This window comes from Acipenser ruthenus, chromosome 21 (assembly GCF_902713425.1).
Source record: "Acipenser ruthenus chromosome 21, fAciRut3.2 maternal haplotype, whole genome shotgun sequence".
Classification (NCBI taxonomy): Eukaryota; Metazoa; Chordata; class Actinopteri; order Acipenseriformes; family Acipenseridae; genus Acipenser; species Acipenser ruthenus.
The window spans coordinates 29,368,606-29,440,694 of NC_081209.1; the positions used below are offsets into that span (position 1 = coordinate 29,368,606).

General features: G+C 41.2%; 1 protein-coding gene across 7 annotated transcripts; it reads right to left on the reverse strand.

Annotated features, from left to right (window-relative positions):
* Window positions 1-8,696: 8,696 nt before the first annotated feature.
* Window positions 8,697-34,314, reverse strand: LOC117428159 (transducin-like enhancer protein 3). 7 transcript variants are annotated; one of them, XM_034046875.3, is made up of 20 exons: window positions 33,257-34,314; window positions 32,475-32,575; window positions 31,771-31,834; window positions 30,545-30,589; window positions 24,052-24,114; window positions 23,539-23,613; window positions 18,451-18,652; window positions 17,822-17,838; window positions 14,932-15,054; window positions 14,633-14,683; window positions 14,377-14,532; window positions 14,072-14,204; window positions 13,666-13,844; window positions 13,440-13,513; window positions 12,979-13,228; window positions 11,977-12,224; window positions 11,630-11,777; window positions 11,166-11,316; window positions 10,791-10,867; window positions 8,697-10,499 (listed from the first exon to the last, which is right to left on the reverse strand). In XM_034046875.3, the coding sequence occupies exons 1-20, from the start codon at window positions 33,278-33,280 to the stop codon at window positions 10,392-10,394; spliced, it is 2,289 nt and encodes a 762-aa protein (XP_033902766.1). In that variant the 5' UTR covers window positions 33,281-34,314; the 3' UTR covers window positions 8,697-10,391. The 7 variants fall into 7 exon arrangements, with proteins under 7 accessions (XP_033902766.1, XP_058851482.1, XP_033902765.1 ...); XM_058995499.1 differs by having other exon boundaries at window positions 17,822-17,881; window positions 18,449-18,652; XM_034046874.3 differs by having other exon boundaries at window positions 18,451-18,655.
* Window positions 34,315-72,089: the final 37,775 nt, after the last annotated feature.

Here is a 72,089-nt window from a genome sequence, read left to right on the forward strand (position 1 = left end):
GGAGGGCATCAGGTCTGCTTATTAACAGCAGCAAAGCTGAGGTTCTTGAAGACTATGCATGTACAATATGTGCTCCACAGATAGTCATGACATAAGAAAGTATATTTTTCCCAAGCCTGAAAGGTAGGACGCACATTTACCACATGTTGCTTTTAAAGACGTTTTTATTAAGAAAGACACAGTTCATAAAATGGTATCAATGTCTGTCTGATATTCCATTGGTATCACAAGCTTTAAGAAAGAAACGTGTACACCACTAAGAAGCTGCTCATTGAATTTCATAGTAAGCGATGTAGCCTTGCCCAATTAGCCTCACTGATGTCGCATAGCCCTCACTGTGGGAGTTTACTAGAGCCCTGTGCAGTTAAGTTTAGGCTGCGTTTAATTGCAGTGAGAGAGGAGAGTACATAACAACTGAAAAGAGCCCTGCCTCGACTCTCCCCAGTCATAATTATTAACAAGGTAAGTTGCATGTTTGTGAAACAGCCATATGTTGCCTTGTGGGCCCCCAGCCACCACCTCGCCTTGGGCCTTTAAGGCTTACTTAGCGATTAAGTGGGAGTCAATGACGGCTATTACCAATTTCTCATTATTTCCTCATAGGATGTTCCGTGATTTGTGGCAGGCTCGTGGTTTCTTAACTGCTGATGCTGCAGGCAGCCTGTCGGTGGCATTGAATAATGTGCAAGTATTGATTAACTGCTGGCTAGGGAACGGCGTTCTACCCTGTACGCTGCAATTGAAGGAGATTGTTTTCTCACATTCAAAGAGCTGAGGAGCAGTTTCCCAAATTAGCAAGTGAATAAGGGATTCAATTAAAAGCAATTATGACTTCACTGCTAATTAGTGGAAACCAGGACTGTAAATTCCAAAGCACTCGAGAGCAATGGCTCGTCAAAAATAAAAAAAATAATAATAAACGCCACCCATGTACGGGGACCAGAGAACGCTTTTTATAGTGTGCCTATGCCACTACTGCAGGGACAGTATGATTGAATGAAATCTTAATTCCGGCAAACACCACAATCTTTTCCCCCGGAGTATTTCTGAAAAGCATGGCTAAACTCTGGAAAAATATGAATTGCATTTCAATTACAGCTGCATGTCAGGACACCCACCGTGGAGCTCATCTGAAATGGAAATAAAGACTATACCGACAACAGAAATAAGAGGTTCAGTTTCCTTCAAACCATAACTTCAGAGGTGGAGTCTTGGTGGGACAGCTGTGTGTTTTTTTTTTTTTACCCCCCAATATTTATTATAAATACCCCAAAATAAATATTGTTTTGTTTGAGTCACATTTGACTGTGGGGTGTGGGGTTCAGAAATGTTATTGTGGGTCTTTGAACCCCACAGCCCATTCATTTATATCAACAGATAGATGACTGTATGCATTTCATTCAGTGCTTGACACAGCTCAAGATGACAGCGTGGCTTTAACACTGCTTCTATGGGACAGTCTCTGCCCAGGGATATTTGAAATAGTTCCCTAACAGATAACCAAGGAAACAGTGCGCATGGAAGTGCCTGCCTGCCTTTGGTCAACCTGGCACAATGTATCCTTGATGCCAGCTATAAACAATGCATTTTATTGGTATTACAATAACTATTGAGGAAATGCTGGGTTGCGAAACACCTGGTTTGACTGGAAGTAGGAAAGTTTTTAACTTCATGCAATCTGTTTAGATTTAGCTGGCATGTGCCACACTCGTGCACAAAGAAACCATGCTCTCTGCCAAGAACTGGAAATTGATTTCAATATTTCAGTGTGCAACAGTCTGTTTTCACTGCAGAGTCTCATTACTGGGGTGCTTTGCATAGACCATTTGAATGTGTTATGCATGTCAAAAAAGTGTAAATACACGCGAGAGAAAAGGTTAACCATTTGCATTCGGTTGAGTCACGTTATCATCCATATTCATGCAATATGCAAAACCCATTCGAAATGCACAATTGTTAGCAAGACAAAACAATGGTGTCTACAGTGATTACATATATATATATATATCTATATATGAAATATTTTGAAATCCTGATCTTTTTAAAGAGGAGACCTGGTGGCTGCATCAAGGGCACCAGGGCATCAGAACCCAGCAGTGATTATATTATATCATATTGTACAGAACAGAGAAAGAGGTTTACGATGTGCCAGGGCAGTTACACTCTATCTCCACTCATCTTTAATTTACGATTCCTACTGCCAGCCCATTAACTTTCTGGCTTATCCCTTTCCACTGATCATTTTGCATGTTGTTTATTCAGTCATTACAGCATTAGGGTTAATCCAGCGCTATTTGTTCCTGCTTACAAACTGGCAATATTGTTTATTCGCTTTCCCGTTACTGCTCTCAACACCTGCTGTGCTTGTTTACCTTGTACACCCACCTCTACTTAACTTCATTTCCATAACACCTGGACCAGCAGGAAGCGGCTCGCTGAGCCTGCCCACCCCTCCTCTCCCAGTCTCCCAGGTGATACACTGCAGCGAGGAACTCAGGGCAACTGTGAGGGACTCAGTACAGATTATAGATACAGATTAACTCTAGTGACGTCTTGATGAGCCACGCACATGGACCGTTATGACATTGTCTAAAATATTGTCTATTTAAGTATATATGTATGCGTGTCTGTATTATGTATGCATGTACTATATGCATGTATGTATTTCAAACATTGTAATTTCAGTGTTCAAAGAAATGTGTGCCATGACACTGGAGTAAATGGCTTTGTGAATGTAACTCGGTGTGTCTATGTACTACCCTTAAAAAAAAAAAAAAGCAATTTCTTTTTTAAAATTCAAATCTTAGACCACATGAAGCCAGAGCCTCAGTGTCAGTCGCTGTGAAGCAGTGTATTTTCACAGTGACAGCCACTTTGCCTGGTCATTTCAGGCACTGCTGAATGGCTCAGCCATGCCAAACAGTTTGGATGGGTAGGCCGGCCTATAATCCTGTGACATGTTATGGATTAATTAGTCACTTTGCAGCACCTGCATAATTAGGATTAAAACTCTCGTTGGCAGGGTGGTAGGATGTACATAGTGTGTAATCGGTTTGTCTGATTCAGATTTAGCTGTAATAAAAGTGCAAAGTGGTGATCTGTACTGGTAATGATGTCTCTATGCCATGAATAAAAGGAAGGCAGCAGAGCTGGTATACCATATTTGAGATGCAGGTTGTTTCTGTCATCTGCCTTAAGAATTGATGCATTTGAAGGTTCCATGAGGCGAGTCTATCTTATGTACAGTATCGTGGAGAACCAAAACTTTACTATCCACAGGGCGTAAACAAACACATTTAGTCACAAAGAAATAATGGTAACTCAGACTTGAGAAACTGCCCAGGGCATGCGTGCAAAAACAGGAGTGGGTCTGCCCAGGCCCATGTGACTAGGTTCTTCTGCACCTCACTTGGTCAGTACACCAGCTGTCAGTAAGCACTTGGGCCTTGTTTACTGGCCTGCACAATATCTGATTATCAGGCACGACTGAACTTACAAACAGCATTAACGAGTAGATAATTGCTCACAAAGACTGCTGTGCTTGTGAGGATGTCAAATTTAGATGATAAACAGTTTAAGGATGCCCGAAACCTTCAGATGTCAGATGTTGCATGATATTTTTAATTTCTTTCTGTTTGCCTGAGGGCCTGCGAGTTATTTTGGTTCACGCTCATGTCTTCCTCCTCTCCTCTCATTTGTGTATGCTGTTGAGATAAGCAAAACGTTCGGCTACCTTGATTTGCCTTGAATATTTATACAGTACCTTTATTTTACCACGAAGACCGAAAAACAAATGAACCTCTGTGAAACAAAGGCCCTGTTGTCTGTCCATGTTCCCCTTTCTCTTCTGCCAAGTTCACTTTTCTTTTATAAATAGTCTTTATCATCCTCTGAAGGATAACACTCCGACTGTTGCAAAACCATCATTTGCCTGTGGGGTTTTTCGTGTTTGCACAAAACAGAAAACAAGTTTGATGTAAACCGTCAGGCAGAACGCAATGGTCTCCATAGCATTTGTCAAGCTAAACCAAACATTAAACTACCATCCAGGCTGGAGTTCAGACTCCCAGACCTCCTAACGCAATCTCTCAAGTCTGAAGTCCCTGCTGGCAAAACCAAAACGAGCAGGTTACAGCAGGGGTGCTTGTGGTGTTGCTGGGTCTCAAATACCAAAATACCTCTTGTTGTTTATAAGTAACACAGTTTCACTAATGTGACTAGGGCGGGTGATACTGCAGCCTGTGAGCCAGCCTTCTTGAGTACTGTACACCAGAACCTGACCACAGTGCTGCAGTCTGCTTATATAAAGTCATTTGATAAGAAAAATCCCTAAACCGTCAAGAAGTAAACCCCACAAGAAAAAAAAAAGAGCTGATGTTTTTAATAACCGGTTCAGCAGCCTGCAGGAAACCACAGGAGACTGATGGCAGTGTTGTGTGTATCAGTAACTGAAATGAGGAAACAATGGGGATGGCATATGAAAATGATTAAAAACTGCTAATAACTGATGACAACAGAACCTATTCACATGTACATGCAAGATACTGTAGATAAACAGATAGAGAGATAGATAGGTAGAGCCTTGCCACAGCATGTGCAGGCTGGGGAGGCTGTCTGTGAACTGCACTGCAAGAAGAGAATCACACAAAGAGACTGGAGTATAGGGAATGGGTACCCAAATTCACTAGCCTTCATTATAACTCAATTACAGTAATTCAAACTAGTGGGATGAAGTGGTAACAGAACAGATGAAAAGAACAGTGCCAAACCACATTGCACTCTGTATCATCAGCTAGAGATGAAAGCAGCTGAGTGGCTTCCCTTCACCTCCCCATGCCATCTGCTCCAGGCACCCAGGCTGCAGGGAATAGCACGAGGTGCCATGGCTCCCCAGCATGCTGTGCAGTTAAGGAAAGCATTCTGCTGTGTTTAAGGGAAAGTTCTGTCACGGCAGCGGTCTCAAACAAAACTAGACAAGCCTTTTCTGAAGCTCGGCCCGGAGGTATGATGTCACCCAGGATACGAGTCGCTATCGAGGCTGGGAGGAAAGAAAGTGGAAGGAAAGGGATGCAGGTGAAGAGTCAGAGCTTCCTTGTAGCTTCTGTCCTCTGTCATCACTAAGAGAACCATGATGTTAAGAAGTGCTCTCTGCTTGGTCCGTGAATGCTTGTACTGCAGAAGTGAAGAAAAAATAAAATAATCTGTTAGAAAAACAGAATGATCGGCACGTATGCAAGATAACCAGATAATAATAACCAGACCACTGTGACTCCTTAACTTGATCACTGGATGAGTTTAATACTGTACTACATTCAGCGCGGCCCCCTGCAGTACACTATGTTTTCAATATTACTCACAACTGGTTTTGCATTAATCCCCAGTGATTATCTGTTGATTCAAAACTGAACTTCCTGTTTCAGCAAAGTGGGTGTTAGATGATTGAGAAATGTTCAAATGCTTCTTAGCAATTCTTTCACAATCTTGAAGTTCCCTTTTCTCAGAACATTTCAGGCAAAAGCCCTTAATCAGCTGAAATATATATATATTTTTAAACCATTTAAACCTTTTGTGTACATCCAAAAAAAAACACGATTTTTTAAAATGTGTGTACACTGCAGTTATACCTCCTTCCAAACCTATATATACAAATCACAAACCGTCGTCAAAATCCACACATTCTATTTGTATTCAGTTTAAACCATTTATCAACAAATCCTCAGACACTATTATAAACTGAACTTTTAATTATTTTCCAATTTATCTGATAAACTTCCAACCAGTGCTGTCAAATGCTCATTCTAATTTGCTTGCTGGGTGCTTTGTTTTCTTTTTACTAGCGTCTGCCAGTGTTTTTTTTTTGTTTTGCACCTGTGAAAATGGTAATGTGATAACATGCAGTGTGGTTTTCTTGCTTAGTATTCATAACCGGCGAGTCTGCTTGCTGCCCAGCAGTCCCTGCGTCACTCATTGCTGTCTACGCAGAGGGATTGGCTGCATTGTGACATTCAGAGAGTGAGTGCGTGTGCGTGTGTGTGTGAGTGAGAGTAAGAAACACATCTTGTTATAAGGACCGTTTCATCACTCAGTGGTGCGGTAATGTGGTGTGTAATATCCTGCATTAGGGTTAATGAAATAATAATTCAGTAACGATGCTCACACACCGGGTCTTCTATAAAGGATAGCTAAGGCAGCTCCATAAACTTTCACATTTATTTCCTGAGCCAGCCCACATGGAATGATTAGGTCTACATCTGTCTGTTTAATTCAATATCCTTTATAAGCAAGCGTGAACCCTCTGCATAAACAATTGACTTCAATGATGAGAAATCTACCGCAATGTTATTACGAAACACAGAGGACGGAAGGTGCCCACTTGAAGACCCCAGAGATGTACCCTATTTAGCTCAATCCAGACAGTTGTCATGCTGATGCGCTGGGGAGACCGCACTGTGGTTGATCCCCAGAGCCAGCATCGCAGCCGTTGTGTGTGCTGATGCGCTAGGGAGGCAAAATAAGCTGATCCCTGGAGCCAGGATTACACTTCAGCCATCAACACCAGGCAGAAGGATATCTACATCATCAGATGGAACGCAAATGGATGGAGATGCAGATGGATCACATTAGTTTACTGTAAAGCTACATCTTGGTGCTTATCTTGGCGAGAACAGAGTTCAAATCAGCATGAAGTTTTAACATCTACTCTCATGTAATGGAAATCACAAAGTAACTCCACTGTAAATTACATGTGACTGGACAGACAACCCTCGTCCCAGTCCCAGTCCCCAGAACTTCAGCAAGGTTATCCATCTTTGCACGAAACAAAACATGTGACAATTACAGTGCTTGCATGTGCTCCAAGAATCTAAGACTTGACCTTTACACACTGCAGCACCCTGACCAAATGATCTTTATAAATGGACTGTGAATGGAACTACCCAACACATTCATTCCCCATGGTAAAAGCACAGCAAAGCAAGCTGCAGCATGGCGAACGCACATCTTTTCTTACTCTCTCACGGAGTTTGAAGGGAGGAGAACACACTGTGAAACATCACCATTGTTTTTTGTAACTTTCCACACCGGTGGGAATGGATGTGTATCTCAGAATACACTGATTGAAGGTGCAGAAACACAACACGTGAAAATTCAATTCCAATCTAAAAAGCAAAATCCCTCCCGGAACAGGAGATCAATACGTTTGAAGCAGGGTACACTGGAGGCCTGCTATTGCATCGCTCACCTCAGAAATGATATACATACATATATCTATATAGAGTCTCTCACATTCATGTAATTGGTAACAAAGCAATCATGTTTGACCTGATGTTGACACTAAAATGAGGGCTCCTGACTGCCCGGAGCAATGAAACCACTGACTCACAGCTAATTACATCATGTTTCCAAGGAGCAGTCTGCCTGCAAATCCTTCTCTACATCGCACACTTAGCCTTTACAACGAGGCACGCCTCAAGAGCACTTTAAACCAAAACACAGGGGGGGGGGGGGGGGGGGGGGGGGGGTTGTAGAGACGTGACTCAGTCCTGAATGGAGATTTCTTCCTCCTTGCCTCACTTTCATAACAGCATCAATAACACTGCTGTGGCAGCGACTCGGATATCGCCTGTGGTTTTCTCAAAGAGGTCGTTACCATTTATTATTGATGTTGCAGCGCTTCAATCTGCAAATCCTCTCTTTTTTTTATCTGCTACATTATAGCTTTTGATTTCTAGCTCAGTTTGTCCACATGATATACCTCTCTCAATACATTTTGATTTCTTCCCATCTCCGTCAGAAGGAAATAAAGGTGTTTCTCCCCCTCCTCCCTGCCTGCAATAGTTTTTTTCTCCACTTCAGTTTATACAGGTCCTTGAAACCTGTTTCTCCCACCCCCTCCCACCACACACTCTGCTGTGGTAAACGTATCAGTATTTGGCGCATATTGGCAGTTTATTTTAGTCTGGCAAATGTTTATCTACTAGCAGTCCCCAACAGGAAAACCAGTATCTCAAGCCTGGATAAGCAGTACGGTCTTAGAACAAATAAACAAACTAAACTAGTCGCACTGTTGCATTCTTATCTAGAGCATCATTCAATGGGTTGTTATTGACTTAAGTATACAGAACATAGTACTGTTAGAATGATAACATAAATCACTGATTTATGGTACAGTGCTAACTTGTTTGGAGGAGTCGATATGCATTTACTGCTATCATTGCACTGGCTTCCAAATGGAAAGGCTTTTGTTACACCCTGACCATGGTAATGTTTTGAAATTCATGACAGCACAGGCTGCTCCTCAGACACAGATCCTGAACCAAGCGAGGGTTGTTTTATTTTTCTGAGATTTCCCATCCTTTAATGGCCCCAAGTGTGCACTACTCCCTTCAATACATCAGCAGCCACCACCTGGAGGAAGCTACACATGTCCTCACCACAACAGAAAGACTTCCAAAGATATTCCATGAATAAAAATTCAGCTGTTACAATTACTACAAAATTAGACTACTATTAAAACACTCAAAATGGGCTTTACATTTTAGCGTAATACAAGAAAAAAAATGGAGAAAGGGGATGCAGGCACAATACACACACACACACACACACACACACAGGCTAATTGTCATTGTTCTTAAAATCTTACCCAGAAAAGAACACAACCCAGCTTTAATGCAAAGAGAATCAGACATGATGTTCAATTATTAATTCAAAACCAAGCTTTTTTTTGTTGTATTTTTACAAAAACAGTTTATTGAATTATTAACAACTGTACATAACCTTCAGTGATCACAAAGTTTGCTACATACTTTGGTGTAAGTTTGAGACAGTAAGACTCATTATAACCCTTCACACCCCCCCCCCCCCCCGAATTTATTTAAACAAAAAAGTCTAAAAATTTAATTTTAAAACTTAAAAAAAAAAAAGTGTCAACTTTTGTCTTATTTATATTTTAAAAATCACTAACCGTCATTCAAACCAACACCTTAAGCACAAAAAAAAAAAAAAAAAAAAAAATCATCCTGGTGGAGGAAATGAAGGATTTGTTGGGTTTTGTAGAGGGGCTCTACACATTTATGGAGTGCCCATAAGCCTTGGCACTCCCTTTTGACTGCACAGCTAGGTTTAGCTGTTCCACTCAAGCCGAGGCGAGTAGGGCATTGCTGGTTGTCAACGGAACTTCTAGTCAACACCTCTGCAGCTAAACTCCAGCACGGATATCAGAATCAGATGGGTCTCCCGAGCCTTACAAGAGGTTTGTCACAGCAAGCTGTCCGGAGTTCAGTGCAAGCGCTCCCAGCTTTAACCCTGACTGCTAAAAGAGAGATGCCCTTCTGCACAATCACTCCACAGACTCCTGCTTCAGGATTTTTAATTCATTAACAGCACAGTGTAAAACTTGAAATTGAGGCAATTCTGGCAGAAAACAAAAAACAGGTTTTAAAAAAAAAAATAATAATAATAAAAAAGGTAGACAGAAGCTTCAAACTGAACCCAGCAGAACAAAGCGTGACTGGAGTTTGTTAGTTTTGTTGTTTACAATATCTTCAATAAAAGGAAAACAGTGTGTTAGTAAACATATAACAAGCTTAGGTTATTAAACAACGGTTCATGGCAATACAAAAAAACAACTTTTTTTAACATATTAGCTCCCTGAGCCAAATTCAGTATCCATTCCTTCAAAGCTGCATCACAAAAGCAGGGAGGTTGGGAGGTGCTCAGCTGAGACTATTCAGTGTCAAAGGGGATCCATGTTGTGTGTGAAACAAGCACAACTTTACTGCTTTCTTTAGCTCCAGTACAAAACAAATAAGAGCAAGTTTCAGAACTTCAGCCTTAGCAGAACAAACGAAAACAGCCTTCACCATCCGTACCAAAGTACAGCAGACAAAAAAAAACACCACTAGTGTACCATGACACGTAAATATATAAACATGTTTCTGTTTTATTACTCCATTATTTACACTTTTCACAGGTCTTCGAAGGAGCACGGTCAAGTGTCAAACATGAAGCTCTGCTCCATGGTCACATTAAGGAACATTTCCTCCAGTAAAAAATATTCAACAATCCCAAGAAAGGCGATATTTATTTGTACAGTGACGTAGGAACTCGGGTCAGTAACTGGCAAACGAGCTGCTGTGCAGGGGGCTCTGTCCAGCCCCTCCAAACCAAACCCTTAGAGAGTATGAACAACCCTGTGTAGTCCACAGCCAGGAAAGAGACACCAGAACGATCCACAGATATCCACAAAAAAACAAGTCCTGGGGCCACGTCTCTGCATGTCACGGTCCGCCCCACTAAACATTCCATTTGGTGTTAAGGGGAGGAGACATCCCCCCCCCCCTCCCCCTCATGCCAGAGGAGGACAAGTCTTTGCAAGGTCCTTTGCCTTCAGTTTAGTAGATCACTTCATAAACTGTTGCCTTCTTGTCACCAGAGCCTGTTACGATGTACTTGTCATCAGCTGAAATGTCGCAACTTAAGACGGATGATGATTCCTTAGACTGAGAAAAGAGTGAAATAAATAAATAAAGTCTCCAAGATTAAAAAAGTTCCCATCTTAATGCATTACGTGGTTTTGTGTAGCCTAGCCAAACTGCACACATTCCATTTTTGAAACAGTTTTATTTTTTGGTTTAAAAAAAAAATGTATTTATTTACTTTTTTTTTTTTTTTAAACAGTAATATATTTGAAAAAAATTAAAATGTAAGGTCTAAATGTCTCTATTTAATGTCAGCTTTTCAGTCCACAACAAGGTTGATGTCATTTTGTGAACACAATGAACGTTTCTTACCTGGAATATGCTGGCCCCATAAGGAGTCCGCCATGCATTGAGAAGGTTGTCTTTGCCAGTGCTGACAAACCATTTACCTTTAAAAACACAAAAAATACAAAAAATGAGTACTCCCAGGAAGAAAAAAAAAAATCCAATTAAAATGATTGTTGTATATTTAAACGCACTTCAAAGCGAAAATTTGAGATCTTGCAGGTTTATCACACAGTCTGGATTGCTTTTGTATTCGTTTAATGCTGTACCATTTAAAATACAAAGAAGGTATGTTTTGTAAGAGTCGTACACCATCACAGACAAACAGAGAAATGACCCATAGTCCGAGTCCAGTTGCTTGCGCAGTATGAAAGGCAGAGTGCCGTATGGAGAGATGCTTACCACAGTAGGCGAATTTGAGGGACAGCACGCAGCTCTCATGCAGGTGCAGCTGGTACTTGTCTGGCTTGGTGTGGTGCAGGACCTCCACGTTGCTGCTCTCCATTCCCACAGCCAGCCACTCTCCAGTCGGGCAGTAACCCAGAGAGAAGATCTGATGAGTGGAGGACAGGCAAGCAGATCAGATACATCCATGGCTCTAACGAAGCACGTTTAACACGGCTTAATAAACCCATATTCCAATAAAGCAACACTGTTACTTAACAGAATGGTATTATACAGGAAAGGAGAGTTAAACTCTGAACATGTCTTATTACATTTAATGTACTGGAAACATGACACCATGCAAAAGTGCTTGCTGTTTTATATGTTTTATAAATGAAATCATTTGGGTTAGATGTTCTAAACTTTAAAACAAGTGTTGTTTGATATGGCTGCACAAGGCCCAGTGAGAAGGGCGAGTTTACCTGTGAGGTGAAGTCATGCTGCTGTAGCTGTCGACCCTCCCGCAGGTCCCAGGAGCGAACTGTATTGTCCAGGCCACCTGTCCAGAGCTTTGTGCCGTCGTGAGAAATATCAATACAGCTTGCGCCATCAGTGTGTCCCTGGAACTGCCTGCAGAGGGAGAAGCAGTGGTGTCTGAGTTACAGTAAAACACATACAAAACCGTAAAGCGGAGCGACAAATTCCAGCTTCTGTGTACTGCTGTATGCATTCAAGGGAGGAGGGTGGCACAGCCCTTGCATCATCTCCAAGAACACACTGAACAAGGCATGCTTTATAAACCAGCAGGTGTGTCGCAGTGAAGCCTCACCTGACCAGGGTCTGGTTGTGCAGGTCCCACACTGCAATGTTGCCGTCGCTGCAGCAGGAGAAGCACACCTTGGCGTCGGGGCTGATGGCCAGAGCGTAGCAGGCAGGGGCGGAGGAGGTCAGCTCAGCCTTGATGCGCGGGGTCGGAGAAGCCAGGTCCCAGATAGTCAGCGTGCTCGCCTCCCCACCCACGATCAACGTCCGCCCATCCGGCAGCAGCTTGCACGAGCGGATGTAGTTATCACGGTTCTGCAGGAAAGAGGGGGAGCCGACGAGACAGTGAGCGGCAGCCTCTTAATAGCAGAGAGTTTCTCCTCTTTAAAAGGAGATCAATAGTACAGGGCTTTTAAAAGATTAATGATCACGACCGTCAATATCAGGACTTAGAGGAGTTTCTAATGCAATTAAAATCCAACTGCTCTTCCTTAAGAGACTGCAGGAGGGTTACAAATACATTTCCAAAAACGACTCGTAGGACACTTGATCAGAAAGCATTAACATTGCAGTCTTAGGCATTTATCATGTGCCAATAGAGGAGTAAAGAAATTGTTCTGTTATTGAGAATCTACCCTTAAAATGGTTCTCATTTAGATGGAGAGTACAGTGTGCTGTGCAGTGCATATTTAAAACCAAATACAAGGGAAGTGAATAAGATCGGAAGAAATAGACCATTAGCAACCACACAAACGCTATATGGACTACAAACAGTGGAAGCAAGTGCGATGTAAGCATCACACAGTGTAAAGAACTAGTGTTTTGCTGCACTAGGTGCAATGCACCAAGGAGCATCCATGATATACTGGTGTTATAAACAAGGGCTTCGTGGCAAAAAGGATTTTCAACAGGGGCACACACCAGCACACATTTGACTTATTCTCAAATCTAGGTGCCAGTTGGATCTTAAAAGGGAGGGATTTCCACTCCCAAGGTACAACAGATGTCAGCCCCCAGATGTCACCTGATCCCGGGGGTGTGTCGATCGCTCGCTGGCTCACTCACTCACCAGGCAGTCAAGCTGTGAGATGGGACTCTTGCTACCCGGCTGGCTGATGTCCCAGATCTTCACACAGCCCTTGCCGCCGGTGTAGACGTGGCGCGTTGGGTTGCTGATGGTGACGGCGCACACCACCTCGCCGTGGCTCAGCGTGTTGATCTGCCGGGCGTGGCGCGGGATCCCGGGGCCAATGAGAGCATCCGGGGGGAAGGGCACCGGCTGCATCTGCCCGTCCGCGCTCACATGGAAGGAGTACGCTCTGGAGAAAAGAAATAAACAAGACAGGTTTGTAGCGAGTGCTGAAGAACAATATTGAACCGTTTTTACCAGCCACGAAAGACGCAGGGCCGCGTTAGCTTAAATGAAGAATAAACAAGCAGGGACAACCTTCAACTCTTGCAATATAACCTTCAATGCATGGGCAGTTCACAGATGACTGTAAAACTGAGTAATTCATAAAACCAACTCACGGTTTTCCTCCAGAGATGGAAGAGAGGCTGGCAGGGAGTCCGGGTCTCATGTGAGTGTGTGGGTCAAAGCCACCCTGGCAAAGAAGAAATGAGTTGTTAGATCATATTTACCAGCAGTATCCAATTGAGAATGAGGTACCTGTAACAAGGTCAAAAATAACCATAATTGTACATCTTGACTGAGGTAAGCTGAAGCCGAGGTTACTGTTAAGATGATTAAACTCACCATGGGGCGGCCGTACGCTGCTGCAGCGGCAGCGGCGGCGCTCATCTGTGGGGAGATGTTGTGGAGCCCAGCGTAGACCCCCGGGCTCGTCAGGGAGCCGTTCATCTCATGGTGGCCCATCATGGCGAAGGGACTGGCATAGGAACCAGCGATGGAGAGGGGGGTCCGCAGCGCTGGAGCTGCAAGAACAAGACAGGAGAAAACGAGTGAGCAAACTGCGTACCAGCCTCTAGGAACGCCTTTAGAATGAAGGTCGACCAGGCACGGAGTCTATATAATACTAACTGATTCTTGCTTGGGTGTCAACTATTGATATAGGGTTTGGAAACAGTGACACAAGAATTTCCACTTTTAAGACGCACGTAACTTTTTTTTTTTTGTTTGTTTTGTTTTTGAGAGGGTGTACCTAGTGACTCCATGCCAGGCATCTTCCCTGGCAGCGGCCGCAGTCCCGGGGTGGAGCTAGTGCCCGGGGTAGGGGCGTCGTTTCGCGGAGTCGGTGTGTTGGACTTCAAACCGGGGGTTGAAGACTTGTCATTCTAGTAGGTTAAAGAAGAGACATGAAATATTACTCATGACTGCAGAGGTTCAACATGACAGTATGTATTTGACTGCGTAGCTGACACGAGTTCTCTGCTCAATACAACACCCGCAGATGCTTTTGGTAACCGATTTCCAAGCAAAATACAGGCAGTCAAAACAAAGACCTACATGGACCAGGTCTTTGGTTTTGGAGGAGGGCGTGCTGCTGGAGGAAGCGACGGAGGCGGGGCTGTTGGGACCTTCCTTCTTGTTCATCGCCCGTGATTTGTCCAGACCGTTCTCCGGCGGCGAGTGGGCAGGGCTGACGCGGGGCGTGGCTGGATCCTGGACAGGATACATCACAGACGAGAGGTTTGTACTTCACATTTTAGTCCTGCCAAATGCCAACACTCCCCCACTCACCAATGAATCTTTCCACGCTCACCTCATTGGAGACATCAACCACCAAGTCATCACTCTTATCACCATCACTGTCCTGCAATGAAAGCAGCGGAAGGTGAACTCAGTACAGGCTGTGTGCATACGACTGGACAACAGAGCTAGCAAAATCGCCCTATGAGGTGGATTAATCCTAAAACAGTCAGAATGTGTGTATGTTGCAAAGAAAAACACACATTAAAATGCAACTATGATAGAGTTTAGACGCCATTGCATTAAAGGACACTCATTACAAGGTTCCGATTTGTTTTTTCCGTTCCTGAAAGGCGTATTCCTGCGACTCACATATCTGCTCATGCTGTCCTTCTCCTCCACTTTCCTCTTCTTGGAGTCGATGCTGTAGTCTGAGGAGCCGCGGTGTTTCTCACTCGCAGCGCGCAGGCTGTCCGACGGGGACACCGAATTATTCTGAAATAAAATCAGAAGATTAATAAAAAGAAGAAAAATCCACAGCGACGCCAAGTTCATGAGAACAGCCATCACTGGAATTCTGGAGCCCAGAGCCCAGACGATATCCGACATCTCCTGCTAGAAATTCACCTTGCACACAGCAACAGTGCTGACCCGCTAATGTGTAACACACACAGTAAATAATAAAACAAATACTTTAAAAAATAATAAATAATAATAATAATAATAATAATAATAATAATAATAATAATAATAATAATAATAATAATAAATAAAAAACGGGAACTTCACTTCTTGAACAAGGGATTTAAAACATGTTACACCCCATACAAATAAATGTTCATTAAAAACAAAACAAAAAAACACATGGGTTGACAGACTTTTAAAAATCAACAAAATATTATGGAAAAAAAAAAAGTGTGTATAGTATTCGTTTAGCAAGTTCAATTAGGGTCAGGCTGCAAAAAAAAAAGCTACCACAAACGTTAACGCAAAACTGTTAGCATGCAGGGCCTGGATTGCTGTGTTTTAATTACGTTTCGCTGCCTGCACCCCTAAAATGAGGGCCACACATTAAAAAAACCCTTCGAGGGACCGATCCGGTAACAGCCAGCTATCTCTAACCCAGCTGAGTTTAGGCACTGGGCAGGCTGCATTTGGGGCCATCGCAGATGAGGAATGGGGCAGACTGATTGCCGGCCTGATACAGAACCCAGGGTGGTCTTCAGAAGGCAACAAGGCTTGACTGGAATCCTGTGGAGCTGCTGTGGGATGGTTCTCTAGCTCTGTGCCAGAAGTGACCTGAAGTGTAATTGGACTGATACTACAGACTGACTAACACAGAGCGCTCCTGTAGGTCTTAACAAACCTGTGCTAATTGGGATCTGGGAAACCTGCTATTCATGTTTAGTATTATTAATAAACAGATTTTAGGGAGCGATATCTATCTATCTACCTATATTATACACACAGAGTAGTATACAGATGTACTAGAACACCCCATTGCTTCTGTTTTGCATATGAAATCAAAACCACTGGAACTGAACGTCTTGAAAAATTGTAAAAATAGTCAAATTAGCGATTGTCTACTTTAATTGATGACTTTAATAGGCCACACATACAATTCATTTAAAATAGCAACAGAAAAGGAACACAGTAATGGTACAATGCATGACGCTTTTTAGAAGTTGTTTAAGATGCCTAATTAAAGCACTAAGTGGTGTAACATTTTCACATGAGTGTCTGCTGTTTCTAGAGCACCGTTTATGATGGTAAGTGTTAAGGAGTTACAAAACGCATTTCACATAAATAAAAAGTGAAATCTCTGTATTACTGAGGGCAGTCAGTATGCAAATATCCAAACCCACTCCCTCAAATAAAGCAAGAAGCGCAGGATAACACCACAGCCTTTCTTCAGTCAGTCAAGCCAAAAAATTAATAGGAAAAAGCTGCAGCTGCTGTGGCAGGCATTTAGAGGCATCGATATATTTCAGCAGCGTGCAGCCAACACGCTAATATTTATTTATTGCATTTGGTAGGCATGAAGGAAGAAAAATAAATAAATACATTAATGAATAAAATGACCACTGCAATCTCGTCTCTTGGCAACCCCAAAATCAGCCTGAAGTGGAAATATTTGCATGGCTCGCCTCACCAGGAGGATAGCAATGCGCAGCTTCAGCTGGGATGGCACCGGCTCCTAATCTGCATTCGGCTCATAAAAGAGACGCTTGTGTAGGCTTTTCCCCCCTCCCCCCACCCCACTGTCGGGGGCCCTTTTGTAGGCAACAGACGACAGGAAATCAAGCCTAAACTCTTTGCGTCCAGCCAAATTTATTTTTTCAATGTTCAATGTGGAGAACAGAACTTGAGCTCCCTTTCGTTCAAAAACAATAGAAGGACCCACGCAAGGCAAGTTCAAGCACTTTTGAAGTAGTCTCCAGGCACTTATTTATTCAGAGACAGGGAACAGACTAAAAACGAGTCCGCCTGACATCTTAGCTCCGATCCCAAATACAGTCTCAATGCCGCTATTGTTCAGAAGTATCAAACAGGACAAGCTGCCTACGCCTCAATCAAGCCGGCTGGTTAGTGCCCGGCTGATTGTGTGACTGGTTAACTATCTGACCTTGGGAAAGTCCTGCTTAACTCGACTCATAACCAAAGTCACCGCCAGTGACCTGGGGTAACAGGGCAGTGCGATCGGGAACAGAAGAGCTCTGCTGCTAATCACTGAAGGATTTTTATTCCTTCAGCCTTGACTGCACTCATTCATGAGGCTCGCTCAACTGAAACACAATCTTAAAGACCCAGTGCAATCCATCATGAAGATTTAAGCCCGTCTAATAAACTGCTCACAAGGCCAGAAAATGAACAGAGCAAAACAACTCCTCATTTGTATTCATAAATATTTACCAGGAACAGAGGTGAGGGGGGAGAGCCGGAGAGAAACGGGAGTCAAAGTCCATTTTAATTGTGATGAAATAAGAGAACTGCTGATCTCCAGCCAGTGATCTTAAATGCAATTTTCTACCTGGATTAGAATACACAAGCTTATACTTAAATCCTCTTGATTCACCCATATTTTTAAATGGATTTTTAGCATAAAAGGGTTTTCATGCATGTTATTTGTGTTCAGGGTAGGAAAATCCAACTGTGTACTTGCTGCTGAACTTAACTAGGAAGCTTTTTATACAAAACACACAAGCGAATACATCTGCACACACTCCCAGTTTAAAAAAAGAAGCTATTTCTGGTTACTTACCGTACTAGATTCTCTCTCTTTTACCAATGGAATCGCGAGTGGCAGGTGAAAGGATGATTGACCAGGAAAGAAAAAAAGAGAAAAGGAAAATGAATATCCATGTCTCGCATGCAGAACGATTTACACAGCTAACACATCTTTCACCTGCTTTTCTACATCCCCGTCCGTCACGACTTTCTATAAAAAAAATGAACTGAAAAAGTTTGTGAACTCTATGGAGTTTGAGAAGTTGCCCTGCCAAAACTTAATAAAAAAAAGACATGCTGCATTATAAAATAGACAGGAAACTTAATGTGGTACAATTATGCACGCAGGGACTGACGGGGATACAATATTCAACTATATCTTGAAGGTGTGTGCTGACTACTACTTGAAACTAATCTAACCTTACACAACTTACTCTGCCAAGAAAACAATACTGAAAATATACATTTAATAGATTTACACATCCTCTTAGATAACCATCAACATCCCATACATTCTAAATAAACCAGGTGGGCAGTTTCACAAGCATAAGCAAGCAAAAGTCTAAACCGCTTTGGCCAAGCTACTGAGTGTAGAGTGTGCCCTGCGCCCACCACGCCCCGCCCCCTGCCCTCCCATAATGCAATGCATCGTCAGCTCCTCACCTCTGTGGTCCAGCTCGTGGTGGTTCTTCTCGTCCTTGACCGGCAGGTGGGCCTGGCTGCCGAGAGCTCCCAGGGCGAGCAGGCCGGCGCCCGAACCCGGGACTGAGGGGATGCCAGGTGGCTGGAGCCCCGAGGGGTGGGGGGGCATCTGGATGGGGGGCCCGTGAGCCGCGTGCGAGAGGTGCTGTGCCTGGAGCTGCTGCTGCTGTGAACAAAACAGACGACAAGTGGGTTGGGGGGCGAGCAACAGGACAAAAAGCAGAGCGGTTAATAAAAGAAGAAACACAAAATGCTTTATATATAAAAATAAAAAAAAACAACCACCAATCAAAACGATCCAATGCAATGAGAATTTAAGCCTACTGAAGCTGTAATTGTGTGGAATTAATTAAACACAATGTGACACTTCTACTGGACAGCAAAAATGTCTGAATATAATAAATGAAAGAAACTGTAAATGTTTATTTTTGTAAGCACCCAATAAAAACAAGCAGCAGCAGCTGTTATGAGCCAAACAAGTGGCCACTCAACCAGCAGCTTTAACAAACTGGCAGATGATAAAACTGTCTATATTGACATCAATATTTTACATTTAACTCCCATCTGACTTAAAAAAAAAACAGATGGGATTTAAAAGGCACTCTGTGTGGAAATGAGTGCGGTTTACAGCAAGGTTAAATATTACTTGATGGCGCGACCAAAAAGGACATTCGCTATTTATTACTATCCGCAAGCATGTTCAATTATTTACATGGCATTGTGGGAGGTGCTTTTATTTCTGTCCAGGTGGAGTGGACACTGAATAACTTTTTATTTGAATTAAATATATTTGAATATATACAGAATGCCATGTTCTTGTAATCTAGGCATGCTTCACTCATTTAATAAATAGTCACTTAACCACGACCCCCCCCCCCCGCCCCCCGACCCCGGAATCCTAACGTTGTCATGGTGTCAGCTGTCGAGGAGGGGGTCATTTCACGAGTGGCAGGCCTTGATTCAGTATAAAGAACGCCATTTAATGAGGAACGGAATATGCAAAACCAACGTTAAAATATCAAGAGGCTTAATTATGAAGCAGGAATTGAAATTTAGCTAATTCTAATTAAAAACACACACATACATCAGTTATTCTCTTCTCCTTGTTCCTAATGATGCTTGTGTCCTTGTACATTTATTAAAAAAAGGGGGAAAAATGTAAACTAGAAACACAATCTAAATGAATTGTTGCATTGAGAATTTGTTTGAAGTTTTCACAAAAATAAATAAATAAAAATATTAAATCCAATAGGTTAACAGAACATGTCAAGGTTAATTTATTTTTCAATGCACCATTAATAGCCACTCAAAGCACTAAAATAAAAAATAAAAACCCCACAATGAACATGCCACACGGCAACTAATCCGACCAAAACTCGGGGGTCACTATTAGGAAACGTGTGCAAAGGCAAAGTTCAGAGAGGAACTTCTGAAACTTTTTAGTTTCATGATGTCACAATAGTTGTGTTCCTGTGAGTTTTGCTTTTCTCGTGCTTCTGAACAGGTACGGTCCATTGGGCACGAAGCTTAAGGGGTGTGTAGAGAGCTTGCTGCGGTAGCTAGGAGGTTAAAACAAACCCTCCATACGACTACATGCCCAAGTGAAGCACAGATCTGGAAGAATAGAACAGCTGGAAGAAAAATAAAGTGCACACAATACAAATGTTTCAAGTTCGACATGCATTTGTGTTTTAGATATAAAATAGACATTGACATCAATACAGCATCCCAAAAAAACTTTGGCAGATTTGCCTCCCTGTCTAAATTTCCAATTTCTACAGGATATTAAAGTTACATAAAGGAGTACAGGAATCAGAAATGGGTGTCGCATTCAAATCTGCAGGTGCCCTACGCTTGGCTGCGCATTAGTGTATGCAACGGAGTGCCGTTAACTGATGGAAGTGAAACACTCAAACTTCCTTTCCTACCACAGGAGCGAGACACTGAAACATTTAAATACACGTTCACAGAACAATTTCCCAAATCCATGTTCACTTTAATATTTAATGCCAAGGAGTCTCAGTTTAGTGTAAAAGGGAAACAAATACTTTCATTATGACAAAAAAAAAAAGTCTGCGCTCCACTACTGGGAATATATAAAAATCAGATAAATAATTAATCACAGCAAACTCACAATACTCAATCTGAATTCAACCAACCAAGATGCTTTTCATTAAATAAATTATTTAGCCTTGGCTTTCAGAAACAGTTTAATATTTTAGAGTCAACGATCTGATGCAGGCAAAAATAGATGACAGGCTGAGTGGTCGATTAACAACAGAATAAAAAATGATTAAGAAAATACCACTAAATAGAAAAAAATACCACTAAATAGAAAAAGATACCACTAAATAGTGCCCAATGCATTCTAAAGCTGTTAATTGATTGAAGCATTCATCACATTACTGAACGCACCACTTACAGTAGTTCATGCACTAAGGGAGACAAATGAGTTGTAGGACACCCAGCCTGTGGGCTTGCTATGACAGCTAGAGCGAGCTACAGGGCAGGCCCTTATTGCAATAACAATGTTCCAGACCATATTAGCAAAAGCATAGCACAGAGCCAGTTATTTTTATTTTCCTATGCAGTTTGAAATCGGGTCTGTTCTTTGGCATTCGACTCATGCTTGGCATGTTTATCAAAACAGAAAATGAACTGAAGTTCCAGAAACAAGTTTACAATATGTTAAAATGTGACTGAGGAATTCATTTATTTTATGTACTTTATTTTATAACAAACTACACTGCAGCAGAAACATTTCAGCTCTCTAGAACACTTAGGTATAGATTTGGGAGACAGAAGAAGTCATTTTTTTTTTTTTTATTAATGTCTGGTATTACCTGCTCCATTAGGCAAGTTAGGGGCAATGCACCCAGGGTATAATCTCCCATCACAGCAGTGAGAGACATTTTAGTTTGGACTTCATTGTAAACAGTGTTTAGACAACTTCCAATTAAGGCTAACAGGAAACCAGAATGGCTCAAACAAAGCAATGAAAAGCAAGTTACACACTGGCACTGCTACTGCTTAAAGCCCATAGCTTAGTCCCCGAGCAAGACAACTGCTGCACACTGTGGTTGAAGTGGTAATAAAAACAATACTTGGGATTGGTTTTAGGGGAGAGTCAGGCGCGGTAGAAAATGTATTATACATGTCCTCAATAAACCCTCTACCACAAGGTCAGGAAACACGAAGTTCTGGGTTAGTTATGACTCCTTAGACAGTTTCAAGTATGTGTTACACTTCCTCTTGTGGAGGGAAAGAAGTGGCATTGAAGAATGCTGCAGCTTAAGGACAAACCCACTCATAGAAGCCAAGAAGTGAATTCCACCCACTGGTGGTCTCCAATTTAATTATAGGAATAAAGCAATACGACATCCATCCGTCAGTCCAAATAAAATAAAAAAATCTTATGAAGAAATCAAACTGCTTAGACCCTAACAATTACGCTAATCCCCCTCGGATTAAAAGGGGGTCTACAATAAACCAAAATGAAAAGGAGGCTCCTCCAACACCACGCCCACGTCCCCACTCATGCGGATCATTTATCAGATGCTGCTTTTTTTTTTTTTTACAGAGAAGCACCTCTGACCGGAGCAGGCAGGCAGGCAGGCAAACTCGATTAGTTTCTTATTATCAGTTCCCCCTTTTCTGCCCCTGGGGGCGGGGAGGGAGTGATCTCTTGCCATCTCTCTCCAACACAAAGCAAAGCCACACAAAACGAAAACGGCTGACTGCCCAGGCCTCCTTTGGGGAATGTGCAGCCAGGCGCGGAGCCCACAGTTGAGGTGCTCCTTGATTGACCATAATTCCTTCCTTGTGAGGAGGCCTGGTCAGGCGAGACCGGTGAATGGCTGTCTGTTTAATGATGGGCCCCGACGACAGTTGCATTCAGCCAGATTTGAGGAAGCAATTACCCTGAAAATGGGGAGGGGGGTCAGGGTCACAGTCCTCGCTCATTTGCCTTAATTGAATTCCAATATCTGCCTGCAGCTGCATTGACCCGACTAAAGCTTCCCCAACAACTGCTTAAAAGAAGCTAATCAAAGCAGGACTTCTTTATTCTCACAGCTTTGAAGAGTTTTCTTTTCTCTCAGAACAGAATGGATTTTATCAGGCAAAAAAATTACATGAGCAAGAGTGTTCCAAGCAAGACTACTAGGTCGGAGCACATTTGAAATGTGGTGCAATGAAAGTAATCCTTTTTATTTTGCGGAATGTACTTTTGGTGGTCCAAGAGGCACTGCGAGCGGTTTCGTCCCGTCTTTATTCTCAGAGCTAAATAGGTCAGCAGTAACGGATGAACTAAGAGACTCAGTGCTCTTACCCAATTAAAGTGATACAAATCCTGTATGCATGATCAGTACAAGCTCCTGATCTGAGAAGCCTTAAAAACACAAACACCTCAAGGTTCCTCCTGCTAAAATGAAACAAGCGACAGCCATGGTAGATTACAGAAGAATTATAGAGGCTTGAATTCATTAGGAAATCAGCGCCAAGTGAAGACGATATGCAATGAATAACTAAATACAGCAAAAAAAAAAAAAAAAAAAAAAAAACACAATTAATGCATGACTGTATAAAAATAAAACACATCATAGCAAAAATTATAATAAATGAACAAACATTTCACAAGAGTCAAATCTGCACACAGAAGACGTCAAAGGAAGGACATACTACATTGTACCAAATGGACAGAAACAAACAGAGGCAATGGGTTTGATCTGCAATGGTTTTCAATGACGGCTACAGGGCTAAGTGTCTTCCACCTTCAGGAGGACGAAGAGGCTGTTCTTTAGCATGTCCCCCTCGGGCTGTAGTCCACTACTCTGTAGGGCTGAATGCAGACAGGCAGTGCACTAACACAAAAACAGCAGCAGTAGCCATGCTTTGTTTTGCATCCCCACGCTGCTTAAATGAGAAACAGGATTGGTAGCACTCGTCCCTTGAGCCTTGCAGTGAGCAGATTTGCCCCTGGCTGTGGTAAAATGATAGGAATAAGAGGGGTATACACACGGTGAGAGGCAGATTGGGAAGTCCACGTACCCCGATGATGGCATTCAGCTCTGTCATGGTCACCTGCTTGGCACGCTCAACAGCCTGCGCAACCTGCTGTTGGTGCTGAGACAGAGAGAGAAGAGGATTAATGCAGACTCGACAAGGACAAGCACAGTTACATAGCCTGTTCAGAATGCTTTTAATACTCTGCTCACTAACTATTCCAGCAACACTGCAGATTAGAGAGACTCGCTAGGCTGATTGTGGGGAAGCATAGTCTCCAAGTCGCCTTGGATAAAGACGTCTGCTAAATAGTAAGCGTTTTCTGCTGCAGTAGTTCATCAGTGGTTTACTGTTTCAATGCCCTTTTGAATTTGTATTTCTACTTTACAACAATTCTCACATACAGTAATAAAGTATACTGGTGTGTAATATCACTATACTATGACTAGATAATACAATGCATTCAGAGTAAATACATTTAATTTTACACACCGCTCTAATTTGACACATTACAATTCAATCTTTCAGAACGGATTAAAGAAATGAATCAATCCTTACCTCTTGTGACAGAAAAGGCATGATTTGAGCCAAAATTGCATTGAGTCTTTTTGCAATCTCAGTCTAAGAGATGGGGGAAAAAAAAGACATAGGAAAAATGAGTGCCAAGTTAGCAAGTCAATGAAAAGGATCATGCTTTACATAGACAAAAAAAATGGCATATTAAACACAAGGACCCTAATTAATCATGCAATGCTTGCAACAGCCAAATTTTACAGTAAACGTATTCTGTTTGAAATTGTTGCCATGTTTTCAGCTAATGTGAACAGATCTGCTTGAGTTCCCCTGTAATGACGGCACACAGCCGCTGTTGCTAGGCAGTCGTGAAACAGCTTCAGGGAGCATGGCACCAGCTAACTTTAAATTTGTAAAGAAATGGATATAGCAAGTGCTAAAAAGAAATTAGAATGCTAAATTGTGTTTTATATTGAATATAAAGACATACTAAATGCCAAGCAGAACACCGCAATGACAGCATGGAAGTAGTTTTTTTTTTTTTTTTTTTTTTTTTTTTTTTAACTCTGGACTGCAGTTCAATGTAAAACATCTACTGTTGACTTTCTGTGAATGGATGGAGTAATGTTAACATTTGCACTGACCATTGAAAGTACAACCAGGTGTCTTCTTTGTTTTGAATTATTTACAGGTTATTGAATAAACCAAGTAACTTGAACAAAGAAATCTGGGCTTGGACATTGTTCGTACACTTTGTGAACCCAGCCGGCTCATCCAAAGAGTGAAGTTAAACTTTAGCGGCTTACACTTTTTATGCTGTCTGCAGTAGTACACATGCGTATTTGCCTTTTATTTTTTATTTCAGGTATTCGAATACACACAAATGTTGGCCCCCGTGTATTCGAATAGGAAACTATTCAAAATTCCCATCCCTAGTAGAAGGGGAACAGGATCAGAAACTGGAAGCCAGTTTATAGTGACAGAAACCCACACTAAGATATTTAACTCACACACACGCCAACATACAAAGACACCGCAGTGATAGCAGGTCTGCTGGCTCCATTATTAGATATGCTCAACTCTGCAGAAAAAAAGTAATTTCAGGAAGCGTTTGCATCATTTATTATCGTAACAAATAAATGCCTTGGAGCTTTGTAGCAATAACCGCACACATGTTTTATTAAAAGACTCAACACTCTGGAACTCTGGCAAGTACTGTACGTTTGGATGGTTGAAAGAATACACCAGCAAGCCTTGAGAGGAAGCGAGGAAAGACAAAACACACCTTGAACACTAAAACCTGTATATACAAAAAAAAAAAAAAAAAAAACAACTTTGATTTCCAGTTAAATTCTGCCTTCCGTGGCCTGTAGTTTGAAGCACAGTGAAGCAGCCCAAAGAGTGAGCTTCTGCACGGGCATATTGATTCAAGAACACAGAACCAGAGCTCTATTGAACATTTCAACCTCTACTGAACCCTTTGTGTAGGGAGCTAGATCGGCCCCTTGCTTTAGGGCTATGGTTGACCCTCCAAGGGAAGACGTCACATTGCTCAAACTATCCTTTGTGGCGGAGTGACCTCCGACACCAGGGCAATCGCTCACACAGTGCCCACTGAGCATGCTCCTGGCGATTCAGGAACACGGAATGCTGAAGCAGCTTGTTACAATGGACAATAGGATGGGGGGGGGGTTCAAACAATAGCACAGCGACAGCCCTCATGCTGGTACACTTGAACAAACAAGTATGCTTTCTGCAATTCATATAGTTATTCAGTAAGTAACTTGTTAAGTAAACACACAGAAAGATAAGCTTTTGCACACTGCATTAGTAACATATAACTATATGGGCATAATCCAGGACTAGTTTATTGGTGTGTTGAAGTTCTTTTCTATATTACAGCTGTCTGCACTTTTTCTTAGACCTCTGTATAGGTCTGCAATATTAAAATGTGTATGGCGTTCCCCTGCCCCTTGTTATCTATGCAGTAAATACCACTTACTTCAAGTACGCTTAGTACACCTTCCTCCAAACAGGACAGAACTACAAAAGAAAGAATTCTGATGGCAGAGTCTGAAGTTATGTTAGTCTAAGCCAGGCTGCATCAGCCTGTGAAAGAATCACTGTCTAATGAAAAAACAGGGGTGACTTCATAATGAATCACACCCTCTCTGTAACATTGCCCATTCATCAAGGGCCATGAGAGCCATCATCTCCCTCACCAAAACACCGCTCCGTAATCCCAGCCAACACACCCCACCTTTCAGGTTGCCATAGCAACACCAACAGCCCTATCTCGCTGCAATCATTATGTAGAATGTGCCTTTGCTTGACCGTAACAGGCTGTAAAATCATATTACGTGCACAGAGGCAGGTCATTAAATTGAATTTTCAGGCTGTCGATCAGATCCGCTCCACAAATTAATGGTGGATAAGAGGGGGGGGGGGGGGGGGGGGGGGGGGAAGAGGGCGGCTGCTGGACTAATACGGCTACAAATCTTCCTGTTTCAAACAGACCCATTATCACAACCGCACACCCCACAAGTACTGTACACAGACAAAAAGAATTCCTCAGAAGATCCCTGTCAAAGACCAAATACAGTGGTGTTGAACTATAAATAATAAAACAAATAGATAAATAAATAAATCAAGCCACATAAATGTTCCGATTTGTAAAAAAAAACAAAAAAAAAAACACAATATTTATACAAAATATTCCTGCAATAGCAGAGAGAGAAAGAGAGAGAGAGAGAGAGAAAGAGAGAGAGAGAGACACTAACAGCTTAAAAGGATACGCATACATTTAACTGCACGGTTCAGAATTTGAAAAGGGTATAACCCACCGCCCAATTCAATGTAATATTCTCAGCCCAGGTGTGTCGAAGCCTCTTTCTGGGAGCAGTTAGATGGGGTGATTACTGTGGAGAGAAGGCAAGCCTTACAGACTTGAACCCTCTGGAACCAAGAGGTCCAATAACAAACAGTATGCTAACAAAACCCCAGCGAGCCGGTGAAGCAGGCAGGCAGCTTCACAGGGAGGAGAGCTCAAACTCAAACCCTCTCAAGTCAGCCGGGGAGAGCGAAGGGTTAAGCAGCTGCAGCAGCAGGGAAAGGAAACAAATACCGTAAACCAGGAGCAGACTTACTAATAAACTACAACAACCAAGCTGCCAGCCTTGGTGAGGAGCCATTCATACTCCTAAAGAAACCTCCAACACCACTAGGTCACTGTGCAATCTTACTTGTAGCACTTCAAGGTCATGCAATAGAAGCTTCTGCCAGGACAGACAAAGGCCGGTCTGATACTCAACACTGAATAGAAAAAATAAAAATAAAAGGAAACACTGTATATACAGAATGTCTGCAATTCAATACCGACCGCCAACTGAAATCAACTCTACACCGACACTGGTATGGTAACAAGGCAATTAAGACTGCTGGCTTGCATTCAGCAGGGCAGGAGGTCTGATTACCAGTAGCAGTTGGCACCCTAGCCATCCTACAGTCAAGCCGAAATAAACCGCCCTCATAAAGCACATCCTGTTTAGTCTAGCTTGGTGGGGAAAAGACCTAGAATGCGGCAGATACACTCCACTGACCACCAAGTTCCAACACTACGGCTTTAAAGCAGAATCGATTGAGAAGGCTTTGTTTTCCCCCAAATGAAAGGGCTGTGGTATAGTACACAGTCTTCAACTTGAGTTTTGTCTGTAGCCTATTCAAAAAACATGAGAACCGCTATTGGTAGAAAGAAGAAAAAACACAAGTGTTTAAACATTTAGCAGCAGGCTTTCTGGCCTTTCAAATGCATTTATTCCTCTGGAGTTCCTATGGCAACCTACAGATCAAAAAACACAGATACACTCCTGAAGCCCTGCACTCTGGGGGAGTGCGAACTCACCCAGGTACGTTGGCCGAGGATAGAAATAGGATATTGTCACTTTAAGCAAATGAAAACATGGCCCTTGAGCTGCGTGGTTTGCGCTCTGGTACACAATTACAGGTACTTTGAGCTGTCTAGCACCGCTTCAAGAGCGCTCTTAAACCAGCCTGTCAATGGCATGTTGAAAGCTATTTGCCCGTTGCTATCGGCATTAGCAAAGTGGAGAGAGACACTGATGAGTATTAAATTTGCAGGAAAACAACTGGTAATTGTAGCTGTGAGCCGCTTGGCTCCAGGGGCACAAACAACGCTAATCACCATGCAGTTAATAGTGCTAGGGTCAGCTGGGAGAGTGGGGGAGAGGGGGGCTTCTGGCTGCCAGTTAGCAGTCAGTGGGCAGCAAGCAGCAGCATTCAAGCACAACACAATAAAAACACCGAAATGCATCCTCTTCAGTTTGCCTTCTAAGGTCTGTAATTCACTCTCTATTTTGGCACAGACGTCTGTCCGGAAGCAGGCAAACACAACAACATGCGATAAATCAAACACTACATATCTGATTTTAAAACAGGGACGTCTAGAGCTGGCGGTACCGGAAATCAAAAGATTCCTGGGATAAGAACCAAACCACCTAGGAGGGCGTGATCACTGCTCCCTCATTCTCTGCAAAGTAGCATGTTTCTCCTGTTCCACAAAGAGCCGTCAGTAAATCCTTGCAAGCATTATAACCGGGGCACTCCCTCCTGCAACGCTGTGTAAATAATGCATCTGAACAAGCCTTGCTACAGCTAAACACCCTGCTACTCGTGTATGCTACATAACTGCAGGTATGAGTGAACACTGTTTGAAGTGGTTATTAACCTCAAACGAACACTATTCCATGTACATTAAGCCACATCATTTCCTGTAATATCTGAATTAATAGACTATTTATCAGCAGCACGCACCACGTCATTGCTATAGTGCTGTACAGCGGGAGTCCAAGCTGGGGTGCAACGAGCAGCGACAATTGAAAGTGCTGACTGACAAAACACAACAGTAATAAACCTGTCAAAACAAATATTCAAAAAAGCTGTAAAACCCCAGCATCCAATTCACAGTCTGGGTTCCGCTTCCCACTGGAACCACTGCCTAGCAGCTGGAGCCACTCCAGACTTTAAAATCACATCACGCAATTGTACAGGACACAAAAATAATCAAAAAAAACTGGAAGAGCTGAAAATGCTTTCTCCCTCACAATATCTTTACCCCCCTCTCTCCATAGACCTAACTGGAAAAGATCACGCTGGTCTGTGCTGGATAATCCGCCCCAAGCCTGCATGAACCCCTTTCCTCCAGTCTGGGAGATGAGCCATGAGTCACTGTTTATCCCAAGCAGATGTAATCACAAACGCTCAGGTCTGGACGGCTGGACTCGTGCATGAATAATTCAAGTGTTTTAGTGCACTCAATTGCGTTAATGATAAAACAGTCAACCGCTAAAACGGGTCAGCTGATAAGCTTGATTACTATTCTGGAGCACGCCTCCTTCCACAGCATGCACATAAATACATATATGTTGCTTCTATCTATTAGTGGTTTGGGGTTGTGCAGTATCAGCAGCACATGGATCCAAGCGCATCACATTTAGCGGCCTAGGAGAGACACATCTGGCAGAATGTCACACTCCACCGCAGATGAATCAGGCAGTCACAATTTAGCACCGTCAGACTGACTATTAATCCGGAAATACCTAGAATGGGTTTGGCTTGATCACATTAAAAACCCATAATGAGCTTGTTGTATTTTTTATGAAAATGTTTCTCTTGTTTCTAGTAAATATGAGCAGTGCGCTAATTGCATAGATAAAGAAGTTCAAACACCACAGCCAAAAACAAAAACTTTTTTTTTTTTGAATAAATGAGGCAGAGGACACAAACTGTGCAAATTACACGAGAAATATCCTGACCTCAGCCTTCCCTCACTCAGGTGTGGTCTTAGCAATCAGTCACTGGTTATTTTAACACAGCGTGTACAGGCAGGTTTCATTCCAAGCCTGCTGATCCCTTTCTTTAATCTAGCTAGGTGTTCATTTCCTTCTTAAACCAAAACAAAAAACACACACTACAAGTCAGACTGCCTCCCCAGTATCACACCAATTATTACTATTATTACTACTGTTCTGCTACAGGGCTGCACCCATGAACTGAAGCAGCATAAATAAATCTGCTAATCATGATAATTGCGAGTACATGTCTTGGGAGTTTTTAGGGTGGCATGCCTTCCCCACAGGCTTGTTACCTTTAATCTTATGACAGGACACCACATTCCAGGACAAGACTTCATTCTTTCCATACCTTTTTTGTTTGTTGTTGATCTATATCTGTTTTATAGTCAATATATTAAATAATGTCAACTAGTGTCGCACTTAAATTATTTTTGTTATTGTAAATAATCTTGTAGCCTAAAAAACTGAATCTAGATGCTAATCTTTACAGGACAGTTCCTGAACTTTGCAAAGTTATTCACATCCCTAAAAGAATCCAACATTATATTTTAGGCAGAATGACATTTTTTGTTTTCTTGGCTTAAAAGCAGATAAAAATAGTTAAAAATAAAACCTACGCCAAACCCACTTTCAGTTAAACACATGTGGGTTACTGTTGCAGTACGTACCTGTTTGTGCATTTCAATATTCAGTCCGTAAGACATTTCATAGTACTGAAAGAGAAGAGGTGATAAATGCACTGATTAAAATGAACTCAGCAGTTGTTGATTGCGTAAAGCCAGAGCTAAACAAAAAAAATGAGAAGTTAGGAAGTCACACGAACACGCAATACCTTCAGCAACCCTATTGCAACATGTGGCTAATGTTTTAGAGACACATATACAGTCCAAGACAGGGACGTTATAAATAACAAGGATTTATAAAGTCCCCCCCACCCCACCCAAGTCAAAAGAGTTCACAGAATGAATTTAAGTGATTCAAGACGAGCTTTAAAAGGGTCACAATCTTAAAAGCAGTTAACCTTTTGAATCTCTCAGAGTTCTAATTCTGGTCCTGCCCCACACATTGTCACCCCTAATACTATGAGTGACAGTTCTTCAGGTAAGAAATAGCTGACATTTAACACACAGCGCCTCTGTAAATCAGCAGGTTCGTGTTCTACTGCACATAGCCTGTAATCGGACACTTTTACAGCGTGCGGTTTTCCGTCTGCTCCAAGCCAGGAGGCTGTTTATTTAACCTCCTTCTTCAGTTTACACATAACAAGGTTCCATATGAAAGTGGAAGTTACAGGAAAACACAACACGAGTTTACAAGTATGGATTTACTATACATTCGGCAGAAGAGCAGTATTGCACGTTATAGATTTACCATAGCATGCACTGGTGACTTTTTTTTTGCATGGAATGAATAAGCATTGTATTTAATTGCTATGTAATTAGCCATTATTGAAGTGTTATATAAGAAATCAATAGATATGCAATAGTGAAATGTAACCCACAGTATTAATCCCCAATTTAACCATTTACAAAGATAGCTTAAAATATATGTTGGAAGAGGAAGTTACCAAGAAGTCTAAACATACCTATGGAACATGAATATAAATATTGCAATGGTAGACACACACATGCACTCCTATTGCATATCTATTGACTGTTCATTAGCATGTAGCTTCTCACTGGTAATTGCAGAACAAAATGTTACCCATGCACTGAACTCTGTAGGCTACAGCATGTACTGTAATTCCTCTTAAACGCACACTAGACAGCAAGGCTGTGATTACACTAGAAAAATGAAAAGACAAACCAGTAAATCCTCTAATCTACACTCTTGAAGTGCATGTATAACAAGCAAGGCTTGATGCAGGAGAATGTACAGCAGAAAAGACTCTTACCATAACATAGTGCCTCTGCATCTCCGTCTTCTCATTAGCCAGCTTATCATACTCCACCTTCAGACTAGAACAAAGAAACAGGGTGTCCCTTTTCATCCTTCATGTACACACTGGCCGCACTTTCAGGGCTTAACCCAGTGTGTGCCAGTGTCCAACACGGGTGCATCACAGTGATAACCAACAATAAGCATTGACAGGCATAGTTTAGCAATGTACACACATCGGCACTGCTTGGTTATTAGAGACAATGTGCATTGCACATTCATGTCAGGAAACAGAATTTAGAGCATCTGGCGATCAACCACATAACTCCAAAGATTATCAACCCTAAAATGGATTAAATAGCATTAAATAATGCATCCCCATAAATAAGTTCCAGCCATTCTGGGCCAAACAGAACTGCAACGAAACACGAAACTTTCAAGCGCTTTGCTTTTACAGCCCAGTGCAAATTAGGAAGCTGGTGGCAATAGAATTAAGTTAGTAGATCTAGAATTCACTGGAGCAACCAATAACTAATGGACCATGGTAATCAATAACTCAAATGACAACCCCGCCCCCGCCCCCTCCCTTTAAACTACATGCTTCTGTATACCTTACTGTTAATGTGTCAAGCACTGTGCAATAATAATACAATGCACACAATCACTCACTGGTTTGCGATTTGTTTTCTCTCTTCAGTCTGTTTATTTATTTATTTTTACCTGTGATACTGGGCTTGCAGAAATTGAAACTCGTCTTTAATCCTGTCGCACGATTCCGCAACAGTGAATTTAAAACCTGGCTGACCAGGCTGATGGGGTGCCTAAAAAAATAAAATCAATGAATTAAATAAAAACCCAATCATTTAACCATATAGAATTTGTATAGCTGAGCTGGCGGTTCACAACATTAAGACGCGTTCATGCAGTAGGTTAGCTATCTTTCTTCTTTTGTAATGAGCCGCATTTCGGGCGGTTTAAAGACTATTTCAGGGGGGGTTCCGAGTAACCTCCCCTCCCTTTTTTTTCTTTTTATGATGTGCGATGGAGCGCACAGCGGCAACCACAAACTAGCATAACAGCAACACCTACAGATCACATCGGTGCTGTGCGAAACTGCCAGCAATCCAAACTGTACCGTTTGATTTCAAAACATGCACACTGGGCATTTGGGGAATCTGTGCGCTATCTGTACTTCCAACCTATACTGAGTATATTAAACTGGCGTTTAACTGAAAAATAAACCACGTCACTTAATAATAATAATAATAATAATAATAATAATAATATTATTTCAAACACCGTTGGTGATCACTTACAATTTACATGTTTTGTAATCATTCGAGGAGAAATGCGGTCGGCTTTGTTTATAGTTACATTAAAAAAAATACTAAAATGGTTAGGCTAATGCCACACTGGTGGACATGATTGTTAATTGTAATAAAAGTACGACACTTTATATAATGCGTTATTTTAGATGTAAAAGGTACGTGCATCATACTTACCGGGTGTCGACCCTGAGGGTACATCTTCAGAAATGTATCCCTTTTTAAAATTTAAGTCCAAGGAAACGGCGTAATAATCCAAGCTGACTGGTTTAATTGTTCGCGAACCACTCCCAAAGACACCGACTGGAACAAAGCTGTCCCCCGGTTGGGTTTAAGTAAATACTTGAACCAGGAGGATTTCGGCTTTCAAAAGAGTCTCAGATACGGGAACCACAAGTTTTGTTTGCCCCCTTCCCCAAAAAACAAACCAAAATACCACAGAACGTCGATCAGATTCAAATGGAGAGTACAAACAACACTTTAGCATCTGAAACGGCGCTCCACTGTCATCACGGAACCGGATTCTTTATTTTAAATCGAATTTCTTCTGCTCGGGTTTTGGAATTCTGAATGAATCTTCGCCTCGTTCCAAATATCTTGGTTTTGAGATAAAATAATAAATGCACTTCACAGAGATAAAAAGATATGCGTTTACAGCACACCACCTTACTCGCTCCCGTCCGATGTATGCGCTGAATTGATAGATCTCTTTGCAGCAATAGTTAGTATACACGGACAACAACAAAAAAAAGCAAAGGACGCCCGAAATGCACACCGTCCTCTTTGCGTCGAATCGGTCGTCCAAGAATTCTAAGCGAGGTTCCTCGAGACTTCTAAATCTTCCAAATTTTTTAAGACGATGAAGATCAAGAGTTCACCAGAGATTAACCACAAAACACAACATCTCCGCTCTGGCGTTGCTAGTTATTGTGGCTTTAGCTGCATCTGTCTGGACGGTGGATTCAACCATCGCTTTGGACTGAACCCGTGCACACTCGGGAACACCTGAAACCGGTCTGCTTCTGCGAGAACCGCCGCGATTAATGCCTTGCAACGCGAACTCTGAGATCTGAACAGGATAAAGCCGTTTTAAAGTTTGATGTTATTCGGGAACCGCTTGCGATCGCCTTTCCCCGTCTCTGAAATGCACATACAGGTCTGCTATACCACACACAGGCAGCATAGTGACACGAGGTCTGAACTGCCGCGAGAGCGACGCTCGATACCAACTCAAATTAACAAAAGGGGTTTTACTCGAGCAGCCAATCACAGAGCTCAGCCCCCACGTGGGGGCACACCAGGGCGGTAATTTGATTGGTGGGTCGGAAAAACGTCACCATCGCCATTTTGGATCTAAATGGAACACAGTGTTGAGATTCAAATGCAAGTCGTTGCTCCTCACTCTAAACAGCACTTGTGTGCTTATTGCAAAATACAGAAACAGAAAGGTCAGCTCTTTGTAATTGCAAAATAATTTATTTATAAACAGCTCGAGTGCAGCTCACACTCATACCTAGTACTCTTGTTAAAAAGGTCAAAACAGATGCGGCTATAGTTCCCGGTACAGCTAAGACATTACGATAGTTTACCATTAGCTCATCGTTAAATCCTTTATATGCAGTGTGTGGTTTATAACTGGTCAATGAGCCTGAAACCTTTATTATTATTATTATCTTTGTTTGTTTTATTAACAAGAACCCCTTGTTCCTGACCAGCAAACAGTATTCTTTAGTATTGACTTGAACTCTTTTGCACTAGGTTTATACATTTCAAAAGTGAAATGTTTATCTCGTGTGTGTTTTTCTCGTTTTTTTAGGCACAACATGTCGGCTCCCAAACTGCTGAGGCAGATCACGTGTCGCTTACGCTACTCTAACTCACGTGGGGCTCTTTGATCGGCTACCCTTTTCTGTCCAATAGCGGCGCTTCTCGCTCGCTATTGGCTGGGATGGGTCGTGCCTGTCAGTCACGAGCCGCGACTGTCAATCAAAGTCACGCGGGGTCTTGCGCTGACAAATGCCTCTGCTTCTCAGCCGCCTGCTTGCAAATACTGCCTGGAATGGCTGCGTAATTAGCTTTGAATGGCTTTCCCTTCCAGCTCAAACAATCTGTCACTACCATGTGGTAAAAAGAGCCATGCATAAAACAAAGGAACATTTAAACAAAACAAAACACAAAAAAAAGCAAGCAGGGGCGAAATATCAGTCTGATTTTTTTTTTTTTCATTCTATTCAGGGAATACATTTCTATTACCACATAACAAAGCATTTATTTCAGACAAGGCTCATTGGAACTAACCAAGCTTGACTTTTCTTTTTTTTTTGGGGGGGGGGGGACTAAAAAGGGAATTATATATAACAAGTGAAAGACAAAACACATTGCAGCCAGTTGTCTGGGGTTTTGTGTGTGCCTGGTTCCCAGGGATTTTGCAGTAACCCATAACACTTGTCTTCATTGTTTCCATTTAAAGGGGGCTAGTTGGTGCTTATTTATTTAAATTACTGTTTACTACAGGAGAGACCTAAAATTGTCCGAAGCCACCATCTAGAGAACAGACAATGGCACTGGATTGCAAGGGGTCCCGCCTGTGTTAAACTCGGGCCAGTGTTTATTGATGTGTGTAGGAGGCAAGGCATTATTAAAACAAGTCCTTACATACCAAACACCCATCACATGAATTAATTTCATATTACTTTCTTGTAATATAGATTTTTAATAGCAGGCAGCGGCCTTCCAGATAAACCCAATGGGAAATATTTCTGAAAAACAATATATTAATTAAGAACATTTAGTTGTATTTGAATGAAATACCTACTAAAATATGGTATTTGATTATAAATTGTTTACATATAAACGCCGCGTGCGTAGTAAAGGATATAGGATGACACGGACTGTCGGGCCTTTAAATAGAGTTTGATTTCCTCAAATTGGAAAACGTAGCGCGTAAAAGATCCCTTCGAGATTTTTTTGGTTTTGATTTTAAAAAATGCAATTAATACTGAAATGCAGTTTTATAAACAAGGGGATTGTGTTTGCACTCTAGATCTGTTTACAGCCTTAAATGTGACTGCAGTATATAAAACAGGACCCTTGACAATTATTTTTAATACTGTTCAAACGCCTTGCTCGCGTATCTCGTTCTAATTGGATGTGTTTCAACTGTTTATATTACAAGACGTGTCAGGGTCATTGGCTACTGGAAAGAGTAGTTCTCATTGGCCGGTTAATTGAGAACCTTGGAAACATCCCACGTGGGACCGGAGCTCCAACTGCTACAACGAGAAGGGTGGGAACGAAATCCAGGACTGGAATTTCAATTAGAGTTCGCACAGTGTTGTTGCACGCATCCTCCCCTGTCCCGTTTTGCCGCATTCTTTGTTGTTTATATATCACAAAACAGATGTGTCAAGTCGGCGGTTTGAAACTACAAATAGAGGAATCAATCCAAAATGTCCTTGCATTCTTAAACGTGACCCTTACACTATACTGGGTGGGTGAAACAGACGGGAAAGACCAATAAGAGAGCACACCAGGCTAGACAGTGTTGTTGTAACCATTCCCTATATTTATATATATCTGTAATTAAGACTGAACATGACTGCGGGGCAGTGCGGCAGTATTAAGCGTCTCCTGCTTTATCCTTGTAGTTTGAGCTGATGTTGCTATAGCACTAACTCTATTGAATGATAACTGACTGTGGAATCTGTTCCTCATTCTGGGGCTTGTGTTTCATAGCCCCCTTGCATCTGCTATGCACTTAGTAGATTTATCAGTCCCAAATCTTTAAAATGCCATGGCTTTGCCTGTCCCTGCCCCCATTGGCCTCTTTGCACATGCATGTGAACCTCCTTATCCCAAAGAAACAGGCTCTTCTGCCCTAAAGCTAAGGAAGTACATACACCACAGCATGTGTAATTGATTGAAGTCATGGTCTCTTTGCTTGCAAGCTTGGGTTTGAAGAAAAAAAAAAGTCTCTTTAAAAAAGTACTGCAGAAAAGGAATTGGAAAGTGTAGTAAAGCACAGTAAAAGTATGGCACTGTAGAAAGATGGTAAAGCACTCCATACATCACTGTGGTGGAGTTTCATCAGCCACCTTGTCTTAAATAGCTGTGGGAAGTGCAATATAAGCCTTGCTTTTTTTAATGATACATTTTAAATAAAGTTCAAATTAATAGTGGCATATTTTCTTCCTTCTACATTTCATGCCATTAAAAAAAAAAAAAAAAGCTGTCTCTAAGCAGAGAATTCCCTGTCTCCCAACGTTTAATTACCAGTGTTTGCTAATTCAGCATTGTCCTCGCTTTGACTCGTAATCACTGAACAGGTCACCCCACTGAATCTGGCAAGCGCGCACTCTCTGTAAGCAGTGAAGCAAACATGGCCGCTGAGGGGCTTATCATTTACGGCAATTCTCAGCTCCGATCAATAGAATGTGTCAGGATTAAAAGCGACAAAGACTTAGCCTGGCCCTGGGGGCAGGACCCTCCTGTCATGGGGAGAGCTCCTTACTTAGCTCTTTACTTTCTGTTTGTTTATACGAGAACCAGATATCTCAATAGTGCCCGTGTGAAATGTGTACCTGAAGGTTATTTAGCAGCTTATTTAAATGCCTTACCAAATGAGAGCCATACGTTGCACCCCCACCCTCCCCTCCATTATTCAGCTAACTACAAAATACAAGAAGCACCTGGTAAAAAAAAAAAGAAAAAGAAAAGTTGACTGTTTTGTTTTTCTTCAGCTAAAATCAGCTGAAAAGTAGAAGCTTGTCTGTGTGGCTGCCTCTATTTGTGCAACTATACAGTCTCTTCTCAAACAGAAACTCCTCTAACACTCCTTGGAAGCCACTTTGGGTTTGCTTTGACACGATATCTCCTGACGTTGTATGCTTCATTTACACAAAGCGGTCTCAAGCAACAACTTTAATTGAAGCTATTATATAACAATGTTCCCATTTATTTACAAGAAAAAATACTGTGTATTAAAACCACTTAAACCAACTGAAAAAAGTTACCTTGTGGAACCATGCGGCTGCTAGATGAAAATATCTTTAGTTTTAGTGTATTAAAAATCACTTGTGATTCTAAGAATTCCAGATAGATGTATTTTTATTATGTTGGTTGTATTTTTAAAATAAGGCCTACTGCACCAAAAGTGAAGATACCACATCTATTTGGCGGTGAAATAATAAAAAAAAAAAAAACCTGTTGCCATGAATAATGTAATCTTTATTCTTTGTCCTTTTTGCACACACTGGGTTTCCTGTTTGCACAAGGTTGTATTTCCATCATGCCCTGGTATTGTGCAACCGCGCAGTTGCAAGGCTATTGACATGCTTTCATACGTGGGCTGCTGGTTCAAAAGAAATGCATTCCGATCCACAATCAGCTCAGTGTGTGACTGGGGAGGAATTGGCAGAGGTGTATCAGGGTTACTCGCGGGGCTGCAATCAATGCTAACAGAATGAATGCCGCTATCAAAGGGACAAATGCAGACATGAACAGCGTCGCCACACAAAGGATGGAGACTTTGGCACGAAAACAGGCTGCTTGAATACTCTGGGCAATGAGGAATGGAGCCAATTACCACTCTGAAATTCAAATTCTCTGACATCAACAGCTACTTAACCATATCTTAAAAGTACAAGGAGTAGCATAATCCCCCAGGATTCGGAGCCCAGGGTTTAGCGCATATGTAAAGGACGCACACTTAGTTGTGTGAAGCATGCTGTGCTGATTGGTGCCCCGCGATGCATGGGGTGCAGTGCTGTTGGGTTCGTGGTGCCAGGATTCTTTGCAAGAAGCAACACCTGCATTCTGTACATCCTGCTCTAATCCCCAGACAACAGAAGGAAACCGTTTAGCAAGGGAACTTTGCTCGCAAGGGTTCTTTAAAATACCAGCTGCCAATTAGATTCATTATTTAGACACTAAAGGTAGAAGAACAAAAAAAAAAGAGTACCAGAATCTGAAAAGCTCCAGAGTCAACGGGCTGTTCATGCTGCTGAAGAATCAATATCTTTAGAACTTGCTTGGTCCCAGCAAAGATTGATATAAATTGAGATTACTACAGTGTGCTTTCCCAATGTAAAATGTTGCAATGGGTTTACTGGTCAGTTTTTGGCCAATGATGATAACAACATAGTAACAGGTAACTAATAATGCATGTCATCGAAACAGATGACGCCATTTATTTTCCTTTAAAGAAAACAACACATTTATGTAACAGAGTTAAAAAAAAGCCTCAGTAAAACTCAATTGTTTCATTCTAGTCTAACTTGAAGCAGTTTGTTTGTCCTGCAGCTTAACTGGAGTATTAGGTTGTAAATAAATGTTACTAAGATACTCCTTAAATAGCCCCCAAGAAATCATTCTAAGTCATATCTGACGATCACCACCAGAATATTTTCTTTCCAAAGCATGACAGCACTTCCAGTACCTTAATGAACCATTTTTATGACTATGCCAGCTTGTTAAAAAAAGTTGCTAAATTACAATTTCCTCTAAAGATGCATGCATGAGTTTGAGCAGCGACATAGGAAGCACATCAATTAGCAGACACAGAAATAGTGCAGTGGTTGGCACTGCTACCCTCACAGTATCTGGTTAGAGTAACAGTACACTAAAATATTTTTGCATGTATTTTTATGATATGAACATTATGAAAATGTGCATCCAAAGTACCATCCTATAATTTAATACAGTGTAGTTAAAACATAATAATGTGTTCAAGTTGGGTGGTACTATGAGTCACAGAAAAAGCAGTCTGCTTGTCTTGGTGCCTTTTAAAAGCGTGTCACAAAAAATGTTAACCTTTACCTAGTGGCACTGTCAGCAGGAGGATTCATTTCCATTGGATAGTTTTGCATAGTTTCAAGTATTAAAAAAACGGTGCGAAACAAGCCACTAGCCAGGTACTCACAGCATGAGTGAGAGCTGTTAACTCCTACTCCATCCTACTCACATCAATTGAGAAACAAAACCCAGGAGTGTCTCCTCCTGACAACAGGTGCCACACATTCAGACAATGCATTGTTGAGTTAAGCAGCAGTTTAAAGAGCTCAGCTCTATCTTTGGGGATTCATCAATTCAACAAAAACAGGTTAGCTTAAAAAAAACCAACGTTGGAGAGCTTTAACAAAAGCGGGTTGATGGTGTTGTGTTGTTTCGTTCCATACTGTATAATTTTACTTGGGTTTCCAGAATATTTTATTAATCACAGTGTTATACCCAGCGCTGGATAGTAAGGATACACATTGAAAACAGCCATGATGGCTGCATGCATGCACGCACACACACACACACACACAAGCTTAATCATGCTGAATATAGAAAACAGACATATTAAAAGCCGCATGCACGGCCGCATTCCGTAATGTGCTAGCAGTGCTGATCTAGCAGCGTGGCTTGATTGGTACATGCTAATATTGGAAGGCTTTATCTTCTGAATTGGATGCCCTGACCTGCTTAATAACAACGTGGCTGTGTTTTCTTTTTGTTGTTGATTTCACCGAGTGGTTCTCTTCTTGATATCAGGTTTTCCCCGGAAGTCCACTTATCACACATTGGGAGGCTTGCCCACTCCCAATCTCCTGCGATGCTGCTGCCATAACTTGAGCAAGGCTGCAGTACTCAACACTATTACTGCTCTTAAGCCTTTCAGTCACTTAAGCATTTACCAAGTTCCTCGGCTAATCAGAGGTAAAAGCAGGGCTTCCGAGATTTACATGTACGGTACTTGAATTCATCTGTACTCCAGAGCTCAGTTTAACCTGTAGTAATATAGAGACAAGGTTAAACAAATGTTAATGGAATCTACTATAGTTATTTCAAGGCTTTAAAAAGCATTGTAAAGCCTGGGTTAATTACCTTTGACAGGAGAGTACATTGAAACAAGCAAGTGCTGCTGTTGTCTACACAGACCTGAGCACTAGGGGGCAGCACCATTTGTTTCTTATTATGTTACATCACAGGTCACACAACAAAGGCAGGTTTAATTAAAAGGCGACGCTCGCGTTACAGGAGGCAGGAAGGGATTTCAAGTTTTAAAAGGATACAAATGTATTTTTTTCTCTTAGTTTGATCTGTTTTCTGAACAACAGTTTAAAAGAAAAGCATATTGCAAACTTGGAATCTAAGTAAGATCATTTATACATAGATACTGTAGCTATCTGACTTTGCACACATAGATTTAGCTACACACACAAACACGCCTACAAGGTTAGCCTTTTAGAAAGACGAGACAGAAAAGAAGAAGTGCTGGTTTCCTCCGTGGTATTTGTGTTGACAGTGACAGAATGACCTAACAAAGGAAGTCGATATTTAGTATCTGAACACCAGCTTCATTCTCCACTACATGCAGCTTAGTTACTGGAACTGTCGTTGCTTCGTTTGTGTTTATGCAGAGAAATGCTTTCATCTGCTCCTCTGTGCTGCTTAATGGAAGAATGCAACGCGCATTGAACAACCATCTGATATATTTATTTATTTATTTATTTATTTATTTATTTAGACATGCATTAGTTTTGATAGCTTTATAATATGCTGTAAAACCTGAAATATGCAGTCACCAACAATGAAAGGAGCCGGTAGCTGCTTAGCCTTGTTCATATGCACATTCTAATAGGACTCAAGCTACCTGTTTGAGGCACTGCTTCCCAGACCCTCTCTCTGTCCTGCTGCATGTAAACCACTTTTCAATCAGGTTTGGGTGTTTAACAGACTCCAGTGCATTGATTCCTACAAACCCCATTGAGTTTGGCATGTAAACTCGGATTCAAAACACTCAGTTACAAAAGCTTCCCTGTTATATTCACCACAGTTGTTGTTTGATTTTTTTTTTTTTGTATATAGTACTTTTTAAAAGCTGCAGTAAGATACCATGCCATTTGAAATGCAGTAATCTCAACTGTTACCCCTGGGTTGTGTGAGTGTGACATTTCTACTGAAAGCTAGTTCTTTGCATGAGTCAGATTCTCCTACAATTTAGTGGCATTCCTCTTGCATCCCACTCAGTGCCAGTACAAAGCCATTTGCTTCTGCTCCAGGGGCACTGCTCATGCTCCTGCAGCCGGTAAACAGGAGCTCATTCATAGAACACATCCTCGGGTGTTAATGAGTCTAAAAGGATTTGTTTATTGGGTTTCTAAACTATATATAAAAAACACTTGCAATATTCCTACAGAATCAGCCGCTGTCACTTCAAATAGTCTGTGAACAATAAAATGTCAAATGCACTAGATGCTGTGCATGATGTGCTTTTAGACTAAGTAAGCCACTTTACTAATGTCACAGTAATAAGGAGTCATATCTGTTATTATGAAGACATACTGCAGCTGCTATGTTGCACTGCTTTTTGTACTGTGGGGATGTTCATCATTTATTTGCTATAGTCGTAAGCAGACATTACATAACCATACAGGTATGAAACCAGTTACCCCTGTATCGATATTGGATCACATATGGTAAATACAATGGATCTGTTAAAGGTGTAATACTCAATGTCTTTATTACGTCACACTGGCATTGTAACATTCAGACCAGCTCTAGCTCTTTTTGTATTCTCGTTGACTTTGGTGAAGCTAATATTTTTGCAGCCACAATGCTTTAGGCACTAGCTGAATGGTTGCTTTCATCAGACCCCCATGAAATGTTGTAGTTAAAACCGAAGTCATAATAAAGTCTGGAAAGCAAAAATATAAAGAGAAAAACAACAGTTATTAAAGCCAAATGTTACACAAGAGAAATGCACATGCTGTGCACTTCACAAGGGGATTGCTGTGGGACGGGCTGCCTTTTGAAGGTACACATGTAATGAAAACATAGCAGTAAGTAGAGATGAATTCCTAATTTCCTCTTGAACTTATTGAATCCGAGCATGAATACCAGAAGAAAAGCTAACATGTGTTGCTGTTTTTTTTTTATTATTATTATTTTACTAGGGCGAAACCTGCTAAAATCTTGACTTGCCTTGGTTTAAAAGCAAATTCAACTATTTAACTTACATTACACATATATTGTTTGTTTTGTAGAATATCTTTTCCTGCCCTGTAACCTGTTCATCCAACCAGTGCCATGGTTACAGAGCACTGAAATTAAAAAAGAAATGCACAGAACGAGATGTACCCAAAACAGGAGATCCAGCTTTTGTAATTATTCATTTTTATTTTTTATTTTGATCAACTTGTGCTTGGCAGCAGCTGACAGGAGAAATGTATCCTTAGATTCCGCCCCTGAAGATAACCGATATCTCAAAATATGTTTAAATTCTAATTAGAAAGCTTTAAAAAACACGAGTGCCTGCCCAAGTTATAGACTTAACGTGAGTGTACTGAATGAGTCACGGATAGATGTTTGCTTGAACTACCTCATCACTTCAACTGAAAATGGTCGGTTTTCTTATTTATTGTTTGAACATTCTTTTAGGACCCTTCACTCCTATTGCATAGCAGTTTCACCCATTCCAGGTTTTAATATGTGCTTGACTAGCCCCAGTGTATAGGTAACAAGCTCAGGTGTGTTTTATTAAACTCATAGTAAAACCTATTGGTGCTGTGGGAGCTGCAAAAGACATCCTACTGAATATTGTGTCTTTGTCAATGGATTTTATTCTCAGTGCATGTTAGAGTATTTCTAACCATAGAGAAACTCAGGAAGGTTCAGAATTTGAATGATTGGAATGATGGGCTTGTTTAGGTCCTCTGCTGTTTGGATCTTTTGAAGAGACCCCATTCTCTTTTTTATATAAAGAATAGCTAGGAAATACATAAGTAAACAGTGGACTCGGAGCAGCTTGGAATACACAGGCGTGTATGAATGATAAGTTACAGAATTATAAATGCCACACTTGATTTGTGAATGCCTGTGGGTCCCACACAGGATCCTGGGAAGTTCTGCACACTTCTTTGTTAGATTCATTATGAATGACTTGAGGGAATGCATAGCCAACATATTAAAAATGAATCTCTTTGTTCTTGGTTGACGACAACTAATATGCCAGGCTCCAAGGCTTTGCTCCCCTCAAAAGGTTTATATATATATATATATATATATATATATATATATATATATATATATATATATATATATATATATATATATATATATTAATTTCTCATTTTATTTGACTTGGGAGTACCAGTTGCTTTTCATTTAGACCATGTGTTCTTTGATTGGATTAATCTAATTGGCCTTTAATAAAACACAATCACAATATGCATTGACACACAGCATTGTTTCACATACCGTACTCTCTTTATATATATATATATATATTCGCATTCAGTATATGTCTCCCTGGTGTCAGAATCTGTGCAAAGTGGAAACCCCAGCCTCCTGAAGAAATAGCTGTTTGCCTCTGTGATTAGAAATGGAAGCAGGCACACACATTTTGAGCTCTGACAATTTAAAAAGTATTTAAAGCTGGGTTTTTGCACTACATCGTGCTGTAATTACTGTAACAACTGCCTGGTATGCATCTTGTGCACTCTTTTCTATCTGAAATGTGACCTTGTTCAGCCCAGTTTCTTTCTATTCACCAAATGCATGCCTGCTCCTTGAAACCTGCTATGTGCGCGGCTCATTGAGACAAACAGGCATTCTCCTGTGCTTCCAGCAGCAGCTGCATGTAGTACGGGGTGCCAGAAAATACATTTTAAACCTCTTATAGCTCAGAACGACCAACAGGGATTTTACAAGTGCTGTTTATGTTATACTGATTACAGTGTTATTATGTATAGTTACAATGTACTTAGTGTGTAAATCTTTTGCACAATATATGTAACTACACAATTGTATCAGAAAAGGGTTAGAGTTAGGGTTAGGTTTAGAGTCAGGGTTAGGGTTAGGGATAGGGTTAGGATTAGGGTTATATCATGCAAAAAAGGTACACATTAAGTCCATTGTAGCTATGCATAATACAATGTTGTGTAAGTACACATGTAATTATGAAGCAACTACTATGTAAATCCACAGTAATTTGAGATACTTGAGGTAAAGTGTTACCAGAAACATTAAGAGAACTGATAACACGTGTGAGGTACAACCTTCGGACACACGCAGTACATCTTTTTTAAACACACTGCAGCTTCAAGTCTATCACTTTGCACTGTATGATGAACAGGCCTGACCAGGGTTTAAAAGTGGGTTTAAACTCTTTATATGAAGCTGCCTCAGTCAAACACCACATGCACAGCAGGCCTTTTCTCATTAATTGGGATTTTCCAAACTCCCAGCCTTCTGCTGACAGGGGTCAAGTATTTACAGAGAATCATACTAGCCACTTTGCAGTCTTCACCGCTGTTAAGTCAAGCTGTATCCGATGGAGCAACGCTAGGGTCAGGGAGTTTGCAGCTCTTGACTTGATATGTTTTTTGACAAAAGATGATAAACAAGAGGTCACATGAGTCAGCTTTTCAAAAGCAAAGCACTTCAGAAAATGAAGTGTCTCTTTGTTTAAGAACAGACCGCTCGACGGCTTCTGCCTTGCTGGTTTAAACACAGCAAACACGCAAACAACAAACAAACAAAAATGCTCCCTTATTAAACGGTTTCAACAAAAGACATTCCTTTTGTAACGTGATCTGATACAGAAGCAAGGCCTTCGATGGCAGAGGCAGGGTTGCTGTCTTATTGAAACAGAGGCATCTGCAGTTAATGTGCTGTGTGTTTTTAAGACACAGAAGGGTCTGATTTCTTGAGTTTCTTGATTGGTTTAGTGGTCAGCCCTTCAACCTCTTCCAGTTGTCAGTATTTTCTATTTAAGGGCATATCGTTATAAAAACAAGTATTTTGATACAATAAATAGGTCATTATTATTATAATACTGTATCTATTTCCGATGCTGCCAACATAGCGAGCAAAAAAAAACATTTTGCTAAATATAACATATTGTAAAATTATTGCTTTAAAAAAAATAACATTAACCTTTTTTCAGAATGAACAATTTACTTTTTTTTTTTAATGTAAAATTAGCACAAAAGAAAATACATTAATACTTCTTGAGGGACCCAGTATTGCTCCAAAGGTCATCCTTTATTTATTTCTTCATGCTAAAAATACTAATACCCCTTCGGGCAAGAGAAGTGATTGCATGTCTTGTGACAATTGCTTCTAAAATAAAATAAAAAAAGAAAAGTATTTTCCAAGAACGTGTTTTGGCTTGCTGAAGCAGCAGCACAGCAGCATAACCCACTAGAATATCAGCCCTGCTGACAGAAGCCCCAAAGCTGAGGGAACACGAAGACCCCTTTTCAGGAACAGTGCCTTCAAACCTGATTCCAGGAGACCGGGAGACCTTGCCTGAGGCACCTTTTCTGTATCAAACCCCAAGTCTCCTCTGCTGTGCCATGAAGGGGCCTGAAACCTAAGCCGCTTTCACACTGGCACTCCTACCCAGGTCCGGACCCGGGTCCAGGCTACCGGGGTTACAATCCTGCGTAGTGTGAAGCCACGACTCACCTCAGGATGTGGGTTGGCACGCTTTGACCTGGGTTGAGCGAGACAAAATGCTTGACGGCCGTTCGTGAGCCGACGCAATAACAAACAGCCACTGCGTGAAGGTTTCACTTCCGCAAGGAAACATTTCTGTTTATTCTGTTTAGTCATATTTGTGTTGATTGAGACACAGCATGAGCCAGATTGCAGCAGGGATGAAGAAACATTTGCTCTAATCAACATTTGGGCCGACGGTTCAATCCAGAGACGCTGGGATGGAAGCGTCGGTAACAAGCTGCTTCCAGGGCATTGATACGCGCATTGTGCACTTGCGTCTGTCACCCAGGTCAACCCTGCTTTATCAAAAACAGTGTGAAATCGCGTGCCAGACCCGCATGACACCAGGTCCGGACCCGGGTAGGTTCTGACCCAGGTAGAGCATGCCAGTGTGAAAGGGGCTCTAGTCTCCTGAAGCCATGTTCCCTCGTCTTTAGAGAGAAAAATCCCCCCACACTGAATAAAAAGTCCAGACAGGCTGTTCTGAAACAGCAGAATGCAAGGGCTAAGCTGCGAGATCAAGAGCTGTCTAAGTGGTATCCTAGCGACGGCACAGGCCTGGGCTCCGCTGCTTTATTATTTGCTGGTTAAAGCCAATGATGGTCTGCTTTGAGGTCTCTTTTGGCTCAATAAATATTGACACGGGAGGCTGCTTTGGAAGATCATTCCCACATGCGCTGTGTCCTAGAATTCTTAATTGACAGGTCATGGATTTCAACACTGAGATTCCTTTTGACCTTTTTAAGCGATTGCAACAGGGCATCACAGATTGTTTGGGTATTGAATAATACATTCTGTGTTTGCCGATAATTGCTGAGCATAATTACCGTTAAAAAAGATTTAAAATAAATAAATAAAATAAAATAACAGACTCTCTCTGTGTAAAGCTTAGATTCTTGTTTTTGTTTCAAATGAACATCCAGATTGACTTTCTTTTAATAAGCCTCTAATTATCAGCTTGTACCTTATAAACATCTCCTAAACAGGCCTGTAGCACCGAGACATTATGATAAACAGCACCAGAGGCAAGTTTTAAACAAATGGTATATTTAATCTGTGCTGATGTGATTCAATTGCATTTAATCAGCAACTATATTAACATGTTAACATGGCTTGTTTCTTTATAAAGCATATTCAATTAATTTCCATTGCATGGCTGTTACTCATTCCTGTTAAGAACTGTTTCATATTCTTCAATCGATGATATCACAGTTCTGTCAGAGATGTTTAAATTCTCTCTGCTCATTTTCAGCATAGCAGTGCTGAGTATGCAGCGGTAATGCAGTGATGGACCGTTTGGACTATTTTGCTTGACACTATAATTAAATGGAATAGTTCAGTTTCTTGAGTTCACTTTTTAGCATTAATAGACTTCCAGGAATTTCCAGGGAATCAAAATCAGTGGCATAACTGGTTTCAAAAGTGTGTGTGTGAGTGTGTGCGTGAGAGTGTGTGCGTGTGTGTGCGTGCGTGCGTGTGTGTGCGTGAGTGTACGTGTGTGCGTGTATTTGTCTGCGAGCGTGCGTGAGTGTGTGTTTGTGTGTGTAAGGGGGGATTTAGTAATAAAAAATAAATAAAGAAATAATTTAATTCAGATTGGCGCCTTTCCGGTCGTGAACTCCCTCTTCGGAGAACAGGAGGAGGTATTTCACAGCCACTCTACGACAATGAGATCCCAGTGTTCGAATACACATAGATATGGGAAATGGTATCATGATTGAGAAATTTCTTTTTTTTGTTTTTTTGAGAAACAGTTCTTTATTATCGGACTCTCCTTTTTCCTCTTGGCTTGGGATCACCCATAATGCACTGTGCGCCAAAGCTGCCTCATTTAATTGGCATTCCCGCTGGGTCCTGGTACTGACTAGTGATTACAGTATACAAATAAATTATTAAGAAATAAAAGTTTTGGTACTGCTTCTATGTGAGGGGGTCATGTCCCCGGCACCACCCTTGTAAATGACCCCTATGATCTAAATGTCTGCCCTCATTTACAATACATTTTTTTTGGTATACAGCACCTTTTTTTTCACGAGGGTGAAAGCACATAACTTTCTCTACAAACATTCAGAAGATGAAAAACCAAGACTAAACAAAATCAGCTGTCATAACCTGAATGCCCTTGCTCAGATGAGGGGGCAGGCAGTTTGTTGACAGGTGGTGCAAGACCCTAAGTGAATGATGTCGTTTTGATACTGCTGTTATCAAAAAGTTAGGCTTTCACATTGCTGCGTCTAGCCAGTGATGAACGGCTGATGTTCAGGATAATTGGAAAGACAAATGATTGCATTAACATCTGAGCTATCCTTAGAGCCAAGAGAGGAAATTATGTCATTAAGCTGATTCTCCACAGTTTCATAAATCATTATTTTTAACTGCAGGATCACATTTACTGGTATAATGTTGATAGGAGTCCCCCAATGGGAAAATGGAGCTGCATCCAGTACCAGGAATTCATATTTGTGGAGCAGTATCTTGTTAAGTAATAGAGCAGAGCCACGTCGATATAGACGCTGGCAGGCTGTTTAATGAGCTGTGGTGTGTTGTTTTGTATTACTCAGTGAAGAACATTTCGAAGAACACATCTGAATTCCAGTTAGATCTGTCTATAACAAGGAACAATTGAAAAAACGCCAACACAATTCTGTTAGCAAGACAAGGCTTCTCTATGTATGGGTTGGGTTGGGGGGGGGGGGGGGGGGGGGTGTTTACAATATGGACGTCAGTTGTTCTTCCCTGTGCAGTATTTTTATACTGATTCCTTGCTGTATCAAATGCTTTTTTGTATCATGTGCTCCCTGCTTTTACGAAGGAGATTTTAATAAGCTATCAAGTGGTAGCCTTGGTAACATAGAGCCTGCAGAAAGAGTTGATGTATTCCAGAGTCTTGTATGGGGAACAGCATACGCTGGGTTGATAACAAAAACAGAACAGAAAAAAAAGACCACAATGGGTTCTTTCAATTCTAAACTTGTTCAGGTGTTAGATTTGGAGCTGGAGCTGGCATTACTTTCAGTTGGATGGGGTTCTCTCGAGCATGAGGAATGAACACTATTTTCTTTTCTTTCTTCTTCACTGTTCATGTGATGGAGTTTATCATTTACTGTCTGATGAGAAAGCCCTTCAGAGCTCAATGACTCTGGTTTGAAGTTTCCTGCATGAAATGGGTTTTGACACAAGGGGGTTGGCTTGTACTCATACCACACCGTGACATTTGTACGCAACATTATCGAGTAGTTTTTGCAGCTGTGCACGCTAGGATTCAAGCATGACACATGTACAGTACATGGAGGTCAAATCCCTTTAAAAAAAGATTCCAAAGCAGGTAGTGCTCATCAGTTTTGACAGACATATATGTATGAACTTATAGGGTGCATTTACCATGACGATAACAGAGTATGCTTTTACTATGGTATTGTACAGCGCTCGTCAGTTTACTGCAGTTTACTATGGTATTGTACAGCGCTCATCAGTTTACTACAGTTTATTATGCTTTTACTGTGGTATTGTAAAGCGCTCATCAGTTTACTGCAGTTTACTATGCTTTTACTATGGTATTGTACAGTATTTAAATACAGTATTTAAAGTATTTAAAGTAAAAGTGTCATTGACTAGAAATGTCATAATGAGACATCTATCTTTGCAGCGCTTCAACAAGTGAAATTCACTGCAGTGTTGTTGTTTTTTTAACTGCCTTAGATGGTGGTCTGGGTCAGGCTTTCAGTGTGAGCAAACATTTGAGGGTTTGATGTTACGCAACAGCAGTACAAGCACTGCGTAAGTTGAAAGATTATATCGTGGCTTCTGTAGCTAGAGCTAGTTCTGCAAGGTTGGCCCTTGTTTTGCCCCAGTCCTTTAATGCCTGGAGATGACATCACTCCTGGTTCCACGCTTTGCAAGATTCCTGATAGAACATCGATATGTAGATATCGAGCAAGGGCACAATCTCCTTGAGCACTTTCTTGTCAAGGGGATCCCCTACATGTTCAGCGAGGTTAATATACTGCACAGCCTGACTCAGTGGAGGCCAGGGCTGCAGGATGTAGTCCATTTTGTGCCTTAGACAAAACCACATTAACAAACTCACCTGGATTTCACAAGTATATATATAAAAAGGCAAGTTGCTTACCAAGCTATTTGTATCAGAACCCCAGAGAGAAGTGAAAATCTTTTTTTGCTCCAACTATCTCCTGCAGAATGCTAAGTGGAGACTCTTCAATTGGAAAAGCTGTTTTAATGGGCTATGTGTGTGTGCACAACAATACAAGGCTGGCAACAACAAAGACATCTGACCAAGCTAACAGGAGAGAGCAGAACCGAAATAGCGTGCAAAGAGTAATTAGAATCTAATTAATTTGCATTTCACAGGGGAGCTGGCAGCTTCTGAAAGCAGCAACGTGAAAGCCAGCCCTGCAAAGGAAGGAGCAAGCAGGGCTGGATGGGAGATGGCCAAGGCAGGTGAAACTGACAGCAGAAAGCCACAGCCAGCTGGGGTGAGCAGAATTAAATGGCAGCAGGTGTGAAAACGACAGGTCTGGGAGCAGCGTGCAGAAAGGTGGCCACAGGTCAACTGAATAACAACAAAAATATCACAACAGCAACTTTTGGACGTTTAGCACATGTTCCTGAGCTTGCAGTTTGGGTTTTTCTTGCACTGCCTAATTTTTCAGCGGATGAAAGGTGCGCTACTGCATAAACAGACCGCGGCAATTATTATTAGGCTGTTGTTCGCAGCAGGGACAGGCCAAGAGCGCAACACTGTCGTTGTTTCCAGCAAATGCTGACACACTACATCGTGCCTGGCCATTTGTGTCGCTGCTGCTGTTTGGTTGAGAAATAAGTGATTTGTGATGAATGTAGATGCTTATGAATGATGCTGGGTAGACGACATTGGATCTTGAGGACAGTCCTCTGTTTGTCTACAGAGTAGGTTTAGCAAAGGCAATCCAAGTTACAGTCACACCAAAATGTGTATAGACAGACGCCTCCATGCCCACCCAATCCTTGCATGCCAGCCAGCCTGCACTGCCAATGCTGATGGTACAGTGGTGTATTATTAGTGAGTTGAGACTAGTGAAACTCATTTTGAAGTAGCTTCCCAACAGCAATCTAGATATAGATCACTAACAACCACGACTGAAATCAGCCTGACCGTCCAGCAACCTAGAAGGCATCAAAGTCTTGGGCAATACATCCAGCCATCAAGCCTGGAATGTACATAAACTTAATTGTTTCGTAAGTTCTTTAGTAGATTTCACAATAACCATTTGAGTGGGATCCAATTCATGTTTTATAGCCTCATGCTTTGACCTTGCAGAATGTGGTTTCCTATACTCCAGCTGAAGATTAAAGTGAAGATTAAAGCAGTATAAATGATGATTAAATACACAACGCGCCCTCCCAGGCACCACCATGAGTAACGCATGGGAATTATATACAGTTTGTTTAGTTTTACTTTAGGCACTGATCCAGAAATAGACACCAGAGTAGACTCTTCAGCTGATGTACTTCCACAATAAATACGGACTAATGCAAAACAAGAGAGGCAGCCACAATGCAATCTCAAGGGGAACTACAGCACATGTTTGTACCCAATGAATTTATTTACTTGCAGGAAGAAGAAGGCTTTATGGTTTACAATTGGAATATGTCTTTCAAAATATATACTGTAGATATCATTATGGTAATATTGAGAGCAGGCACAGCAGTGCTTCCAGGAAAGTATTAATAACTTTAGTGGAAGTAGAATGCATGGTTAGTTTAGACATCACAAAAAGATGAACGAAGCAAAATGTAATTGAATCGCTAATCAGCCTTTGAGACCACATCCCTCGTGAAGCCAGGTTCTTGAGTCACTGCCTCACTGAGAGCCTTCACCTTGCAATAAACCGTCAGCTCATGCACGCTGATCTGTGTGCACATTTCTACAAACTCATTTACATAGACGTGGTTGCTGTTTCCAAACGGAGAGTGGTTTTGGTTTCCAACATGGCTGACATAAAAAAAAATATGTATTAACTTATTTTTAATTCAGAATGCAGTGAATTGCCAAATTCGCAGGAGATGTACAAATCACATGCAATTATGTCATCTGCATGGTGTGGTCTCATCACATATGAAGTGTAAAATGTACTTATTGCTACCTCAATGCATTTGAACCTCCTCGCCCCCTCAAGACAGAGACAGCAGGTTCATTGTCTAATGCAAGGCATGGAACCGCAAAGCTTATTCACAGGGTGTAATTCACCACACCACCAAACCCAACTCTGTGCTTCATGCAGGCTAAGAATGTGGTTACACTAACACTTCCTGTTTGTTTATTCTTCAGAGCCAGCCATTTTAAAAAAGGATCCATGTCAAAAATAAAAACAGACTCATTTCAAGTTCTACTATTATAGCTCTTCCATTGTGTTTTTTTTCTCCCTTTTAGTCGTTAACTTCAGAAGCCATTTAACAGTTTGCTTTTACAGCCTATAAAGGAAAGAAGTGCTGTAGCTGGTATTTTTGAAGGAGGTGGTACATGTGGTTCAGTGGATTACAGCTTTAGAATACGCGTTGTGGCTCCAAGCTGTGCACATGGGTTATGAAACTAAGCTGGCTCAGAAAGTATAATAAGATTATGGACCCTGACATGAGAAGGGCCCTACTCCTGTACTGCGTACCTGTATTTGGCATGGATGCAATAGTACCTAGGCAAGTGCTTGGTTGCCCTCAGGATAGGAGAACACAATAGGCCCACTTTTCATTCTGTTAGCACCAATGCAAAGTTTACCTCCACTACACAATCAGTAAAACAACTTTAATGTTACACCACAAGTAAGAAACGACTTGCTGCCTTTACCTGAACCAAAGCTGTTTCTTGATATACAGTGCAAATGTATGAGAACACCCTGTTGCTTCTGTAGTTTTGATTTGCTATGCATATGAAATCAAACCACTGCAACTGAACATTTTGGAAACTTGTCAGAATAGGCAAATTAGTGATGGTCTAATTTAATTGATGACTTAAATAGGCTGCACGTGCAAAAAATAGTAAGGAACACATACAGCAGCCACAAATGGTAAAATGCATAGAAGTTGTGTAAGATGCCTAATTAAAGCACAAAGTGACCTAACATTTTAACACATGAGTGCTTATTGTTTCTGTATCACTGATTACTGACCTTGAAGATTCATCTGTCTGCTCCGCTACCTGACTCAGATTCTGTTAAGAGCCCCGAGTTCAATTTAAAAGCAGATCATTAGAGCACATTATCCGATTTCAAATCCCAATTGAAAGCAGCCATGGGAAGTTGTGATTGGAATGTGAACACAGGAATGACTGGGAAACCCTAAGGATTTCACACACGGAGATGTCATGCCCAAATGGGGTTGCAATCCCCTCATCTCACTGTGTTTCCGTTCTACACAGCAGCTTCCGGTACAGCTATCTATATCGCATCAGTTCCTTGAGATCTGAAGCCTGGGTCTTTGCAATGCGGTTCCCACCACTACAGTTAATCAGCTCAGTCACCACTTGGCTCCCGTGTGCAGTGTAATTACAAGCACTTGATTGCTTCGACTGAGGTTTTGCCCACTATCACTCCTCTGTCGGATCTCAGCTGCAGCCACTTTCCTTTGTTAAGCCTCAATACTGTCTGTCATCCGCAGCTGACCTTTAGGTAGTTAGTGCGGTCTCAGCGTTCCTCGTTGCTGATGTCAAGGTAACCTCCACGTTTTAAAAAAAAGGTAAAACAAGTCCCTCTGACATTCCAGCAGCCACCACCCATTCCAATTACATGAATCCCTCACAGATGAAACTGACGAGAGATTACTGCATGGTTCAGTTATGACTGCAGTCAATTAGGTTGGAAATGGCGATGCCTCGGGGAGACAGCAGACAATCTAACTCCCTGTCTTATGTCATTATGCAGATCTTCAATTATAATTTACAAAGCACCAAGCTTCCAGGAAATGATGCTGAAACTTGGCCTCAGTTCTGTTTCACTTCTGAAAAACTCATATATAACACGTTTCAGCTTGCCCGAAGGACTTTTTTTGTGTTTAAATATCGACCACACATTTTGGCAATGATTGCAGTGTAGATGTGCCACAGGTAATTGAAGGGAGCTGAATGCTTAAAAAAATATAGACAGGCCCTGCAGAAGAGTTGATGGACCATTGTCTGTATGGGATGTTTCTACTGAACAATTCTTTGTGTTAGGAATTGAACCTGGAAAGTTCTGTTTTGGAAAAAAAACCAAAAACATTATTATACGTGGACATTGTACAGTACTTTGTGTAAAATTACATCCCAGGTAAATGTTTTGAAAACCATTATTCTGGGAAAGGTTTTCTGAGAATGCAAGGCATTCCAAATACCTTGATATGTGAATGGCAGGCCAGTATTCATCATCACCATCGGCAGGATCTTTCATGTACCGGATTCTAAAACGAGAGCATTGTTCTTTGTTACTGCTGTGATGCACAGAAGACACAGAGCGTGTGGGATTATGTTGCAAAGAGTTAATTACAGCATCCGTTGTTTGAAGAAAAGCACTGCAAAATCAGGTTTATTTTCATATTATCAGAGCACAGGTTGTGTAGCCAGTCTGTCTGGCTTGCGTTAACAACTGGTTTGTAAATCCCGTTAAACTCACCCCCGAGAAAAGTAGCAGGATTAACTATTCATGGCTGTTCTATCCTGCAGTACTGACACACCCACGCTAGCAAACAATATTCTCCAAATGAACTCTCAGATGCGTGTGATCATGGCAGATTATTGTAATAAGTGTCGTCTACCAAAAAAAGGTTTTAGTAACATGGTGCTGAGAAGCCCTGTTATCTATTAGGCTCACCTAATCCCTGCCTCAGGTGATGAAGGCTTAACATTGTCAACTGTTAGGCTAGCAGTTTGATGAATACCACCTTGTCTAATGCAGAATTTAAGTGGTTCGAATGTTTTTTTTTTAAAGGAATTAGGTGTGTGTTTAGAATGCCAAAAGGGTATTATCATCAGGGATTTCTGTTGTCTAATATATATATATATATATATATAGATCTTTTTTTTTCATCATAAGCATTTAATTTTCTGATGGGAGCACTCACACGTCATGCATGTATGAAACTGCCTAAACATTTCGACTGGAAAATCAAACTGAGAGGAGCTCTTTCATTTCATGAATACCCCTTACAGCACGGATGCTTGTCATGTTTACAGGGCAGAAGCAGAACTGGCTAGTGTTCCCATGTATAACCACGGTTCGAGGCACTCAGCATATGATGCTCTGTAATACCCAGATATACCGTAACACACAAGAGGAAGAAAAATCTCATAGACTTTTATGGTCTGTTTGAAGTTCTACAGGCTGATGGAAAGTGTCACTTTTGTACAGGCTGATGGAAAGTGTCACTTTTTGCAAGCTGGCACAGCGGGTGTTGTTAGGCTTGGCACGTTTCATTTGTTTACTCACCATTGTTTTTATCTGCAGGGGGCGTGCAATCCGGTCTCAAGGAGTGTTAGCTGGGGGGCTGGGAGGATACTGTAGATGGGTCAAGACACAGGTCAGGAACCACATATTCAACAAACACTGTAAACAGCCTAGGTGGAGGCCTGTCAAGCAGCAGGATCAAAGAGAAGATCAACTTCATGCCGTTCACCAGAGACGTGCTAATGAACTTACAGCATGGCCTCCTGGACCCCTAATGATCTCCAGCCAGCGAAGCTTGTGAGGCGCTCACATGCTTTGGTGTCTCCTGTCTTGTGTTTACATGCTAAATGGAGTTCCCAGGTGCCCTTTAGCATCACAATTATCTCAATAATTAATATGCCATAAACTTGCAACAAGATAAATATGTGTTTGCTTTTAAATATTAAATTGAGGTTAAGTGAAATACCATATGAATAACTAAGAATATCAATTATTGAGTTGGGTCATATGCATAAAAACACACATACACCCAAACACTTATCATATAAGTAACATACTTACCCCCCTCAACTAAACACCACATGACCATCATGATAGTAGAAATAGACATGATGACGCATTCTGGCCTTTGTATAAGTTAGCGATCAGCTGATTTGTCAGCCACACAAAGAGCAGAACGCGTGGTTTTCACCAACTCTACTGCGCAGAATGAATGAATATTTTTTACTCCAGTCACTGTTAAACGAGCACTTTCTTTTTCTTTTTCTCTTCTTTGTTGCTTTGATAGATTTTCATTTGCTGGATCCGACAGGCTGACTTTATTTAATATGTATGATATCTCAGAACCTTCAATCACTATGAATGCCGTATGAAAAGGATGGGTGTGGCTAACGCCAGTCCTTCATGTTCCATTGGCTCCCACAGTTTACTCATAATCATGAATATCAAATCATATTGCAACAGCAGTGAGGAAACAATACGCTTCTCCAATATGACTGGATATGACATATATCAATAAACTGAGATCTTGTCATGTGAACACAATCCCTGCCACGCAGTGCAAGAGGATCAGCAGCCGCTAAAGAGAGAAAACAAACAGTATGGGCCCTGGAGCTGTGAAGAATTTCCAAGGATAAATATCAGGACTTTCTTCCTATGCATCGGGAAGCGGGACGTTTGCTAGGAAATCAGGACTGTCCCGACCGTATAGGGACTGTTGGAATGTATTCTTTGACAATATATCCCTGAGATTCGTGTTGCTAGTTTTGTAACAGTAACAGTGTCATTTTCCAGTGCTTAATTGCCCTTTGAAGTAAAAACCTTGATCAATCTGTCCCAGTATTGAATTAGCATTGTGGTGTATGAGATCAGAAGGTACATACAGCTGTGGTCAATACAAACACAACTAGACAGAAAGTAATTCAGTCACATTGTAATATGGATGGTGGATCCCTGCAGCTTCCTGGTGCTTGTCAGATACAAGGACACAGGCCTTTATTGGATCTTCAAATCTCCTGCATAACTCTACCTTGCGCTTGTGATATGCCGGAGAAATTGACATTTCAAAGCCATAAATCAAGTGATGATAATCAGCAAGTCAGTGTGACGAGAACATCCTAATTGTCAAATTGTCTCGGAAACAGCCTGCCTGCCACGTGAAATGTTAATAGCTTCTTACTGAGTTATTCCTGTAGAATGAAGGTGACTCACACATAAAGAAAGGGTAAGTAATTGCCTTTTTAATCACTATTGTTCAGTTCCTATGACGTGCCGTGTGGGTAAGTAGGAGGGTGGTGCCTGTGTTAGGTGGGTTCAAACTGCAGCTTGACTTGCATTTCCACAAAGAAGCACTTCCTGCCTGCATGCTTCTGTTTGTATTCTCCTCCACCTGATTTGGTTTGAATGAGTAACAGCTAAAGAAACAGAATGATTGTTGGTTGGGTTTTTTTTCACCCACATAGATACACAGCTATGCATGGTTCTCTAATTACATCTAATCTTGGTTGTATTGTTAAGCCACAACAATCTAACTTCTTAATAAAAAAGCTAGACTGAAAAGCTCATACCATTCGGAATATGCAAAATTATGAGTGTGATGGTTTCCCTTTGCGTAATACTTGAATTGCACTGATATTTTTTTTATACAAATTTTTACATTTTTCCTTAGAGTAAATTGTACACTGTGAATCATTTGTTTAACCAATGAGAAATATACTGTAATATGGTCTGGTAGAGTATATTTAAAAACATGGCGAAGCATGGCAAAGTATGGTAAAAGCAGAATTATGTGGAAAATACAGGAAAACTGCAAAAATACTGTTCAGGTAAATACATGTGTACTTAAACATAACTACAATGTTATTATGCATAGTTACAATGTGCTTAATGTGTAAATACATTTCCCATGATATAACCCTACCCTTAACCCGAACCCTTTTCTGATACAATGGTGTACTTACATATATCGTGCAAAAAGATTTACACATTAAATAGTTGTGTAATTATGTGTAAGTACACATGTATTTACTATGTAACTACTATGCCAATACACAGTAATTAGAGGCACTTAATGTAAAGAGCTACTGACAGACCATGGAAAACTGTTATAAGGGCACAGAGCCCTCATTTGGACTGCTGCAATAGCAGATAATGTGTGGCTCTACATGGAGACAAGACGGGCTGTTCCTATAAGAACATGTAGTGTAGCTCAGAGCTTTATTACAACAAGAGGACAGATCCAGTCTCAGTAATTCTGTCTCGACTGATGACTGAAATCTCTTTCTCTTTTTGTGAATCTTCCAAAAGGCAGTGAGAGTGAGTTTTTCTTCCACCAGTGCCCCAACTGATTTTCAGCTGTGACTGCAATGCTACACCAAGCCAAGCCCTGGCGAACGTGGCTTTAATCCTCTCCGTTCCTGTTCCTGTTCCCATCACAGTGTGCTAAATACCTGCCGGACTGTGTTTGGAAGGCTTGCCTGGGATTGATGTGCAGTAAGTTTATATTTATATGTCGTCCTTGCTTGCACAGAAGAAGACGGATGCCTCCTTTTCCCCCTGGCACAGTAAATGTTTTCCAGTGTTAATCCTCATCTCTATCTCCTAAGATCGCTGTGTGTATCAGGGGTAATATCACTCTCTGCTTTCCACCCTGGGTCTGTGATTTATTAGGTAATTTGCTGATTCTCGCTGGGTCCAGTCTTCCTGCCTGTTCTCTAATAGGATGATGGAACACTGAGACTCAGACTCCAGACAACACCAGCCAGGCTGCCATGACTTTTCCCAGCCAGCTGTCCACTCGCTATCGATCTCTCACCAGCTTATTTATTTATTTTCATCAAAGTCTGACTTCACAATAATGCTACTTCCCCTCGTCTTTCTGTAGAGCAATCCTTGGTGGTCGCTCTCTGAATCACCCCATGGGAAATGGGAGAGTGGGACATCTCAAGATGGGTTATATTTACACGTTAGTTTCATACTCATTTGACACAGTTATCTTGTACTGGGCTGTACTCCTGGGGCGATGTATTAGTTAGCATAACTTAATACATTACGTAATTTACAACTGTGACGACCGGCACGAAATATATATATATATATATATATATATATATATATATATATATATATATATATATATATATAAACTAAGCTATGAATTGCGCTATGATTCATAAAAAATAAAAACAAAATACTACCTACTCACCCAGTTTTAGCTCAATCCACTCAGCAAACTAAAAATCAATTTAGCCACTAAAGTCTAAAAACTAATAGCTCGCAAGATGAATGGATTGCTGCCTCAGACATAGGAAAGCCTTACTGCACAAGGCTGTGAGGCACTAAATCAAAAGATTATTGGTTTTATGAGCAAGGCCCATGTGAAAATAATTGCTAATGTACCAAGAGTAACCACTGGAAATGAAGGTAATGGAGCAATTTATAAATTCTGATTGGAATACATGGAAAACTTCCAGCCCATCTTTATGATTACTTTACTGCTCCTAGTAAAACGCTCCGAGCAGCACAAATGCTTTAACCTCCTTTTAAAATCGATACCAGCACAGCATTTCTTTTTTTTATAGCGCACATTGTAAATGAATTTGTTAATGAGTCATAAACAGAAAAAAAAGGTGGAGTTAAAAGCCAAGTGAGGATCTTCTCAGATAATCAAGTAATTATCAGCATGATCATCGTGTATCTGTGTGAAACACCGCCAGGGCGTGTCAGGAGAGGGGTGTCACCTTTAATGCATGAATAACAAAAGAGATCAGCTAGAAGTTAATAGCTTTGTGAGAAGCCAAGACGCTGCGGAGTATGATTGAGTTAGAGCTGTGGGATCCAGAATACACAGAAAGGCACAGGCATCAGTCCAGGACTTCGAAGAGCCATTTACATTTTTAAATCAGGGTAATACTAGTAGAGGAGATTGTGGACCTGGTAATCATAATCAAGTTTTTTTTTATGGTTAGTTTCAAGCTGCTTTTGAGGTACTGTATATGTATAAGTAACACTGTGATCTTTCCCAGAGTAGGTACTGCAGGTATTTCAAGGTTGACATTAATATGGGCGATCGTGTTACATTGCCACCCCCCTGAACATCCCAGTTTAGTGATTGCACATGTGGAAACAACTACTACCAGAAGCCAGTGATTTGTAAAGACAGGCACCGCAATCCAAACTATTGTGCAATTATAGGCAGGATCTTTCAGGATGGTGACATCGACAGTGGCTTAACAGCAGTCTTTGAAGAACAAACACCTTAAAGGTTACTCTCCTTGTTCCAACCCGCAGCCGGCACAAGACCTGTTATTTCAGCTTGGGCTGGGTGCCAAACAAGCGCAGTCCAGATATCTCTGTGGGGGTCATCGTGTCTGTCTGCAGCCAGAGGCCAGATTGTTTTCCACTCCTTGAAGGTGTTGTGACTCCATGCCCCGGCTTATCTAGTTGGGCATCTCAGGGGAGTGAGTCAGCCCTTCACTCCAGGTTGCTTGCGACACCACAGGGTGACATTTTCTGTTATTGTCTTGCAATGTTATTATCTTTTTATCTTGAAACATTGAGCAATGGGGGGGGGGGGGGCATTAAGAGCGTAGATGGTTTTGTTGGACAAAGATGCAGGACATCCGAGTTGCGACGTAAATAAAAAGATCCTCCGGAAATGCTGAAAGAAACGTAATCAATTCAAAGTATTTTGCAATATCTTCAACTCAGAGAAAGAATGCTCTTTCTAATTGTTGTGTCAGCTGCCTGTGTTGCATTACCCCCCTCCCCTGTAAACTTAGGCATAACTACAAAGGTTTTTAATATGGAATATAAAACAAAAAGCAACCCCTCCTCCACACACATCAGTCCCATGTTTCTGTTTTGTGGTTTTCTCTCCCATTCTTTACAAATCAAGTCAACATAAACCCAGGTTCCAGACGATTAGACAGTATTTACTTCCAGATCATAGCAGAGTAAACATGTGGGCCTGAAAAGGAGACACGCATGTTTGGCAGATGTAAAACATTATTTTGTAGTTTATAGACGTGAAGACAAGCGGGTTACAAACCCTCTACATTTGCCTCATGCTATGTGGGTGGTCTGTTTAATTTAAAGTCTTTCGAAAGAGAACGCTTAAGAAGTTATTTTTTTTGTTTGTTTCTGTTTTTTTGTTTGTTTTTTCAAATTAAATCTACCATATCAGAAGTCTCGCGTTTCATAGGCCCCAGTGAGTTATTTATATAATAAAATGATATTTACAAGAAATTAAAAACACCTCACTAAACTCTCTTGAGTTTGTTACTGCGGCACAAACTAGCATTAGGTGACGGATACAAAAGCAGCTGCAGCAGCTGACCAAGTGTGCAAAACCAAATGGGTTTGCTGCTACAGAATAAGCGAGATCACTTTTCCTTCTCCTCTGTTTGCACTGTCAGTGATGTTACAGTATCTCGGAAACAGTCTGGCATTTGCAGCTTTGTCGTGCTGACAGCCGATTCAGTTCGGTTGTTAGCAGGTTTGCCCCGCCCTCATAACTTCAGTGGATCATGACTCTTATGCAAGCTCACACGTTGGAGAAAATAAAATATACACTATTGGATACGTTACAGCCCTGTTGACCTATTTCAACCAAATAGGATTTTTCCAGCTCGAAGGTGTAATGTTTTTAATCTCCAGTAGTTGTCTTGGGTGTATATCCCATCTCAGAAGAAACTCCAGGATTGTATTTGGATGGAGACAGTCATGCAAGACCATGAAATTCAAGTTTAAAACAAGACCAGTGCAGACGATGATAAGAAAGGATTTGTATAATACAGGGTGATTAGAAAGTCAGTTTACCACCATATCTCATGCGGTAAACTTACTTTCTAATCACCCTGTACTTGCAGTCATTTGAGTTATCGGCCCACATATTAACATTACTACACATAATAAAACACAGTGAAATGAGCTGTGAAAAATCAAGTTTATAATTGGTGTGTGGTGGTATTAAGATCTGCCACTGTTAAGATCATTGAAACTGCCTGCAGGAGCTCCTCTATATTGCACCAGGAGCTGCTTGGTTGGATCCTACAGAGATGCTTACACCCATGCTGTGTCTTAGAAGCTGAGCACTCAAGCTCAATTTCCATTCGTCTGCCACAGTTGACCTATATAGTGCAACAAACAAAGGAAGTGGTTCAAGCTTTGCATTATAGGTCAAGCAAGGTAGACAATACGATAAGGAAGCATTTACCCTGCTGCAAAATCAGTCAGATATCCCTTAAGAAAGCTGTCATTAAGGGGCCAGTTGTCCAGACACTTAATAAACGACAAGTCTTTGCAACCAGTGCTTTGCATTTCTGCTGTGTAATGAAATGTGCTTATACAAGATGAGAGCAGAATGAGCTGTAATGTGCCATTTGCAGGGGCATCATGTTAGAAGACAGCACAGCAAATACTTCACTTCAGCTCCCAGTCAATTTATATATAACGCATGCAATCCAAGGGAACTTGTTTATCTGTAGTCAAAGCAATCAATATTATATTCTATTAACGGTTCTGGTATTGTTTTTATTTCATCAATGTTCTGTTCTTTTGTTTTAAAGTTCCATGACTAAAAAAAAAAAATAGTGTCTTTTTTTTTTACCAATTTCTGCTGCTTTATGATGCAAGAGGATCAGTTGCAACAGACTAACAGTGAGCCTTCTGAGATAAGAGATAAAAAAACAAAGCGCAAAAAAAAGAACTATAGTCCACAGTCATATTTTCCATTCGATTCATGTATCTGTTGCTCTTTCGCAGTCTTGGCCTAGCTTTCTCTAACCACACTCTTTCTGATGTGATTAGGGCCCTTGCACCTAACTGTCGCGTGTGAACAGCAGCCATGGCTGCATTCGGTTGACACTTCACACCCAAGGTGCACCGCTGCGGTCTCGCTGAGCGAGGCGTCTGGGCCTCCCAGGCAGGAAGCCTGAGTTCCATTAAGAGATCTCAGATTGATTGTGGTCATGTGACCTTCCATGCGGTTTGAAGCTCTTAACCAGAATGTAGAGAGCAGAAATGTTTTTCGCACACCTAGCCCACATTGTGCTTGTTCGACACTAAGCTGTCAACACAAACGCTTATACATTCTCACACGTTCTCTCGCAGACATGCACATAAACACGTGCACACACACACACACAGCTTCTATTGTAACTGCGGTAAGCAGTTTGAGCTCTTCTGTAAGTGATGGTTTCTATAAATAAAATATAAAATGCACACAGTTTCACACTTCTCAAAGAGCATTCGGAGGGCACAGCGCTTCATGCATCCTGTTTGTGAATACCGTTATCAACACTTTTGCACCCAAATCGATTACCAGATAACAGATACTGAAAGTCAGAGCAGATAAGTGCAGTTACAGCCCTAAGACGGCGCGGTGTCTAAAGACACCAAACACGGTTCCATTTCGCCCACCTATTTATTTTTCCTCTCAATGCAGCTCCTCCTTTAGTGCCTGTTCTAACACAGGCCTGGTCCTTCCTTGGTATAGTTTCTTAGAAATAATGGGAAGGCTTCTGTAGTTACTCCCCAGACGGTGTGTTTTTACAACCTAGTATACATTTGCAGGAGGTATGCAGGAGGTTTTGTTTTAAATGCTTGTCTACTGTAATTACAAAGTGTGCTATAAACTGTTTGCCCAATGACGCCTCTGGGTTCATGATATAAGTGCAACATGACCAAACACGAGTCCAGGAGAAAGCACAAAGGTCTGCATGCATGCAAGTTCTAGCACAGCACTGGTTAATGCGTGTAGAAGTTTTGTACAAGGGAGGAGTTTTTTACTACCACACATCAGATGTGTCTTCTGCAGAAACAAAGATAAAGCGCTTGATGTTATGCAGTCTCACGCGGTTGTACATTTCGAAGACGCACACTCTGACAGAACAGCGGATGAGTTATTTCAGTCCTGTGCGCTGAAAGCCACAAGCACAAGAAATGTTACCGCTTTGTTTCCATATGAGCCAGCTCTGCAGCATCTAAAGGGCAATACTTTTGAAATCTTGGCTTTCTAGTTGTGCATCAACATGCAAAAGGTGGTAAAATGTCAAAAAAAAGACACCAAGAAAAATGCAATTCCTGCTCCCTGGCGTTTGAAGTTTGTAAAACATCTTAAGCAGTTTTAAATGCGAAGCTGTAGCTGGTGCAGAAGCAGCATGTGGTTTTTGGTTTGTGGTTTAAAAAAAAAAAAAAAAATGATACTGCTTGTCTCTTTCCGAGTCAGCATATATTCATACTGTTTAACCCACAACTGTAACTGTGAGATAACTTTGGCATAGTTTTATAAAAGTTCACATTAAAAATCTAAATTGAGTTCTTCCACCTGATGATAACATTTAAACATTTCTTTGGCTCCTTTATTTTGTTACTTTATATACCACGCTATCAGATACTTTAGTTTCATAATGTTGAGTTTTTTTTCTTCTGAGTACACACTGTGTGTCTTCGAAGATAAACAAGAGAGGGGTGCTGAAACATTCAGGCATTGAAGCCAGACAAACAGCTGGCATCTGGATCTCCACCATGCTTGGAAGTGGGGGTTAGTGACTTCCCTTTCAGGGGGTTGGGAAGGCGATGCTGCCAATGATTGTGCAGAACCAGCAACAAATTCAGGCTCTTCCACTGTGAGCCAAAGACACATCCCATCAACAAAATAAGCTCCTGGTGTTTGAGATCTGGGCTCAATCTGAAACATCCAATTCGGTATCTTTCGCACTTCTGCACTTTTTTACTGAAACCATTCTAATTGAAATGTGCAATTAAGTAAGTAGGGTCCAAAGCAGTCAGCTGCTGAAAGAAATGAGCTGTTTATGCTGTCAAATAGGAAAGATGTTGCCAGAGCAAGACTTTTCCAAGAGCATAAAGGTCTGAGATAAGTGAAAGATTGGTGGCTGAATTTCCTTTGATGGATCTCTAGGATCTAAGAGTGTTATTTATAGCTTCCTAGAGACCCCTGTGTAATTCTGAGCATTACTTTTAATGAATTTATATCTGTAAGTATCCTAATGTCAGCTCTACTGGGCCCAATTTGTAAACAAGATACCAGTACAGAAGTTTAATTTGAGTCAAGCAGGTGTTATCCATTGTCCTTTTAGCATACCATGTCACACAACATGCTGTACAGCGTGTTGGGAATATAAAGAGTTCAGTAGATGCTAACGGTTTAGCTAATCTTGGTTTTCCACAATTCTCAGGAGAATGTAGAGTACAGTCACTTGCTTCCTTCCTTCCATCTTACAGTGTGTCTTCTTGTTACAGACATAGCCTTAGGATACTCTGTATCAAGGGTATTGAATCCTGGACCAATAAAGCTTCTAATAAGCACTTAAATGGTCCAATTAAGTAATTCAGGGTACAGTTGGAACAAAAACCAGGAGGGACACCGGCCCTCCAGGACCAGGATTGGACACCGCTGCTCTATATAATCCTTGGTTATTGTTAGACTTTAAATGCATCCTTTCAATTTACTGTGGTGCAGCTTTGTGTAGAAAGTGTTCTATCGAACTTGCTTGGGAATCAAGCTGGATATCAGATACCTTTCTAAAATTTCCACACAGTTTGATACAATGCCAACCTAGTCCGAAGCCAAACGTGACAGCACTGCTAATTTGCATCATTGTTTTATATAAAGGAAAAACGGCTAATGTTATATAACTAGAAAAAACAACCAAGGTGCATGTGAGAGTTCTTAAGTTACCTTAATGAATTATTTATCAGTAGCTTTGTAACTTCATTTTTTTTTTCTTTTTTTAGCACGTGGATAAATACCTTGTGAATATAACCTCTGCTGTCTGTGTTGTCAGGTAATGCAGAGAAATAAACTAGTTTTGTGCTTCCCTGTCGCTTTACCTATAATGTGGCACCAACAGAAGTGAAGGCGATGTGCAGAACTGAATTTCTGACCCCTGACCCCTTCTCTGGCCTTCTCAACAACCCCCCTGTCCACATTCCTGCCCCGGAGTGCTCCTGGCTCTCGCCTGCCTTCTCATTTACTGCCTCTTTGGGGGATTTCATCTTTTAAACAGGATTATAGGGTTTCAATTGAGCAGTGAGCAGATAGCATGTCAAGCAGTTTCCTGTTTGATAATAGCCTCCCCTGATCAATAACCAGTCGACCACAGCGCACTTGTGCAGCTATTTTTAACTGCGGAGCAATTCACTTGACCCGTGTCGAATGCTGCTTCCAGCTGTTATTGTCAGGATAATGTTGCTTCAGCGGTTTAGGGATGATCTGCAGTTCAGACATGGTGGAGGAACTGTATCCACACATGCAGCCCCACAATGATGACTCCTTTTTGTACCTTTTGTTCTTGTAAATAATTAAACATCAATTGAGAAGGAGGTTGAGCGCTATATGAGCAAATGTAGTATCATTATTAACCGCAGTCACAGAAGGGTTTGCAGAACACCAAACAGTCTGTGCAGTAATAATAAACATTTCCAAAAAAAAAATAATAATAATAAAAGCATTACTGTAACTTAAGCACACAAGCACTATTCAGGACCCTTTGAAAAGAAGTTAGTGTCGAGTGTGTTGAGTAAATACATATAAACCATATGTATGAACAATGGAAATCCACAGAACGCACACAGGTCATGCAGATTATGTTGTTCTGTACCTGGAGTCTGGAGCCCTGGCATGAGAAAGCCAGAAGATCCTTAGTTAAAGCAGAGTAAATACTAATGGGATTGGGAAACGTCTGGTAAACTACAAAGAGACCCACACTTTTCAAACAGTGGCAGCTGATCCACGCAATGCCCATCTTTGTGTTCCTTTTTCCTGCCGCAGCTTTTAAGCCTCTGCTTTTACAGTATCAGCCCCCTCTTTGTCTCTCTGAAACGGGCTTTGTTGCTCGGCGTCCCTTTTGTCAGCTGTGAAATATCGCTCTCCTTCGAGGCAGTGCTGTTGATGACTCTTTCTGTCTTCCACATCAATCGGAGTGAGGTCTCCTGTGGGACCAGCAGCTCATCAGAGCTAGCTTTCCAGGGAAGGAGCCAAGTGGAGTGTGACAAATCTCCATTTACAATCACCGGAAGAGACACATGGGTGCGTTGTGAAATTACAATTCCCAGGTGGCCTTCCCTCTAATTCCATTTCTTGTAAATTAATAACCACTTCTTTTTTTTTCTTGATGAAATGTGTTATCACAATAAACACATTCACTGGTAACAAGGCATATTGCTGTAGGCAATTCCCAGGCCATGCCACTGTTGTTTAAGGAATTCATGCTAAATCATGAGCCAGACATTTTTATTGCTAATAATTTTGGGTGATATATATAATCTAAACCGAATAGCAATATATATAAAAACAAAGTGTTGGCAGAATTAGCAGGGAATTTATTTGAGGTGGCTTGTTGCATGTATATTTTGAGCACCTGCTACATTCAATTTGTAAGACTATTTGCTCTGAAGAATTCACAAGCGCTTTGGGGTGTTCCTGGTCAGAATGCATGCCCCCTGCTGTATATACTGTATCTTGAGTGAAATAAAGGGATATGAATGCAATAGCATAGCCCTACAGTATATACATATTGCTGCAGAAAGAATTGCTCTGCTCTTAAAGATTAGCAGCCCTTTGTGGGATAAAAACATTTTAAATCAAAAGGACACACAGGAGAATCAATAATAGGCACTGTGCATTTGTGGCTTTTGTTCAGCTGGTTGGTATCGCATTTTTATAGCTACCAGCGCTGTTAGTGCACCATTAACTGTAGTCATAAAACATGCATTACCGAGCTGTCACTGGTGTGATGTGTTAATATTTGCTCCTAATGAATATGAATGTTCTCTTCATAAAAGCAGCTCTGTGTCATTAAATTCCTTTATACCTCGCTGATTCGGGAAAGGTTATCCAGAATTAAATGAAAATCAAAGATTTACTGGTACAAAACACACCGTTGTACCATTTTTTAAAAAGCCTAAGCGTAGGTAGAGTTGCTTTTTCTTTTTGCTTAAATGGTTCGTTTCTTTTTGTTCCCCTTTACTGCGCATTCGTTTGTGATGTCCGCTGCACGAGCGACAGTGTTCATTCCTTCTGGAAAATGCTGAAGCCTGTAAGAAGTGCCACGTTTCCGTGGTCTGCGTGCACACAGCAAAACGAGGCCTTGGTCCTGCTGACCTCCTGCTTACATCAGATGCCATTCATTACCAGCACAAGTATTTAGTGCGCTCCTGAGCCGTGGCGGCACAACAGCCCACTCTGCTCCACACTGTGGCCCTGCGCAAACCAGCAAGGCCAACGAGGCCTCCAAGCAGAACTAATGGAACCAAGTGGAACCGAATGTTAAGTGAACTCTAGCAGGAGTGTGATAGCAGCCAGCTAAATTGATCAGTCACGCCTCCGGCAAGCCTGGCAATAATCAAGAGTAATTGCGCTTGTTATGAAGCATTAACAACTAACGAGTCAGCATTTCCTTTAATTGCCTTAACCCTAACCCTAACTCGTATTAAAAGGTATTACAAGGAAGTAATGCAGTCCCCATCAGTCAATATATCCTATGGCTTATTTATGAATTAATGAGATAAAGAGCAGATCATGATCTATACAAGGGCAGGGGGGGGGAGGGGGGGGGGGCGTTTTGCAGATATGGAAACAACTTCCCTTTTAACTCTCCAAATGTGGCAATGTCATTGATATGCGGCCCAGAGGCTTATGTGCAAACTGTAGGTGTTTGCAAATTAGGAAAACTAAAACGCACGGTGCCTAATGCACCTTCTAGAATGAGACTTAGCAATGGCAAGCAGAAAACAAAAATAATAATAAAATGAAATCAATCCCATAATGCAGCACCACATACAGTAATACCAGTTCACGTCATTGATTGAACCATTTGCAAAAAAATACTTTAATGTGTGCAAAAAAAATATGCCTTTGTATGCTGTTTTAGCAAATGCTATATATCATGAGAAATTAAAAAGCCTACACGCTTCCTGCTGTTTGAATAAAGGGTAGTGTGTCTCACTTTTTATCCTCAGACATAAACCAGCATGGTATATTCTGTTGGTTTTCTGTGCTTTAAATAAGAATTTAAATCAGATAAACTCCACCGCTGTCAGATAACCAATTAGTTGACCGTTTCAGTAAAACAGACAGCAGCTTTCGCAATGCGCCCCAAAGCTCCTGGATAAATGCTTCAGACATCAGTGCTTACCTCAGCCCTATAGGACAGCCCCCTGATTGAGATGAGAATTCTGTCTACATGTGGTTTAATAATTCAATAGGTATTTTATGCACAAATATCAGGGCTAGCCAAGCCAGTTGTAGACAATCCCCTGGGCCTCCCCAGTTATTAAAGATGGAAATTATATGTTCATAACACAGGATATTGCAGCTTGTTTATTTATAGCTGGCTCCGTTTTCCAGGGTCTTTATTCTAGACATCCAAGCAATCTATCTGTCTTTGCCCGGGGCACAAACTGAAATGGCTGAATTGAAAGAGAAGGTTTTTTGTTTGTTTGTTTGTTTTCATTATTCCCAGGTAAGAACATATTGCCTTTCTCATCTGTCCGAACATCAGAATTAACAACATGTATTTAAAGTCACAAACACCTAAAATGACCATATAAACAATAGCAACTGCTGCTGGATGGGCATTACGAATCATGATGCTGTTGCTCATTAATAGTGTTTACTGCTCCAAGCTTTTCAGTCCCTCCTCTGTGATGTGATGGAGCTACTGGTGGTACACTAACACACCTCTTTCCTGTCTCTTATGCACATGCTGAAATGATACATGGAGGGATGCATGGATGGAAATGCACAATTTGTGCAAATAATGGAAGCGATGCTTTCTTGGGCTCACTCAGTCAAACGCATTATCTCATGAAACGCTGTCAGTCTATAGGAACCCATTTGATTCATCATACATCGTCGAGCGTTTTATATTTTATAAGAAAGCGTGCTTCTCTATCAGTGCTTGTTCGGTCAAAATGCAGGTCAAGGATATCAGAAGCAATGGTCAGCCATGCTTTCTCTCTTCTATAGATTTTTCTAATAGCACTTTTGTTTTCAACCTGCCTCACAGTCATAATGTCTCTGGCTATATTAAATCTACCACTCATGCATGCAATTGCGTACAGTGCCGAGCGTTCAAGTGGGTTCATCATCGAAATGTCAAAGCCAATGAAGTGTTGCAAATGCTTTATAGGTTTTAGTGAAGCAGATTAGGAAAACCTTTTACTAGGCGAAGAGCGATTTTACAGCAGAGCACAGACAAGGTTATCTTTTTTTCTTCTGGAGCAGCACTTATAGTACAGCCATCATGCACTTAATTTCCATTTCTTGAGATTCAGAGTAAAGTTACAATGTTTTCTAATGCGTGTTCCAATAACCCTGCTGAAAGGTGCTGTGTATTATTAGACACTGGGATGTATTTTCTGAACCTCTCCTGAGTTTCTGTGTGTCTCTATTTTCCTTCTACTGACCATGTAGACCTGTGATTGCTCTTGAAATCAATTCAAGAATTCAAAAAATGTTGGCTGGTAAAACAAACCTGGTTTCTTAAATCAGCACCTTCGGATCCCAGCTCCTAGGCAAGCAGAATGAAGGCTGTAGCTTTTCAGTAATTTTGTTAGCTTTCTTGCTTTACTTGGTGGTGGTAATTCTTCAGCCTGTGCGTTTGTATTGGAAACAGCACACTGAGATTATTTCAAGGCCAATTCAAAATAAGACCTTTGTTGATACCCATATCAATTTTCAAGATCTGTTAAGAGATGCTGACATTGTTAACGATTCCAGTAGGTGAGGTAATTGTATGAACAGTGTTTAAAACCTGCTGTACTCAACCCTGGTGGCACTGTGCAAGAATTTCAAAAATGTGGCATGTTCTCAAGGGCTTTATTTAAACTTGCAAATCGAACTTTCTCTTCTTTTGAATAACTGAAAACACCTGAGCTCAGCACTTTCTGTTACTCAGCGGCATGAATGAGTCATACCTGCATCTGTGGGAGATGCTGAAACAGTGCACAGCTTCAGGGACACTGAATCAGAGCTCTGCACAACCCTTACCTAGAGGTATGAAGAGCTTCTCCTCTCCAGCGTTCTGTTCTTAAAGGTGAAACTGAACTTGAAATACACGCTGCTGGTGAATCTGGTGTAACATACACCTAAGCTAATGGCTGCTAGCACATTGATGAGGTATTTTATTTTAACTTGAAAGAGTACGCTGCAGATGAAAATATAGACATATCTAAAAAGAGAAGAATAACCATGCTCCCTTACTGCAGTACTGCAATCATGGGTCACAGTTTAGAGAGACAGTGTTTCTCTAAATGTTTTCTGCAATATACAGACAATGAAATGGCACTTTGGGGATACCGACTTTTAACTGTTTTGGTTCTACGTTGCTTTATAAATCTATGTATATCTATCTATCATTATATATATATATATATATATATATATATATATATATATATATATATATATATATATATAATATAGCACTTTGTATTTTAGTGTAAAAAGCATATAACTGAGAAACGACCCTCGTATGGTATGAACTTTACTGGAGCCTACAATAAGAGTATGACTATTCTTAACACATGGCAGACATGGCAGATGAAGCCTTTATTTACCGTGACATCCAATGGCCTTGTTCTCCAAC

What these genes read in the sequence shown, in the direction of transcription:
- LOC117428159 (XM_058995496.1), bottom strand. Translation starts at nt 33,280, where the DNA reads ATGTACCCTCAGGGTCGACACCCG. An exon ending in CAGCGTACGGCCGCCCCATG is followed by an intron (nt 13,514 to 13,665) that starts GTGAGTTTAATC and finishes CTTCTTTGCCAG; the next exon opens with GGTGGCTTTGACCCACACAC. An exon ending in CCTCAAATTCGCCTACTGTG is followed by an intron (nt 10,868 to 11,165) that starts GTAAGCATCTCT and finishes GTGTTTTTAAAG; the next exon opens with GTAAATGGTTTGTCAGCACT.